Source organism: Rhineura floridana, chromosome 12 (genome assembly GCF_030035675.1).
Source record: "Rhineura floridana isolate rRhiFlo1 chromosome 12, rRhiFlo1.hap2, whole genome shotgun sequence".
NCBI classification, from domain to species: Eukaryota; Metazoa; Chordata; class Lepidosauria; order Squamata; family Rhineuridae; genus Rhineura; species Rhineura floridana.
The window spans coordinates 42069796-42141884 of NC_084491.1; positions in this window are offsets into that span (position 1 = coordinate 42069796).

Genomic DNA, 72089 nt, shown 5'->3' on the forward strand with positions numbered 1-72089 from the left:
GAAGAGACGGGCCTTTGGCATGATCCAGCAGGCACACACACACACACACACACACACACACACACACACACACAGAGAGAGAGAGAGAGAGAGAGAGAGAGAGAGAGAGAGAGAGATTTCTGCAACTCTAAATGTGTAGGGAGACCAGCTGCTGGGAAATCTTTCTGCTTGTGCTCAGTTAAAGTGGGACTTGCACAAGGACAGAGGGTTGTCATCAACTAACATTTACTCAGAGTAAACCTACTGAAACCAATCGACCTAAGTTAGTCATGCACGTTAATGTCAATGGGAATCCTCTGACTATGACTAAGGTTGAATACAACCCAGGTCCTTGACGCCTTATTTTATCTCAACAGAATGAAACTGAAGAAGAGCCACTGTTAAAGATGGAAAGAGAGCCAATTTCATTTTATATTAAAACTGATAACCTTTCTTCTCATGAGCTCAAGCAGTACACAACAAAGAGCTGTTAATAAGAGCATACATTTGGGCTTTTCCCAACTTTTCAGTTTTTTTGGGGGGTGTAAGATTTTTTAAGGCTTATCCTTAAAGAGTGTGAGGTCTGGAATGTCTGGTTTATGAACCCACATTCATGCAGGTCCACTTCTCAGTGACCTGTGTTGGCTGCTGCACTTCTCTGTTGAGCGTATCCAGTTTTGCCTCTGCTGCATATGTGAAATGGCCATGGGAAGACACGGGCAGCAAAATTATAAATCTTTTCACCCAGTTAATAACCATAAATCAAAACTGGCCCAGCAGCAATATTATGCTGAACAGTGAAATCAGAGTTGGGGTGCTGAATGCTCAAGCAAATTGAACTCAACAAATTTGCTTGCAAACAGTCAGGTGTTGCTGTTTTATAGATACATATCTAATTTTTATCCAACATGTCTAGTTATAGATAGTTAGCTGTAGCGGATGTTAGCCAAATGTGAGACACTCTGTCGGGCAAGTTGAAAATTAACATTTTCACCCAAAAAATCATCATCTTAAGATTGAAGATTTTATTTAAAAAAAAGTTATTGTAATTCAAAAAGGTACAGTCTGAAAGTTTCAAAGTTTTGAATATGTGTGAAATTCCATCACAGCTGTAACCATCCCCCATCTTAATATTGCAGCGTTTGGTCCTGGATGAGGTAGCAAAAAAAATCCAGCGGCGATTGCTACAAGCAGGGCTATTCAGCCAAAGGACCTGAGCAACAGGAAATGGATCACTTTGGGTACTTTTTGTAGGGCAGGGATTTGCTGTGGCTCGTAAACCACTGCTGGGGGGATGTGGCAGCAGCAACTGGTGTAGCGGGGAGGAGATGCAGAGTGCCCCTCTGAGTCCTGACTCCAGTGTTGCTGCAGCCAAATGGGGCTGGGTGATGAGGCGGGGCCGGTCAGGGTCACTAGTGGAAGCACCGAATTGGTCCCGCTGGTACGTCCATATAGCCCTGCCCTTGCTGCTGCCTTGGCCCACTTCATCCTCATCCTGGTAAGCTGCAGTGAGGCTGGAGAAGGGAGAGTGGCTCGAATTCCCCACTAGTAGCTACTGATGACAAGGCAAGGAACACATCCAGATGTGGATGAGCAGGTCAGACGAGGGCTGCAAATTTTCCAGCTTATTTTTTTCCAGGGTTTTAAATGGCTTCCTTTAGCAGCAAATTGAGATTAAGAAGTCACCAATACATAATTAAAAGATCAGAGCTTACATTTCCTAGAGAATATAGCTATCTACTCAGCTATTGCCAGTTTAATTTCTATGTGTTCATGTGGTGTTAAACATTCAGGTAATAAATACCAATAAACAGAAATGCCACGTCCTGCACACAAAAGGGAAAAAGCCACGCCAGACGGTGGTTCCGTTTAGCGGCTGTCGTGTTTCGCCAAGTCCATCTTCCACATCACTGACTCAGCAATTTATTAGCTTCATGTTAGCTTTTATGCAGGCGCAAATGCAACATTAAATGTTGCCTTAAATCATGGGTGTCAGCAGGGGCAATGACTCACAGAAATGAGTATAATTAACTTTTGCCGTGGGTGTTCCTGACGCTGCATTCATTAGAGGTTTGCTGTTGGGCAGGTGGGCCAGGCAGAGGCAAAAGCCAAAGCCTTGGAAGATAGGTAAGTATAACAACGAACAGACTGAATGTGGCATTAAAAGGAACTTGGGCTGAGGCTAGAGATTTGCAATTTCTAAAGAGAAGAAAAGAAAAGAAAAGAAGAAAAGTAGTCATTATCGAGTTCATTTATTTACCCATCCCTTAACCAACCCTATCCTCAAAAGTATGGTGATCTATCCATTTTTTAAAAACCCAAAAGAAGAGATTTTGGCTCCACACCTGGACTTTGAATGCCCATCCCCTGTTCCTCTCAGGTTTGTTTCTGAGAGCAAATTTAACAAATGCAAGGAGTCCATTTTAATACTTGCCCTAATTCAAATTGCAGTCAAAGAGCACATCTACACTATTGGTTGTATACCAGTTTAACTGTCATGGTTTCCTACAAAGAATCCTGGGAATCACAGTTTAATTACAGGGCTAAGACCCCCTAACCCCCTTTCCCACAAACTACTATCCTCAATGTTCCCTGTCGATTAAACTACTTAAATTTTGTAGTGTAGATACACCTTTCGTGTATGTTGAATCCTGCCTTTCCCCCATTTATTAATTTAAATGATTACTTACTGCCTTTTGTCCTGAATCCACAACACTATAAAGTGGTATAACAGAGTGGGGAAAATATCCTAAAGATTAAAAACCATCAGGACTAATACACACCTGCAAAATTTGGAGAAGGGCCATAGGTCAGTGGTGGAGAATTGACTTTGCATGTTCAATCCCCAGTGGCATCTCCAAGTAGGCTGGGAATGTCACCAATCTGAAACCATGGAGAGCTGCTGCCAGCCAGTGTAGAAAATACTGAACTAGATGGACCAATGGTCTGACTCAGTAGAAGGCAACATCCTATGGTCCTAACATCAGCATAAACACAAGCAGTGGCATTGAAAAATTAATAACCACCAGAGCACCCAAAATTCTCTGAAAGAGTACTACCTTGGTTTGGCGAGTGTACCTTCCTAGGAAGGAAGTCCAACAATTTTGGTGCCGCCCTTGGAAAATGTTGCACTGTTGGAACTTAAGAAGAGACGGATCAACCCATGGCTACTGAGTCTGACATCCTGCTTTCCACAAAGGTCAGCCAGATGCTTCTGTGAAGACCACAAGCAAGGCCCAGGGGGCGTAGCCCTCTCCCACTGCTTGGCTCCAAGCAACTGGCATTCACAGGTAAACTCCCTCCGGAGATGGAGGTTCCGTTAAACTGTCATGGCCAATAGCCCTGATAGATCTCTCCCCATCCCCCTCCATGAATTTGTCTAATCCCCTGTTAAAGCCTTCCAGGCTAGTGGCTTGGCCGCCCCATCATGGAGCAGAGAATTCCACGTGTTAATTCTACATTCTGTAAAGAAGGGCTTCCTTTTGTCCCAAATCTGCAGCCTATCCATTTTACTCAGTAAGCCCGGGTTCTAGTATTGTGAGAAGAGAAGAACATGAAAATACCTTGGTGAGGAGACATTAATGAGGGACTCAACGAAAGATCTTAGTGTGCAGGCATATTTACGCGAGAGAAGGCTACCTTGGTGTTGGATGGATCACCAGGGGCATGCTATAAGTACATCAGCAGAGATCATTAAGGGCTAATTCTGTTATTGGTCTGGATGGCAGCCAACTCTGATTGGCTGAAGAGTCTAGACAGTTGGGAGTTAAATGTCAGCGAAGAAGGCTGTTGATATTGGACCGTTGGTGGAGTTGGAGGGAAACATAGTTGGGGAAAGACCGCAGCTCAGTGGTAGAGCATCTGCTTTGCATGCAAAAGGTCCCGGGTTCAATCCCTGCCATTCCCTGTAACGGCTGGGAGATATCCCTTTTCTGAACCCTTGGAGAGCTTCTGCCAGTCAGTGTAGACAATAGTGAGCTAGATAGACCAATGGTCTGACTCAATGTTATCATTATTCGTCTTCAGTTTATTTATATACTGCATTTCCCACAAATACACATGTGCTCAAAGCGGTTCACACAAACAGTCCAAACGCTGTAGCACAACAATACATAATAAAAAGTATAATCACTACAACATTGAGAAAAAAAATATATACATCGAAGTATAAATGAGCCTAAAGCTCAACAATAAAGCTTATTTAAAAACTAACCCCCAAGCTGATATAAACATCTCTTCTATCCCCCTGACCCTTATAGCTCAACCCAAAGGGCCAGAAAGTCTTCTGAAAGAAGCTGCGTGTGAAGGCTTCCCGGGCTGGAGGGTGGGGCAAGGCAGGTGGAAATAGCCCTCCCCTGATGGCAGAGTCTCTCTCCCCTCATTAGCTGTCCATATAAGACAACTTCCTATGTTCTGAAGGAGTTTCCCCCCTGTGTAGGCCTGAACCCAGCAACTCTCTGTATATGTATCCTCAAGATATTAAGTATTGTTCTTGCTCAGTCTGTTATACCAGTAAAGCATTATCAGTTCCTTTTCTGCCTCTGGACTCCCTCTGCTTCATTCCAGGCACTGTGTTAACAGTCCTGCTCCACCGTGAGGCAGAGTAAGGCAGCAAACTCAGGAGGCCTGCACTCCCTAAGCTAGCGCTGCCTTGGGGTGCAGGGGAGGATGCTGTCCTGCTTCCAGGTGTCAAAGCCAGATTCAACTGCCAGCCTGGCCAAGTTTTGTATGTAGAATGGGAGAGGAGGGTCTTTCACCTCAGCTCCTAAAACGTCTTGGATCAGCTCTGTAAACTCGCAAGCTTTCTGTGGCCTCTTTGTGTGTTAAGAACACCTCTTCTCCTCAGTGAATTTTTTGCAGCAAACATTGTTTGGCTACACTGGAGCCTTTTAGAAAGGTCCATTCAGGTATAGTCACTTCCAAGGACAGTGGCCATTTTGCTCTCAGGAAGCCAGGAGCTGAAACATGCCTCAGAGTGCAGCAACATCTCTCGGCGCTCCAGGTGAGGTGTTAGAACGCATGTCGCCTTGCCTCCCCGGCTCTCTGAGCATCAATATTTAATACTCCCAGTTTTGCTGGGTTAAGAATGCAGTTAATTAGCTCAAAAGCAGTTGTGCTGATGGATGTGCCGGGATAAACTATGGCATGTTGTAGGAAAGGGCTGTGCTCCACAAGGCTTATAATGACTCTTGTTTCATTGATCCTTGAATAGATTTACTTTCTGCAAGGCAGGGCAATGGCGCATCTTAAGGAAACTTCAACATATTGTATCTCTCAACAGGTGTTTAATGTACAGATGAATGTACATGGGGAGTGGGAGTGTCACGATCACGCCTGCTTGCTCCACGTCTATGTTCAAGATCTCTTTTGTGTTTAACATTTTTGGCAAAACACTCAAAGTCGTTGGATGCAGCCCTGGCATGGCCCTAAAGCCCAGGCTCTGAGGTGTGGAGTGGGCACTTTGTTTTGGTTAGAGGACTGCATCTTAAAATTAGGAAAAGTGCAGATTTTGGAGGATAGCTGTGTTGGTTTGTGCATTGTTTTGGGAAGTGCAAATTAAGTTGGTTAGCGTTAAAATGCAGACTGAACCAAATTTCTCCCCTATCCCTGATAAAAAAGCAAAAGCAGTAGCAGCACAAGACTCCTACATTTAAAGAACCCTCAGTCAATGAGCTAAAAATGTTCACTGTCTGCCACATCTTACATGATGGAACCTCTTGCTCTCCTCAGTCTTCTCTGCCATTGCCTTTTCAAGTCAGCCATTGCTAGCTAGTTGTTGCCATCACACTGAAGGCATCAGATCTCTTCAGCCAGGCTGAATAGCCTGTCATAGTTCCTATGGCAACCAGATGGAGTTCTCCATCACTGAAGGCACTTGCTTTTGCTGGCTTAATAACACACCTTAGTAACATCAATAGAAGTCAAGATTGTTGTCACGGAGAGAAGCCAAAGCTCACTTTTTGACATAACGTGTGGAAAAAGCTGACATTCCTTTCTCCATCATCCCCCAAATGGAGGTGCTCTGGGTCATGTTAAAGCTCGTCTGCACTACCATCTGCCACACAACTGATATAATAGTGTTTCACTTTTGCCCTCTGATGGCCAAAAGTCTTTGTGCATACCTCCTCACTTCCTCCTGCCAGGATTACAGATTTAAGGACATAGGAAGAGCCCTGCTGGATCAGGCCAAAGGCCCACCTAGTCCAGCATCGTATTCATAACCAGATGCCTCTTCTGAGAAGCCCAGCAGCAGGACATGGCACCTTGCCAAAGACCTCTTCAAACCTGGAGCCATCTCTGCCTGGGAGAAAAGTGAAAGGCTAGGAGCACATGACACCATTTCAGAAATAATTTCTCCTTCAACTCATTTCATGCCTTGCCCTGCTTTTGCTTTTTTTGATTTGTTCTCAAGGATCTGGGTCCCAGGTTATGGTCTGGAGGCACATGAGGCCACCACTTTGCTGCAGCTAACCAGGTCTGGGTCAGGTCAGTGCCTGGATGCGTGACCAGCTGAAAACCAAATGTTCTCTGAGTTTCATGGTGAAAGAAGGCCAGTATCTTCCGTTCACCACATTTCCACATCACTTTGTGATTATTTTTTTAAAAAGCTCCTCATGAAAATTCTTTAGCATTTTAGTCCACATTTTTCCTAATACATTTTTGCATGCAATTTAAACATAGTTTTGGAAGCAATTTTCCTTGACATAATGCATTTTTGTACGTTATTTTCATGAATGTATGCATTTTACACACACTTTCCCCTCATGTACACATTTTTGTGCACCTTTTCGCTGGAGAAGTACATTCTAGAATTAGGAAAAGTGCAAATTTTGAAGGATAGATGTGTTTTGGTTCGTGGATTGTTTCAAGAGATGCAAAATAGGTTGATTTTAACCTTGTGCTGGACAGATAATGAGAAGCAAAAGTATGCCAGGTTTCACGATGAAAGAAAGGCAGGATAGAAATTTAAGCAAAAGAGGCTAAATAAATCTACCCATGTAACTCAGAAAAAGCAGGATCTGAGAACGTGGTAGAAATTAGCCATCTCGTCCTTGAGCAACAAGTGTTACCTTTCTTGCCTTCATCTTCTTGAAGTCAGAAAAGATGAAGCAACTCAAGTTAGAAGGAGGCAAAATGTATTAGGCAGGCCTGAAGATGTGGGCAGGGTTGAGGAAGGAGGCTGAATCCTGGCACCACAAGCTAATTCCCTGGGTAACTGGAGGGGCTATTTCCCCTACTGTGTAATTAAGCAACATTTTTGTAGATAAACATTCCATCCATCACTTTTTTTGCCTTTTCTTTTTTTGTTAAAGCTCAGGAAATAGCACAGGAGCCCAGATGTTTTTTATTGGCTGACATAATATGAAAGCACAGACAATGGAGCCCTTACAAATGCTCCCTTTACAGATAAGAAACATTGCACCATAGAATTTACTGTAGCTTGGCCACATACTAATGAATATCGGTAAGTACAGCAAGTTCCATGCCCTGTAATTTGAGAAGAGAATTCAGCTCGGCTCTAATGCCCAAGAGCAATTACAGACTTCAACAGGATGTTTTAAATGGGGAGAGGATGGTGCAATCATCAGGGTGTTGGCTGGCAGTCTGGTTGCAAATTTTCTTTAGCACCTAGGCCAAAAACCAAATGCATACAAAGTCAAGCCCATGATGCTTGTCCAAGCATTACTCAGATCCAAAGTGGCAGCAGGGATGTGGGTGAGTAGAAAAATCTGGGAAAAGAATGTTTGAAGCAGAGTGGCACCAATAGTTGGCATTGTTGGGCATTTGCTGAGGCCCTGACCCCAGTGGGGCTCCCACTGCCAGTCCTTGGGGCTCCCTGGCGTTGCTGTTCTTCCTCCTCAAAGTTTCCACTTGTTCACATGACCCTCTAAGCAAGTGAAGGGAACTTGGTGAAGAAGAAGCTCTCACTTGCCTTGAGGAACAGTAGGACATGGGAAGATGCTTTATGTTTCATTTCATGTTCATTTTCCATTTCATTTCTAATTTGTGTACCGCCTTTCTACATTACTGTGCTCAAGGTGGTTTACAACCATAGAAATGACAAAATAAACAAAACAATCACACTGTCATCCTGTAATAATTCCAAATAATACAAATAATCAATTACCAAAATTCAAGAATCCATTTCAAATATTATTATATTGGCAAAATATTCACAAATGACAATAAAACAAAAAGACTTCCGTCAATTACAAGAAATAATCAAGGCTGCAATCCAGTGCTGTGCCCCTACACCAGGCTGTAGCATCTCTCCTGTTGCTTCAGCCAGCCTCCTGCTGCCAAGAGAGTGACGCTTACATCACTCCCAACATTACAATGAGTCTGACGTTATATTGAATCATACCGCTGGTTCATCTAGCTTTTTGTTGCCTACACTGACTGTCAGTGGCTGTCTAGGATTTCAGGCAGAGGTCTTTCTCACCCCTACACGGGGACACAGGGGTCTGAACCTGGGTCGTTCTGCTCACAGCGCAGATTCTCTACCACTGAGGCTCTCCCTTAGGACAAATTGGGCCTACTCTAAAGAGAAAGGCAGGACCAGCCCCAGACAGTTTTCTGCTTGAGGCAAAGGATAAGGTCCCCTCCCCCAAATTCCACGCACAAAAATCAGTCAAATTATGCTTGATGCGCAGAAAGTGGACAGAGAGATGTTTTTCTCCTTCATAATATTAGAATCCAGTAAGTTCATCCAACGAAGCTGAATGTTGGAAGATTTAGGACAGACAAAAGGAAGGACTTCTTCACACAGTGCATAGTAAGTGGAATTTGCTGCCACAGGAAGTGGAGATGGCGACCAACTTGGACGGCTTTAAAGAAGGCTTAGACAAATTTTTTCTATTTATTTATCCTGCCTCTCCTCCTGAAAGAAGCCAATATCAGAGGTGGCATGCCTCTGAATGCCAGTTGCCAGGGAACAGCAGAAGAAGAGTGATATGGTACCATACAGCTCTTCCAAGGTTCCTGTCATACCTGTGTGGTTTGTGGTCCAAAGCATTGGCAGCTGGATTGAACTTGGGATCTCTTCTGTACGCAAAGCACAGGCTCCACCACTGAACTGTCACCTCTCCCAAATTGTGCAGGCTCCTCTCTCACATACCAGTGGCAGCTGGTGACTCCATGTCAGTGGGGCAGTGGAATCCACTCTGGGTTTTAGTCTGCATTTTCAAGGAGATGTCCAAAGTGCTTCGGCAGGTTCTCCTCAGCCACATAGGCCTATCAGCACAAAAAAGTAAGACAAAGCAAGGAAGCCAAAAGGATCTTTAAAAAAAAAGGCAAAATATTTCCAGGGCATTTGGGGGGGGCATGCCCAGTACCTGTCAAAGATAACCCCCTAACTCCTCCTGAACCCTAGGGGGCACCATATTGTAGGATCATATTGTGGGGGTCAAGTGGCAACACTTTGCTGGCATCAGCCTCGATTGTTACATCTGAAAACTCGCCTCTCATGCCATTTGTGCAGATCAGAGCACAGAAATCATGCGAATGTTGCAGGTGGCATGAGGTTTACTTTTATAGCCTGCTTTAAAGAAAATCTGATGGAAGCCTCATGTGTGAACAAAACACCCCTTACGTTTCTCCATCACTTTCCATTGAAAATATCATAGTCTTCAGGGGGGAAGAGGCGCCTTAATCTTTCTAGCTTCTATCATGAAAAACTTTGCAATGGGTACAGGGTGGGTTTGGAAAGCGGCTCCTCCACATCTCAGGCACAACCGGTGCAAACACAATTTGGTGGTGGGGATGGTGAGCCCATTCTGCGTCAGATAAGCTGCTTGCTGAGCGATTGGTGATGTGGCATTGCCAGCTCTGTGCCGCCCGCAGCACTAAGCGAAATGATAAGGTAGATTTCAAATTAGATGGATTTGGGCTTGTATATGCACACCACTGAGCTCAGCTCTCCTTTCGGAAAATCTCTGAAATGGGAGCGAGAGAGGAAAGATGGAAGGGTGGGTGGCAAATGCAGCAGCAGCAGCAGCGTCTGCCACAGGCTTAATCTGTCTTGGCTTCTGCATTTCATTTTGCCAGCTGGGAAATAGCTCTTTACAAAAAAGCCAGCAGTGATGGAGCTGGGGGACGGAAAGGACCCGCGTGCATGTACCCAGGGTCTTAGCTGATGCAAGCAGCCCAGAAAGAATTCCAGAGAGAGAGAGAGAGAGAGAGAGAGAGATTGTACTGGTGCTGACTCACATAGAAGGTCAGATGAAATATTATGCCTTGTATTGGATATATTATCAATATTTATGCTGGATTGGATTGCTGACCTATTAGGTGGCAAACTTCAAGAGCAGAGTTTTGAGTGTGTTTGTGTATATTAGGGCTGTGCACAACTCCCCACCCTGACCAACCCCCCCACAATGGAATGAATGAATGACGAAATAAAACATTGAAATGCATTAAATTAGGTAAAATTGATATGCAGAAATGTCTATATTAGGCAACATTGCATCCTAACGTGTCTATTAGGGGAAATTTGCAGATGAATTGCAGTGCATCTAGGTATTTGCAACCAGACACACATTACGACCTCCCCCTGCCCCCTGGCATGGGCTGCCTGCCTTAGTGAGAACTGAACTACTTAGTGTCAGGAGATGAGGAGAGGTGACTGGCCACCAACTAGCTACTCGGCCCAACTAAAAATGCTTATTTTGGTGTAGAAAGCCCAGTACGGATTGGGGCTTGGGTACTTGAAGGAGCATCTTTCCCTGAATGCGCCAGTCTGTGGTGCTTTAAAATCATGTGTGTGCATGGGGATTAGGACAGTGCATCTTTAATTGTAGCACATGCCATGATGACTCATGGTAGGACTATCTTGGTGGTGGCTCTCTGACTGTGGAATTCCCTCCCTTTGGCGATGCTCTCATCCCGCACACTCAGTGACATCTTCTCATCGCCTCCTGGAAATGTCTCTCCTCCATTCAGCATATGGGGGCTGATATGTTGATTCCACTGCTGTTGTTCTGTGAGTACGCATGGACTGCTGCTGATTCCCTTGATGATCTTGTGGCTCTGTGGTTCTGTTGCTCATTCTTTTAAGTTTCATATTTTGTTGACAGTTGTTCACTGTCCTGAGAACATTTGTTGAAAGGCGGTCTACAAGCTCAGCGGCAGAGTATCTGTCTTGCATGTAGAAGGTCCCAGGTTCAATCTCCGGCGACAACTCAAGGTAGGGCAAAGAATGTCCCCTGTGTGAAACCCTGGCCCTGTCAGTCAGTATAAACAGTGCTGAGCTAGATAGACCCAAGGCTTGACTCATTGGAAGGCAGCTTGCTGTGTCCTTATTTAAATCTTTTGTTCAGAACCATGAGGACTGGAACCTTATTTTCTCTTTCAGAATAAAGACCGTGGCTCAGTGATAGAATGCTTGCTTTGCATGCAGAAGATCCCAGTTCCAACCACTGGCATTTCCAAACAGGACTGGGAATGTTCCCTGCCTGAGACCCTGGGCCTGGAGAGCTGCTGCCAGCTCGATGGACCAATGGTTTGACATCGTATGTGTTCCCCATCATCATATCGTTGTCATCTCTTTAAACCCCTCAGTGTCCCACAAGCGCAGTGCTTTGCGCTTCCTCACAGGAGCAAGTCACTTACCCACAGGTGGCACTGGGGGCCATCTCATTCCTCCACTTGATTTAATCTCCCTTCATTTTCAGCACCCCCCCCCTTTCATGGTAGTTGTAGGCTATTATCGGTCCCATGGAATGTCCAATTTTCTCTTGGTCCCCTTTCTGTGAAGTGTTGTTATTTCTACTTCTTAGTTTATGGGGTTTAGGAGATTAAATAGCCTGAAGAATGCGCGCGAGAGCGAGCGAACAATTCAGACCCTCTGATTTGCTCCTATTATGGGAAAATGGGAAGCAATTATGCTCACGCGTTTTTGCAAAGAGATAAATGAGGGAGATTGCTAATCAGTCGTGGAGCGCTCACCTCATCACTTCAGCGGTACAGGTGATGATGGGATGAGATTACAATTCGCACAGGCGGCAGAATTAGCAGAAGACGAGGTTCATGTTTGTTTCTGGTGGCCCAGCTCATGTCCCAGGTGGCCGAGCAGACAGACAAGCAGCTTGGCCTATGCATAGATGGCAAGTGGTTTCAACTGAGAAAGCATGGCAGAATCAGCAGTATTATAGAGCCAGGCTGAGACCCTCTGGGCTACATGTATCCCTGATTAGCTGGAAGGTGCTCTACCATTCCTGGCCTTCTGAATTGGTGGTGCTGTAGTGCAGCTGAAATCAGAAGCTCCTTCTACTTGCAAGACGCCACTGTAATGGAGAGAGTCCCCATGGCCTCTTTAAAGGTCTTCTAGTCAGATTGCCCCTGCCCCCCCCGGGCTAATCTCTGTTGAGTCCCTGGGGCAGAGCCTGTGCTCACTGGGCAGTCTTCCTATCCTTCACTTGTTCTTCCTGCCCACAAGGAAGGAGAATCTCATTCCTCGTCCAGCAAATCAATAAAAAAATACCCCAAACCCAAATCATTATCTTGGGATCAGGAAGCAATGGAATTGTAAGAATGAAAGTTAAGAATCGGTTTGCCAGATCAAATTACAGGGCCATCTAGTCTAGCATTCTGTTTTCAAGAGAGGCCTCTGGAAAGATCACAAGCAGGGCATGAAGTTAAGGCCCATTTCTTGTAGCTTATTCCCAGGTATTCAGAGGTAAACTGTCTTTGAATATGGAGGTTCTACTTTGCTAAAAATTAAAAGCATAAGAAGAGCCCTGCTGGATTAAGCCACTGGCCCATCATCTAGCCCTCCATTCCATTTCCGACAGCACCCGCCAAAGGCTTCATTGGTAGCCCACAAGTTGGCCATGAAAGTGTGTTCACAGTTCTATTTGTTGAATCTGTATTCTGAGTGTCCTTGTGCCCTGACTAGCTGGAAGGTGCTCCTACTATTCCTGACCTTCTGAAGTGGTGGCGCTGTAGTGCTGCTGAAATCAGAAGTTAGTTCTGGGGCTGGGGCTGGTTGGTTCACACAAGCAACAAATGGCGTCACTCTCTACATGCCACAGCAATTGCCACAGAGCGATCCATATCACCCTGTGCTGCTACTATGGCACACAATGGTTTTCTCAGCCTAGTTGTGAGCAGGCTGCTGCTCCACCTTCACAAGAGAAAGGTAGGTTTCTATGGGAGAAAAGCATCATATGAGCTTTAGCAACAGGAGGAGGTTCTGCTGTTGGAAGGAGAGGTGGAGGGCTGACGTGGCGGACCCAGGGAGGCAGGCAGGAAGGCGGAAAAACTGGAAGCTGAGTGGGTAAAAGATGCCAGAGTGTCAGGGCTTAGCTCTAGGTAGCCATCAGAGGGGAATCAGAAATTTTGCCAGGGGGTCAGAGCTAAGAAGCCCATAAAATATCCCTGAGCCAGGGAGACCATTGTTATACCTGTAGCATAAGAGGGCCTTCCATAATTGCCGGCCTAGGTAGGCTAGTCGTGCCAGTGGCACACCAGTAGGGTGCTACCACACTCCCTGTAGGATCCATCTATCCCCAGGCAGAAGGCAAGCCGGTGGGGGCTTTGTGCAGGCAGACAGAGGTTGAGGTGGTTGTCCCAGGCCCACGTGATGGAGGTTTGCCAGTAATGCACTCTTTTAAGGAGTTTGCATGTGTATGTGTTGATGATATCCACCCAAAATGAGGCACCACTCATTTTCTTTTGCCGACAAATCCTACAATCAATGGAGCATCCAAGCTTCTCAGATTGAATGTGAAATGCTGAGCATTTTGTTTTAAAGCCTGCCTAGTTCCTAATACTCCAGCTACATATTCATCTCCAAAACACCAAATGTGCAGATTTTGTCTCAGTCAGGCTGAGATGCGGCATGCAAGCAGAGAGATGAATAATCAGGCAGGCAGAGAGTTTGCTAAATGAACCCCGAGTGAAGCAAAAATATGAAGGTATTTAAGAAAAGGAGGAGTTTCTGAGTATGAGCATTTGCTAGGGACAGATATTCAGCTCTCTTTTTAAAAGAGCTTTTCAGTCACTCATTTTTGATACAATTGATGCTCCAGTTGAATTAGTGTTTTTATGTATTTGATAATAAGCAATCAGAATATATACACCGTATATTTTGATTTCTTCTGATTCTGTTTCAACCGTGCGGGTGAAGCCATTGAGGGCCCATTCTTATTACTTTCCCCTGCAGAGCTTCAGCGCGAATTGGGAGGCCTTTAGACATCAGAAAGAAGGCCGTCTCCTTACGTTTCATTCAAAACTTGTTTACTGCAAGAAGAAGAAAGAGAAATGAGACCCGCAAGGCATTTGGTCATACTAGAGAAATGCTGTCAGGCATTGGTATGATTAGTTCTTCAAACCAACATGTCAAACTCGTCCACCTTTCGGCCTCTTTTGGCTTCCTGCACTACAGCATCCGGATCCAATGGGTAAGAGAGGAGTGGTTTCAGTCACAAAATCAGGAGGAAGCAGGGGGCTCCCAGTGGAGTCTGGCTTGTTAGGGCAAATGGGCTACTTCTGCACCAGCCTCAGTCTGCCCTCAGCATGCCCCCACACCTGCATGCCTTCTTACTTACGAGCAGCACAGAGGTTGTTCAGGTTGGGAACAACACTAGAATTGGTTGGTTCTGCCTGCCATTGGCTCTTTCTCTGCCTGCCATTGGCTGTCTCCACTTACCATTGGGCTCCCTGCCTTCCGCCCTCCCAATCCTAATGGACACTGGCCATCAGTTCTAATTTTGTCCCCATCGTCCTCCCGTCGAGTTCTACAGAGGCATCCCTGAGACTACAGAGGAGGAAGCTGACAACTGGTGCCATCCCCTAGACATATAAGAATGAAAGGAAGCCAGTGGGGACTGACTGAGGTTGGTGGGGCAGAGCCCCATTTGCCCGAATGAGCTAGCCTCCACTGGCTACAGGCCACATGGGTATGCACAGCAGATATATTGAGGCTGCAATCCTACACGCACTCATCTGGGAATAAGCCCAGGTGGAAGGAAGGCTTTAAAGCAAAATGTGCAGAATTTCACATTCAGCTGGAGAAGCTTGCACACGCGCGCGCACACACACTCACACTAAGCCAGTCTTCATCATTGTAGTGCCCTCCAGATGTTTTGGGCTAGAATTTCCCTCAGCTCCAGAAACCATGACCAATGGTCAGGGAGGGTGGGACTTGTAGCCCCAACAACAATTGGAGTTGCAGAAAGGCTGCAATAAGTCTTTGAAAGAGTGCATTGATGGCAGCCGTACCTGGTTTCCATGGGCTTGTGATCATCATTGCCTGGCTGCAGGCCAGATGAGCATAAACCATAGATATAAGTTTGTTCACATGTTATACTGTACACTGTACACTTGTCGAATGTATATATGAGGCTGCAATCCTACACACACCTAACTGGGAGTAAGTCCCATGGAACTTGTTAGCTGGTATCCAAAGTAGCACTAAGTCACTTGTTCCACTGCTGCAAGAATTTACATTTGTGTAATGGAATTTCACCCCTCTGCTCCCCCAGCATGCTCCCTAAATCCGCCCTGGGCTTCCCCCCAACCCTCTGGAGCAGATTTCTGCAGGGTGCAGGATGTTTGCAGGAGGATGAGGCTGTAGTTCCATTATATAAGTGTAAATCCTTGCACTAACAGAATGAGTGGGTTGGAAACTGTCCAATAAGTTTACTTCTTTGATAAGCAGAGGGTTGTGCTCTAAGTCACAAGGGTGTTTTTTGTTTTTTTTTACTAAGAAAGGGCTGGGGGAGGAGATCAAAGAGAGGCTTACAAAAACTTACATTGATGCAATGTGTGAATTGGCACTCAGAAAACAACCTGACTCCCACTTACCGATTGCTGTTATTTTCTCCGTTCTTGCCCTTATTATTTGTGCCTCTGTTGTTGGTCTAAAATATATATATTCTTCCTAAACAGATTAGCTAGTATATTGAATACATTTCAGTAAGGGGAAGATACATTTGATCGATCAGGGTTTGTGCATAGAATGGGGTGGAGGGACAGGGTGGCGGTGGAGGAAGAACCTTAAGAGAAAATAAACAGGAAGCCAAGCAGGAGCCTCTTTCATCAATGTCATCTGGAGCACTTGTGGTTGCACCCCCCCCCCGGTTGTTAGCATCATAGCTCACAATCACTGCAACTGGGACATTGTTATCTATTATTCACAATTAAGGTTTGGAGCAGAGAGAGGAGGGAGGAGAGAGACGTGCATTAACAGAGATCACCCTTTCTCAGAGCTCAGGAAGTAGGCTGAGTCAATAGCCATTATGATGACAACCCAAACCTGGAAGAAGATTACGTGGCAGACAGACGGACCAATGGAGGCTTTCTGACATACTGGAGACAGGAAATCTAAGAAAGGTCGACTACAAAGGGTGGAGAGAGATCCAACTGGCTGGAGGGAGGGAAGGGGGGAGGAGCAAAGGCAGGTGGTATGTTGTCAGTAGGGATGGGCAAATCTGTCCATTTTGGTTCCTCACCGTTTCTCATTTTTCCAACCTTAAGTTCAGTTCTCCACATTTCTCCATCAGTTTGTAGGTGATTTTTTAAAGTCTCCATGAAAACGTATCAGCATTGGGTGCAAATTTCCTCTAATATACATCTCCTAATATTGCATGCTTGTATGCAATTTTGCTTAACATACACATTTTTGCAAAAGCATTTCCCCCTACTGTAATGCATTTTTTCAAGCTGTTTTCGTGAATGTCTGCATGTATATGCACACTTTACCTCTGGTCCTCATTGGGGTTGCATACCCCCTGAAGGACCAAGTGCACAGTATGGGAGTCCTCCAGAACTTGGCACTTATTGGAAAAGCTCAGGTTGTGGCAGTGGCTAGGAGTGGTTTTTTTAGCAACTTAGACTGGTTTCGACAACTGTGACCCTGTCTGGAAAAGGACGGACCTTGTGTCAGTTATTCATGCATTAATCACATCTGGATTGGACTACTGCAGTTTAGTATATGTGAGGCTGCCTTTAAAGGAAGTTGGAACATGTGGCCAGGGATGCAGAAGGAATCTGCAGCAGGGTTTATTCTAAGGTTTTTTCCCTACTGCGGAAGCAGCCAGCACACTGCCTGCCCCCCAAACTAGTCAAGTCATTTGTCCCATAATATACTATTAGCAGGGCTTTTTTGTGACAGTACTCACCAGTATGGACTACCTGCACTTTCTTTTTGTGCTACCTAAACCAGCCATTATGTGCTGGCACCCACAGTCCTTTTTTCAAGATATGAGTAGCTGTACCTTGTTTTTTTTACCGAAAAAGCACTGACTAATAGAATAAGGTTATGAGGATTTGAAAGGAACCAGTATTTATCTTCATTTTCTATTTCTTTTTATCTTTCCTCATCTTTTTTTAGAAACTACCTAGCTTCTTATTAAATCCCATATACTCAACCGCACAGAAACTTATTTCTCACTGCACAAACTGTTTTGACATGGCAGAAAAAGTGTCTAGCTGCATGTTAGAATAAACCTTGATCCTCAGAACTCAAATTCAAAAGCAGATTCCCCCAGTTTATATGTGTAGGCTGTCTCATTTCCCCCCCCCATACAGTTCCCCCAAAGAGTGATGGAATGTCAGCAACTCCTGCGGCTCACAGAGGGGATTCCTCTTGCCATTCAAGCAGTGCGGTGGCAAGCAGGCCTGTGCCGGCTCAACAACCTATACTGTTGGTTGGCGATCACTCATGGCTGAGTAAGATTGTCTTCCAAGATAATTTAGTTGGAAGACGCCTGTGCGTGAATTTGTTTTATGTGTGGAGACTGGCGCACCACGATCAACACACAATCTTGACAGAAAAAGACTTTGATCCAATGGTATGGGTACCACGATGTTTGGAAGTCTTTTATTTGCTGCAGCCTTCATCCACCTTCACAGCCGTTGTAACATACACATTGTTATCCTTCACCTGTTCTGCCATTGAGGACATTCTTGGATTGTTCTTTGTCTGGTTCCTCTCCCTTGACCTTACCGCCATGGGTGACCCTGCTGGGAGCACATGACTCCCGACGGCATCGCTCACAGGGTTCATTGGAACAAGCAAGCCCACTCACCACTACAAGGTGACAATCCAGCGAGGGGTACAACCTATACTAGAACTTTTTAGAATGGCAAAAAAGTAGTGAAAAGGTAGGGTTGTTAGAGAATTCCATCAGAAACAGAAATGAGAGTGGAAATGGCCACAGTTCACATTTGTCAGAGGTCAGGAAGGGAAATTGCACAAGTGGTATTTGCTATTGTTGCTTTTTTAGTCCTCCAACGTTATGTAAATAATTACATTATTTTCTGCATTGTTTTTAATATTTCCCTTCTATTTCATTGAAATGCACTGAAACTGATTATGTAATCAATTACATAACTGATTACATTTGTTTTGGCCATAGCGGATAGGAAGACGAACAACATAGGTTTTAGCAGAAGCCAGACTGTAGTGGAGTGTTCCTTCCCTGAAGTCTTATCTTCCTCTTCCTTGTTGCAGGAACTCTCACACCTTCCTTTCTCGATCACCCTGCCCCTCTCCATTCTCTTACCTAACCTTGTGGGAGGTGCCATATCTGTATGGTGAAGTGGTGCCTATGCTTTTCGGCACATGGGCTAAAAGTCAATGTGATGTATTGGTTAAAGCATTGGACTAAACTGGAGGAGACACAAGTTCAAATCCCCACTCAGCTACAAAGCTCATTGGGTGACCTTGGGACAGTCACCCTCTCCCTCAGCCTGGCCTACCTCACAAGGTCATTGTGCGGATAGTGGGAGAAGAAACATATATCTTACCCTAGGTTTCTCAGAGGAAGGGAGGGTTATAAATGTAATAAATAAATAAAACATTGGTGGTGCAGGCTGTGTAAAATCTTACCATTGCATAGGACTTCTGTTTTCCTTTTCCTTTTTACATTTCTAATCTCAAAGCCTGCAATTATGAATTTTCACGTACTGGAAATTATAAAGAGCCCACAAATGAAATGTTAATCTTATTGGAGTTCTGAAATTCTTTGAAGGTCCTTTTTAAACTTAGTTAAATGTTTGAAATTACCATGTTTGTTACAAACCCGCCTCTTTCTTTCTGTGTTAGAATACATTGCTTTGACCCTCTTGGCTTTCCATGGGACTTGGAGATGTTGCTAGGGAAATGAAGTGGGCAACGGCAGGGTGGGCGGGTGGGGAAGGATGAAGCCAGGAACTCATCTGCAAGAAAAGGATGCCATTTTTTGGGTGGTGGTGGTGGAGTACGTGTTTTCTTACCAGCTGAAAGCACATAGACATTTGGCATAATGCATCAAGGCAGGAATCTTTATTGAACAATAAACATGACCAATGGTGCTCCCCTCATTGGAGACTTTGCCGCAAAGTTTATCTCCCTCTCCTAATGGGGGCGTTTTCAGAGCGGTGTGCTGTCGGTAGCTGCAGATGGGGTGGAACTGCTTCCTCTCTTCCCGTCCCCTGACTCCTCAGCTTCCCTCCTCCGTGAGACACATTGGAAGTTGCATCTTCCCTAATGAGATTTAATGAAAAGGCCAAAATGTATGCAAATGACTTCCACTTCACACGTTCCAAGAGGATTAGAATATCATTAAGGCTGGCATTAAATATTTAAACAATATGTATGCCAAAGCATGAGGGAAAGTGTTGTGCTTCCTCAGGGTGGCTCGTCGTGGCCATGGCAAGGCCAGTAGCTCATTCTACCCTGGGGAGGAAAGGAAGGTAGATTTTGGGTCACAGAGGGGGTCAGGCCATGGTTGGGGAGCCCTGGCAGAAACAAAAGCAAGGGTCAGGGGTCTGAAAGTATTGGGGGACCTGAGAAGAAGGGCCATACTGCTCTACTGACATGGAGTCACCACTGGATTTCTGATACAGAGAAGGAAGTGCTGGATCTATTGGGAGAGCCTGCAGCAGACGTTGTGGAGGCACAGAACCCAGACCAAGGCTCAGTGACAAACTGGACCCACTCAGCCTGTCAGCCAGCTCCCCCGCTGTGAACCAGAGAACCCTGAACCAGAGCTTGGAAAAGTTACTTTTTTGAACTACAACTCCCACCAGCCCAATCCAGTGGCCATGCAGGCTGGGGTTGATGGGAGTTGTAGTTCAAAAAAGTAACTTGTCCAAGCTCTGCCCTGAACTGGGACTCCCAAAGACAACACGCTCTCCTCCACATTCTCTTGAGGAAGGGTGTCAGGGTGTAGCCCTGTCCAGACCTGGAACCTAAGGAAGCAAATGCCCCACTGCTAGCAGACACCCCATTTCCAGGAGATCTCCACACTGCCAGTGATTGGCCTGAGGGGCGTTCAGAACCAAACACCCCCACCCCTTAGGACCAGATGTCTCCTGTCCACATGAGTTGTTTAAGTTCCTCACCTGCTCTCCTCTTGGACTCCATATGTCACAGGAGCAGAGAATAATTTTCATGGAATAAGAAATGTAACCAAGGATTTGATGTTCCCCTTATTCAAATGGAAAAGTGGTCTTCGCTGCAAACTTTTGTTTCTAGTTTTTTATTTTTATTTTTTCTATCCAACTGTATAATATTTTTGTTAGCCATCACACCATCATGCATGGGGGTGGGGTGCGGCAGCAGGACAGCAGGTAAGCGAGGCGAGGGAGTGAGAGAAACGAGGAGGGCGGATGGGTGAGTGGGCAGCAGTGACAATAGAAGAAGCTGGTAAGCAGTTGAGGTGGCATGGTAGTGGCGGCAGCAGCAGTGGCAGGCAGGAGGCCAGTAAGCTGGCGAAATGGGGCAGTGGCAAATGCCTGTGGGCTGTTTGGGGAGTTGCTTGGGGCTGGGGGGCATTTGGGGAGTTGCATGGGGGTGGGAGACTTTTGGGAGTTGCTTGTGGGGCAGTTTTGGGACATGTGTGTGTGTGTTTGGGAGTGCCTGTGTTTGGGAGTGCCCATTGAATATGTGTGTGTTTGGGGATGCGTGTGTGTGTGTGGTGTACCTAGTTGTGTATGTGTGTGTGTGTGTATTTGGGAGTCTGGGGGGGTGGGAATCCATGGGGGGGTTGGCACGCAAAGCACACGGGCAAAGCCCCTAGTATTATCATACAAACACACAGTACATACTGAAACATCACTGCATACTTTATCTCGCTCTCCTAATGGGGCGTTTCTCTAAAAACTAGACAGCAACTTCAGGGCTAGCCAGCAAAGTGCCTTGCTAGCCGCATGTGAGACTACTTGGGAGAAGGAGTAGGCGGAAGCACTTGTAAGCACCTGCCTGGCTCAGGGCTTGGCTGAGAGCCAGGAAGGGATGGAACCTCCAGCTCCTCTAAAGTCACCCCCAGACTGAGCTGTTTCATTGTTGGAGCACCAGTTCCCTTTGGGCTCTAAGCTCCAGTGCGGAACCTCCCTGAGCCAGGGAAATGGACAAATTAGCCTTCAATTCACTGGGGGGGGGGGAGAGCTCATACTCCCCAGAGTCTACTTGGCAGCACAGGCATTCCACACACACCCCATAGAGAAGTCGCAGCCATGACTTGTCCTGTACAATTCCCCTGGAGAGTGACATTATATCATCAAGTCCTGTTACACCCAGGGGGATTGCTCTATTGTACCCAAAGTGTATGGTGGCAAGGAGTCCCGTATGCTAGCCTTTACAGGTTGCATTCTGCTGCATCAACCATTTTTGACAAGTTTAAGGGACAGAAATGTCTTTTGGAAGAACAAGAAGCATCACTGCAGCCCTCAGACCACCTCGTAAAAGAATCCACAGACTCTGAAGTGGACTCATGGTCCAGTCTGGGTCATGACGATTCACCCAGATCCAATCAGGTGAATCCACTTTGGAAGCCAAGATTGGCAGATTCCTCCTCCATTCTTAAACACTTTTTCATATAATTTTGCATATAATTAACTAGGCCTTTAAAAATACAGACAATGCATGAGTGGTTTCGACATGAGTGGGTACTCGATATAACAGGCAGGCCAATGCAAGCAAAGCTTGATAGGGTCAGAAGAACCTCCCAATTCTCTGTACAAATCTATTTAGAACAGATTCTTCCTCCATCCCTTGCCAGGAGCAGAGTGGGTGGAGGGGGGTGGGAAGGAGGCTGCGTTGCACAAACTGGTTTGAGCTAACCAGCCAAATCTTTTGACTCCAGGCCCTTAGGATATGATGAGTCTCTCTGTTGGTAATATGGGGAAGAGCTGATTTGAAAGATCTTTATAGGAAGCTCACAATTAGGCGGGTACGTTGATAGAAAAAGCCACAGGGGAGGCAGAAACTCATTTCCAAGGGCCAGCTTATGTCATATTAGTAATTTGTTATGGTAAATGAAGCTGTTTCTATTTTTTTAATAATAAAAAACACCAAAACACCAAAATTAATTCCAGTGCTGCCCAGGAAGACAAGGGTGTTGTGTTTCCATATCACCACCTCCCCTCTGCCCCCCAAGAGGTCATGATAACTGTGTTGGCTTCAATATGCACAACAACTTTCATTGAGAAGTTTCCAGTTGCATGTATTGGTGTGACACCAGTCTAGTGGGTGTAAGAATCCACACCCGGTGGAGAGCTGGGTGTTTGCTCTTAACATAATAGCCACTATGGAACCTTCATGGGGATCTGCCACAACAAGCTTCCAGCCCTCAGCGGTGGAACTGTGTGGGTGGCCTTTGGAAAACTTGCAGGCAGGATTCACAGGGGCCGGGGTGGTGCCAAGGGGGGGAGAAGGGAGCAACCCCACAACAAGAATCTTGTATAACCCGCTGTGTATATTTTGCCCACCTAGAAGTATACTTTACCCCTTCTGGCCTGACCCCCAGAGCTTGGAAAAGTTACTTTTTTTGAACTACAACTCCCATCAGCCCAATCCAGTGGCCATGCTGGCTGGGGCTGATGGGAGTTGTAGTTTAAAAAAGTAACTTTTCCAAGCTCTGCTGACCCCCCTCCCAATTTTTTTTCTGGTGCAGCTACTGACAGGGGCATTTGAGTGGCATTTTATTTATTAGTCACCCATCTGGGAGGTTGTCCAACCACTCTGGGCAAGTACAGCCAAGGATATACAACTACATTAAACAGTAACATAAAAACATTAACAGATTAAAATCACAACCAATCTGCATTTCTCATGACATGTCTGTGCCGTGAGGCCACACATTGGTTTGGTTTGCCCATCACAGTAAACCAAAGTATGCCTTACCATCACTGCATGAATGTGCTGGCTCCCAGAGACACACTCATCCATGATTTGATCATGGATGAAGATGCTGATTTGGTGTGCATTACGAGACCTGGGAGGGTGAGCCTGGAGGGGTTGATTTGACCCAGCTTTGTCCACCTGGATACTCGGTGCAACACCAGCACAGGCTGCAGGGGTGGAGGGGGGAGGAGGAGTTGCTGTGGTCTACAGAACTTTGATCTCTGTCACCAGGAAACCACTGTCTCTTGGAGCTGGCTGTGAGGGCCTGCACCTGGTGTCGGGCCAACGAGACAGGAAGCTAGGGTTCCTATTGGTGTACTGTGCACCCTGCTGCCCGGCAGCTTCTCTGACTGAGCTGGCGGAGGCCATCTCAGCTGTAGTATTGGAGGAGCCCAGAAAGATAGTGTTGGGTGATTTCAGTGTCCATGCTGAGGCTGCCTCTAGTATTCTGGTTCAGGACTTCATGGCCTCCATGACAACCATGGGGCTGTCTCAAGTTGTCACCACTCTGACGCATAAGGCAGAGCACACCCTTGACTTGGTTTTTGCTCCAGATGGAGGTCTGAAGATGGGGGTGGTGGATGTTACCCTGTTGTCATGGTCAGACCACTTCCTGGTAAAGTTTGGTCTTATGGCTCCAATACTCCTCTGCAGGAGTGATGGACAGATTAAGGTGGTTCACCCCCGGAGACTAATGGAATCCACTGGATTCCTGAATGCCCTGGGGAAGTTCCCAGTAGATAGAGCAGGTGACCCTGTTGAAGCTGTTGTCACACTGTGGAACAGCAAGGCACGTCGGGCTCTTGACATGGTTGCCCCTGAGCACCCTCTCTGGCATTGTAAAGCCCAGTTTGCACCTTGGTACACCAGTGAGCTAAGGGCAATGAAACAGGCTGGATGATGGCTAGAACGCAAGTGGCGAAAGACATTCTGTGAGGCTGATCTGGCACGAGTAAAACATAACCATGCCTACTGTGCTGCTGTGAGGGTGGCGAAGAAGGCCCACTTCTCTGCCACCATTGCATCCTTAAGGAGCTGTCCACGGGTGCTTTTCCATATTGTCAGGGGTCTGTTGACATCAACTTCTGGAAATCAAGTTTTAGACCCTTCGGAGGCCCACTGTGAATTGTTTGCAAGGCACTTTGAGGGTAAAGTTGCTCGCCTCCTTAGCAATCTTGAGGCCTCATCCACATCTACTGTAGTCCCCAGTGAGGTGTCCAGCGCATTGGGATCAGTTTCAGTTGATGCGGCCTGATGACATGGACACGGTGCTTGGATGATGCAGCCAGCAAAGTGTCCTCTTGACCCTTGCCCTTCTTGACTTATTAAAGCTTGCCGAGGGGGGTTAACCAAGTGGATCCAGGGTGTGGTCAACGCATCGTTGCGGGAGGGAGTGGTTCCAACCGTTCTGAAAGAGGCGGTGATCCAACCGCTCCTGAAAAAGCCCACCTTGGACCCATTGGTTTGTGACAACTACCACCTGGTCTTAAATACCCCCTTCTTAGGGAAGATGATTGAGAGGGTTGTGGAGCAGCAATTGCAAGTACTCTTGGATGAAACAGATTATCTTGACCCATTTCAATCTGGGTTCAGGACTGGTTATGGGACTGAATCGGTCTTGATCGCCCTGATGCATGACCTTTATCGGGAGAAGGACAGGGGGAGTGTGACCCTGTTATTCTTACTTGATCTCTCAGCGGCTTTTGATACCATTGACCATGGTATCCTTCTGGGTAGACTTGGTGAGATGGGTATTGGAGGCACTATTTTATGGTGGTCCTGATCCTATCTCCAGGGTTGTTTTCAGATAATAGCATTGGGTGATTGTCTTTTGGTCCCCTGGCAGTTGTGCTGTGGGGTGCCACAGGATACCATCTTGTCCCCCATGCTGTTTAACATCTATATGAAGCCCTTAGCGGTCATCAGGAGATTTGGGGGCGAGGTGTCAGCAGTATGCTGACGATACCCAGCTCTACTTCTCTGTCACATCTGAATCAGGAGAGGCCGTGCAAGCCCTGTACCGCTGCCTGGAGTTGGTGGTGGGCTGGATAAGGACCAATAAACTGAGTCTGAATCCTAGTAAGATGGAGACGCTGTGGGTTGGTGCTTCCCGAGTTCAGATAATTGGTCAGTTGCCTGCTTTGGATGGGGTCGTACTCCCTCTGAAAAAGCAGGTTCATAGTCTGGGGGTGCTCCTGGATCCATCTTTGTCGCTAGAGGCTCAGATGACCTCTGTGGCTAGGACTGTCTTTTACCAACTTCGGCTGGTAAGACAGCTGTGGCCGTTTCTGGACCGGGATAGCCTGACCACTGTTGTCCATGCACTGGTAAACTACAGGCTGGATTACTGTAATGGCCTATATGTGGGGCTACCTTTGAGGTTGGTCCGGAAGCTGCAGCTGGTGCAAAATGCGGCAGCAAGACTGCTCACTGGGGCAGGGTATTGCCAATATGTCACCCCGCTGCTGAAAGAATTGCACTGGCTGCCCATTGGCTGCCCATTTGCTACCGGACTACGTTCAGGGTTCTAGTTTTGGTGTACAAGGCCCTATACAACTTGGGACCAGGATACCTGAAAGACCGTCTTATCCCTTATATACCCAGTCGATCACTGCGCTCTGCAGGTGAGGGCCTCTTGTAGATACCATCTTATCAGGAGTGTTCTGAACAACATAGGAAGTGGATCCTTAGTGTAGTGGCACCTACCCTTTGGAATTCCCTCTTCTTAAATATCAGACAGGCGCCATCTGTTATGTTTCCAGTGCCTACTGAAGACCTTCCTCCTTCGCAGGCCTTTTAAGTAGAGCCCTTATACTACTGTAAACCGCCCAGAGAGCTTTGGCTATGGGGCGGTATATAAATACAATAAATAAATAAATAAATAAATAAATACCTGCTTTGCTCCTCCCTGGGCCTTTTAGGTCATCAGCACAGGACAGCAGCTTAGCCAAGGTTTGGTTGAACATATCATCGAAACCTGGGATTGTGGTTAAGGTCATTCTTCCTTAATCATGGTGTATAACCATAGGACAAACCTTGGCTATAGATCATGGTTAAGGAGGAGAGACCTTCACCATGATCCTAGATCTGGATGAAGTTCTAAGCCAGGAGCGAGAAACCTCCAGCTCATGGGCCAAATTTGGCCCACCAGGCCTCCCCATTTGGCCTGTGAGGCCATTTCCCAAAAACCACGCCCACCTGCTCCATACCTGATGTCCCATGCCCACCTAAAAAGCCCAATGAGAAAGTAGACATGATCTCTTCCTTTGGAGCTGGACTGTTTGTGCATTCATGCGGGAGGAAGGAGGGATATGAAAAATAAATAAATAAATAAGCTTTGGCTTGCCTTTGCATGATGTGTGGATGTGGCCATTTAAAATGATTATTATGGCATTCATGACTTTTTCCCCCTAGTGTGGGAAACGCACAGACAGAGACAGAGGAATTTGTTCAGATGCTAAATTTAGGGCAATTGACAGGATGGGTCCCCAGGAGGAGGGTGCTAGCCCTGCAGGTGAAATGCATGTGACGGCTTAGCCATGTGGGTGGGCTTCTGGATCAAATTGGGGTAAGGCTGCCACTCCCATGAAGTAGGACAAGCCTTTTAAGTACAGACCTTATCCCAGTCTGCATCTGTGCTGGAACAGCTTTTAAAGATGTTTTTAAAGTTATGTTTTAAAGATGTTTTTAAGATGTTTTGTTTTAATATGTTTTAAAGTCTTTTGTTTTTAAGGTGTTTTAAAGTGCTTTCAGTGTTTTTGTTTGCCGCCCTGGGCTCCTTCTGGGAGGAAGGGCAGGATAGAAATTTAATAATAAAATTCATAAATAAACATGATGTACGTCAAACTGACATGTCAGCAGAAGTACTCTCAAGCTGTCCTTGAGTTTTCCAGCTCTAGGTTTTGGAAATCACCCCATCACAGGACCCCTCCCCCCACCAATAACAATCTGAAAATCAGTCACTTTAGAAAAGTGAGTCACTTTTTTTACTTTTTTTTCTTGCTGGCTTTCAATTAATAAAAGGCCACCCCAAGTGTCTCCAAATCTGAAATGGAGGAGTAATATGTTTTAAAAACAAAAGCAACACCAAAATGTTTAGTTGGAGGCAGCCCGAAAAGGTTACATCTGGATTGCAGAGACCAGCTTCTCAGATCAGTGCCCAAAACAGCTGGAGTTGTGCTGGTTATTTAAAATAAGACATGCACAATTAAACATGAGCTTTGAAGATTTCTTTTTCTTTCTCTTTAGGCTTGAGGAAATCATTTTAAATACCTCCTCCTCATTGCCAGTAGTGGTATAGCTCAGGGAACCAAATCAAGTGGGTCTTTTGCTCAATTTTAAAAACCATTAATTAGTTTTAGAGGAGAGGTAGGGACAGCCATATACTGTATAGTCTGTGATCAAACTTTCCCCCATTCCTGAGAGCTTATGGAATAGGTTTTACAAAATAAAGTGCTGGCAACAATTCCAAAAGTTTCGAGTAGATGACAGGGCTGGCAAGAAAAGAAAATTAAGTCCAAGAATAAGAGAAGAGACAATGAGCCATATAAAACTGAAAGTCAATCCCCCTGGACCAAATCAGCCTGGTATGAATGCACGTGGCATGGATTCATGTAGCATTTGGCTTCTCTTTACTATTAAATGAATACAGCACCCTATCCCAAGGTTTTTGTATGGAAAACAGCTTGATAATTATTCCACTCTATCCTTCCCTGTCCCTGGTCAATTTCAAATGCCAGTTTCTGCCACATTGTCTTATGGTGCTTCTGCTGCATCAGCCTTTCCCAACATGGGCCCTGGCAGATGTTATGGACTATAACTCCCATCAGCCCAGCCTGTCCAAAACATCTGCAGGGGCCCAGATTGGGAAAGGCTGTGTCACATCATCAAATCATAGGTTCATCGAGGTTTCCCTAATGGGTTGATGCCTCTGCCACCATTTTGGTTGATGGCAGGGATGCACACACATAGCACTCGTGCGTGCCATCAACCAAGATGGCGGCAGAGGCATCAATCCCTTAGGGAAACCTCAGCCACCATCTTGGTTGACGGCAGGCTTGCACCTGCAGCGCAACTGGCATTTACGTCAAGGGAGAGGTAGGCAGGGCATGCAGGCGGTCGTTGCGAGCCTGTGTGGCAGTACAGAGGGTGCCTGGGAGCTCCCTCTTGTGATCCATGGCAGGGTCAGGAAACGATGCTGCTGTGGATCACAGATTGCAGAAGGGAGCACTACCTACCCAGTGTTCACCAAGGGAAAGGTAGGTATGTGGGGCATGTGTGCTTGTACCGGGCCCCGGGCCAGGCTGGGGCCCAAGGGCCCCGGCATGCCTGGAGCCGGCCCTGGCCATGCGGTAGTGCGGGTGGTTACTTTTCTATCTTGAAAAACACATAACACTGAAGGAGGAAGTTGAAAGAGTGACACACTTTGAGCTCTATGTGCTTTTTCAGAGTCAGATTAATTCTACTGGATGCCACTTTTACCCAGACTCTTTGGTAAAGTGAAGTGTGGGCGCACAAATTTCCTCTCTCTCTCTGTCTCTTGGGGATGGGGGTGATCTAGTGTAAGGGAGAGAGAAGGTGCCCAGAGGGGGATGGTGCCCGTGGCCCTTGCTCAAAAGTCCAAATGTGTTCATGAGCCTAAAAAGTGTGGTGACCCCTGATGTAGATGGTGTGCTTAAGACAGTATTCATGTTTGATCCTTACAAGGCCGTGGTGGAACATAGCTGTGGAAGTAGGCTCTTTTGCATGCTGGGCCCAAGCATAAGCTGAACCCAATGAGGGATTGTTGCACCTTGTTCCTGGTTTGTGACACTACTTTCTAACATGCCCCTACAAGGCTGCCAGTTGAATCAGGTGAGATTAAAGATGGACTCACCTGTGGATTGAAGCAAGCAATCATACCTGTGACCATTTCAAGCACGTGCTGGAAACTTCAAGGAGCCGTGTTCCCAACAGCTCAATTTGGTCCTGTGAACTAGTTCTGAATATCAAGCATGAGGGAGAAAAAAGGTAGAAATGGATGGAACATCTGGCTTCCACTCTGGAAACATTTTTTTCTGGAACTGGACTTGTTATTGTTATTATTAATAATAATTGATTTACATACTGTTTATATGCCAAACTGACTTCTAAGCAGTTTGCAACATAAAATCAATTATAAAATACATAATTAAAATGCTAAATTACAATTCAATTAACACATTAAAACATCCTTAATTAAAATATACAATAAAACACACCAGTTAAAAACATGATAATCAAAACAGTTCAAAGCAAAGAATCGAGCTAGTTAGTAAAATGGGAAGTTGAAGTGCAGGGGAATGTTGGCCTACACAGGTGTGTCCTCAGGAGCTGGCAAAAATACAGATGAAGCCTCTTGTATTTTAACAGGAAGAGCATTCCACAACACTGGTGCCACCAGTGAAAAATTAGAGATGCGAAGGCCCAGGAAAAAAAGAAGAAGGAAAACTGTCCCGTCCCCCCCAAATTCTTCTGGTTTATTTTCCAGGCCTTCATATCTCTGTGAAAAATGTATTAAATTTCTGGAATTTTGGAAAACAGCAGCTTCTGGATTGTTGTTCTAGAATGTCCATCTTTCTAAGATGACACAGTGCCCTTTAACAACAAATAAATAACAGGCTGGTTTTGCAGGCTAGATTTTGATCAGATGACTCCCCACCGAAATAATACAGATAGCTTAGTTAATAAGACTTCCCCTGAGACCTGTTAATGTAGTTTCCCCCCCCCATACACACAAAAATGGTGGATATTACTTTCGCAGATGTTGCATTATCCCACGCTCGCTGCTTTTGAAGAGGGTCTCTTTCTGTACTTAGCAACTGCACACAAAGGGAACAAGCACAATCACCTGCTGGGAAGAGGCTGAGATGAAACAATTTCCAAAGATGAGGATTCTTTGGAGTTGTTCCTGTGGAGCCAAATGGATCCAGGCTGGTTGCACTCCAGCTGTGGCACTTGCTTAAAAGCAAAGGCGAGGAGTTTTTCCTGGTTTGCGTGTGTGTGTTTTCCATTAGAAACCACATTCACACCATGCATTTATTCCACTATTATTCCACTTTAAACAGTCATGGCTTCCCCCAAAGAATCCTGGGTAGTGTGGTTTGTGAAGGGTGCAGAGAATTGTTAGGAGATCCCCTAATTCCCCCCACAGAGCTACCATTTTCAGAGTTCTCTGGGAAGAGGGACTGACTGTCAAACCACAAAGGGAATTGTAGCTCTGTGAGTAGACTCTCCTAACAACTGTCTTCACAAACTACACTTCCTAGTTTTCTTTGCAGGAAGCTATGACTGTTTAAACTGGAATAATAGTGACCAGAACTGTCACTAGAAGCTAAAATGATGAAACTGAGGTTATTATACTTTGGACACATCATGAGAAGACATGATTCACTAGAAAAGAGAATAATGCTGGGAAAAACAGAAGGTAGTAGAAAAAGAGGAAGGCCAAACAAGAGATGGATTGACTCCACAAAGGAAGCCACAGACCTGAACTTACAAGATCTGAAGTGGGTGGTTCATGACAGATGCTCTTGGAGGTCGCTGATTCATAGGGTTGCCATAAGTCATAATCGACTTGAAGGCACACAACAACAACAACAACAACAAATATACGGTGTGAATGTGGCCCAAAGAAAGAACACCACACATTGTCATCACCAGAACCTGAAAGAGTAATTTCTAAGAGGCCTGACAGTATGCATGTCTGCTTAAACTTGAACCGTGTAGGCAGGTGACTTCTCAGTTTGAAAAGAGCCTCTGTAATTTGTAAAAAGAGAGATCAAATGGAAATAGAATAACGCTTTGTAAGTGCATCAACGAGTTAACAGAGCAGAGAGGAGGGGGAAAGTTATTGGGGTTATAGAACAAGTCATGCCTGTTGGCCATTAACTCGTTTTGGCTGGACAGCATAATGGTCAGGATCCTAAGAGAAATTAAATTATCAAAGTTGATGAAAGGATTTTTTCCCATCCCATCTTCCCCCACCCCTTGTATACCCCCATGTCCCATCCCACAAGGACCCCCAAGCCTTGAGAGAGGCTTCTTGGAAGTCACAGTTGGATACAGGAAAGAGAAGGGGAATGGAAAATGGGTAAACCTCTTTTAGCGAACTCATCATAGGATCAAAGCCAATGCATTCCTCTCTGTATCCTGCCCCCCCCAACAAACAGTTACAGGTGAACAATTCTGAAATGACTTTAGGGCAACAGTTGTGGGAGCCAAAAACAAGAGAGAGTAGCGGGAGGACTTTCTTCTTCTTCTAATGCTCTGTTTGTGGATAGAGCTGAGTCAAAATTTCTCAGCGGACATTCTTCAGAGAAAAATTACAAGATTTTTCTGACCCCTGAAAAAAAGAAGGCAATTTTGTACAATTTTCTCCAAATATTATCCAACATTGTTTGTGGTGGCCCCCCTCCCCCCACTACCAACCCCTCAAATATTCCAGAACATTGGTAGGTCTAGAAGATTCCTTGGAATGCCAAATGCATCAACAGCAAAACAACAACAGCAAGCAAGGAAGGAAGAAACGGAACTACTTGCATCACCAAGGATCAGTTCCACCCACAATTTCTCTGCCCGTAAACATGGTGGAGAGGCTGTTTGTGCACAGCTCCAAGGTTATGAAGAGAAAGCCACAAAGCCCCAGTCTGTTTGATGATGGGCCCAGCCTGCTGGTGCCAAGATGTGTCCCCACTCTCAATGGCTGTCAGGAGATGGAGCTCCTTGCTTCCTCCCAGGCCATGCTGCATGTTAGGACATCAGGGTTGATCATCACTTGGGAAGAGATGCTCTTGATTCCCTCTTCAACATCCTAAAATTAGCAATGCCTCTTTTCCATCACTGAGTAGTCAGGTGGGGGCTCCATCTGTCATCACAACAGGCCGTTTATTAGCTGCTGAGTCCATTAGTCATGTTGGCTGGGGCTGATGGGAGTAGTTATCCAAAACATCTGGAGGGCACCAGCTTGGGGAAGGCTGATCTAGGCCATCATCTGTTCAAAACAAGACCAAATGCTATTTCCAGCACTGTTAAACTCCATGCTCCTGAGTGTGCCAACTCCTGGACACTTTCCTATTTTCCTTTTTATAGAAGAGCATACTAGTAGAGAGCAATCTGTTACAGAAATCAATTAATTGCTAATTTCAACACAGATTTTTTTTAATAAAAAAGGTTATTTCAATCAGTTTCCTGCAATTTGGGGAGCTATTAGCTGACCAGGGCATGATATAATTATACATACAACATATTAACAGCCTGGCATATAAATCTGTGCCTCTCCTAATGAGCAGCAAAGCTGGATTGGAGCTTCGAAAAGTGAGTTCAGAATGATTGCCACAGCTTCGTTGGCTAATTGATTAATGGGGAGTTCGCCTTGGAGAGCTGTGTTACATCCCAATAAAAAAAACAAAATCACTGGAATGTCTTGGAGGTGCATTGCAGCCGTCTGCACGGAGCTGTGGAAAGGGATAGTGGTGCTAGCTTGTGAGAGTTTCTGACAATGTAGGGTTCATATTTCAGCTCCCTCCTGGAACTGAGGATAGATTGAAATACTCGGAGAGAAGGGGGACAATAGCAAGGAAAGGAGTGCAGGATTAATATCAACACAAGGTTTGGTAGGCTGTGGTGCAAGTGAAGCGTAAATCTAGACAGACTGGGAATTTTTAAACCCAGGAGGTTTCCACTCTGAGGATCCATGGGCAGGACTGAACAGGCAAGCCTATAGGAGAGCCCTCTCATGGCAAAGACCAGAAGGGCTGGTGGCTTAATGTGGCAGGCACCCCATTGCTGGAGGGGAGGAAGTTGGCTCAAGGGGTCTCCCTAGGGCTAACAATGGAGTGGTGTGCGACAGTGGGGGCTCCATGTCAGTAGGGCAGTCGAATACACTCTGGGGTTTAGTGATTCAGCACCTTGGACAGCTTCTTGACTGTTCAGACTAAACCTCCGAGCAGACTCCACTGCCCCACTGACATGGAGCCACCAGCCCCTACTGGTGTGCGTGAAAGAAGCCCGCACAATTTGGGAAGAGGTGATATTTCAGTGGTGGAGCCTGTGCTTTGCGTACAGAATGGTCCAGATTCAATCCCAGGCAGCTCCAGTTAAAAGGATCAGGCAGCAGCACGGGACAGGAAAATCTTTCTCTGCCTGAGATTGCTGTTGGACACGAGATGATCCTGAGCTAGACCAGGTATGGGAACCTTCCCCTCCCTCCAGATGCTGCTGGACTACAACTCCCATCTGCCCCAACAAGCCTGACCAATGGCCAGGGATGATGTTGGGAGTTGTAGTTCAGAAACATCTGGAAGGCCAAAGGTTCCGCACACCTGAGCTAGGTGCATCAATAGCCAGACTTGGTATAAGTTTATTTAGTTATTTAAAAGCATTTATAAACCACTTAATGTTTAAAAATCTCCAAGAGGTATTCAATAGAAAAACAATAGACAATACCATTAAAGCAAAATACAACATACAACCAGTAAAACAGTGGTATACAAGCATGCGAAAGCTTTCAGGGAGTTCGAATGACTAAAAATAGGGTCTGATCTTATGATCAGCCTGGGCACAAAGGTGTTGGTCGCTGCTTCACCTATGGCAGAGAGAAAGGCATTCCGTACAACTCCCATCAGCCCCAGGAAAGGGCTGTAACTCACTGGTAGAGGATCTGCCTTGCATGTGGATGGTTCCAGGCTCAATCTCCAGTGGCATCTCCAGAGAGGCCAAGGAGAGACTATTGCCTGAAACCCTGGAGAGCTTTTGCCAATCAGTGCAGACAATACTGAGCTAGATGGATAAATGATCTGCCTTAATATAACACAACTTCCTATGTTCTGAATAGGGTTGCCAGGTTCAGGGCCTGAGACTGATCCTGTATCGTTAGGAGAAGAGAAAGTCAGCCAAGTGCAGGTGTTCTTGCAACTCTGCAATGGGAAAAACCACAAGGTGGAACTCTCCCTTCCCCCTGCACAACCTTTAAAGATACAGAAGACCTCTTGTAGGCTGGGCCTGGCAACCCTAGTTCTGAAGGAGTTTTCCCCCTGTGTAGGCCTGAACCCTGCAACTAAGAAAAACCTCTCTGTATATTTATCATCAAGATATTATATACTGTTCTTGTGTCATTTGTTATACCAATAAATAGCCTGGGCAGATGACAAGACAAGTGTGAGGAAGAGCAGGTGAACAGAGGCTGCTTATGCCTTTTCCTTCTGGTTATTTTAAAGTTTTATGTATTATTTATTTATGTAATAGATTTATATCCCGCCCTTTCTCCAAGTAGGAGCCCAGGGTGGCATAATTCATAATCACCGCCCTCAAATTCTTTGTTACCTGCAAATAACAATACTTTTCTGTGTGTTTCTCTCCATAGGAATGTTTTTAAACAGACTCGGAATGTTGATTTTGAACTGAAAAACAACTGTAAGGAAACAGGTTAAAAATCCTCTCCCTATCTGCCTTTCATCTGCTCAGCTGCAGCCTGCCCCAGCTGCCGTATATGTGGGGGCATGTGAGTGTATGTGGGGGGAAGAATCACAGCATTCTGCCTAACATGTAGGTTAAACCTGAGAACTAACCCTAAGTTAATGCAGCTTTCTGGAGATAAGTGCAAGGCAGGTTTTGGATGTCACTGCGGCAGCCCCATCAGCAAAATGCTACAAACTGAAATAAAAGAAGAATAGCTGGAGGGAAAAATGCCTTCTCCATTCTCTCATGTCTGGAGAGATATAGCTTCCTGTAGATTTTCCAGCTTGATGATGATCCACTTAGCTCCATTTCCACATTTTCTTGGCAAGAGAAAGAAAGAAAATGCAGAGATAATTGCATCGATTTTTGCTCCCCAGACAGGCCTCTGAGAATGGCAGAGGCTCTCTGGAGGTTATGTTGGAGAACCTATGCTGAGGAGAGACCCACATTCCTGTGACGCATGGTTGTCCCTGAGCTTTTCTTTCAGCCAAATTTGCCATGCAAATCTTGGCAAGAAGCTGCTCTCCATACAACGGGGAGAGTGGTTATTATTACTTTGATCGGATGGTTGTCCGTTACAGAGGACCATTTCATGAGCCTTTTGTTTGCTGATATGTTCTCCGGTTTCCCAGTGACAGTTGGTTGCTGAGCTGTGAGAGAATTTACTACAGGACCTTAAGCATTTATGATTTTCTTTCTTTCTTTCTTGAAAGCCTTCATTGCAGAGGAGGAGAGAGAGAATTTAAGGAGATGTAGATTAACAAGGGATGGACAGACTCCTCTGTTTCCAATTGTGCCTGTGTACCTCATTTCACCCTCTTTCTACATTAATCTGCATTTCCACATCTTTAAATTGTGTACAAAAGTTTATATTAAAATATACATTTGAATGCATATATTATCATACATATTTAAATACAGTAATACCTCAGTTAACAAAGTAGATGCATTTTTGGACATTACTTCTTTAACAGAAACTTTGGTACCCGAGAGAGGAATAACATGGAAAGAATAGGGATAGGTTCTGATACCCTCTCATAGATGGTGGGGGCAACTTCAACAGGGGCTTTAAAAGCCGCCTGTCTGGCACCCACCCAGTCTTCCTCCTTTCCTCTTCCTTCCTCCTCCTCCTCTGAATAACATTAGATTCTCCCTCCCCAGCCCTAGGAGAAAGAAAGAAATCTTTTTAGTGCAAAGCAAGCACACAGACTTGTCAGTTGCACCATAGCAAAGCAAAGGTACAGCCTTATCAGTTGAATGATAGAGAAGCAAAAACACATGTTGGTCAGTTTCATCTTAAAGCAAAGGCACATGCTAGTCAGTTTCACCCTAGCAAAGCAAAGGCACAGGACTATCAGTTTATTGATAGCAAAGCCAAGATACAGGCTGGTCAGTTTCACCTTAAAGCAAAGGCACAGGCTTGAAAGTTTATCCATAGCAAAGCAAAGCTGGTCAGTTTCACCTTTAAAAAAGCCTTCCTTAGAAGGAGCTTTGTTGGTGGAGGATTCCTTCACTGAGGTATTACTGTAGTATTTTATCTACAGGGTTGGCACAGAATGTTGCGCTTCATCTCCTTCTTTTTCTGTTCCTGTTTTGTTGCTGCTAACGTGGTGTCAGCAGTGGTAATCTCTTTGCCTCAGCCTCCTTTCTGCCTTGCTCAAGAATAGGTTGGGCAGGGGCAGGGCCGGATTATCCATTAGGCTTAGTAGGCTGAAGCCTAGGGGCCCGGAGCTCTTGGGGGGCCACAATCTGCAGAAGCAGGACAGGAGCCGCAGATTGCGGGACAAGCGCTTCCGAACCGCCTGCCATCCCCCCGCTTCACTTACCATTTTCTCCACTTATTTTTGTGGTTTGCCATCAATCAAGATGGCGGCCAAGGTTTCCCTAAGGGACTGAAGCCTCTGCCGCCATCTTGGTTGACGGCACACATGCGTGCTACAGCCCCTTAGGGAAACCTCGGCCACCATCTTGATTGATGGCAAATCTGTGTGTGCAGTGCGCGCAGCCGCAAAAAAAGCAGAAAGGTAGGTGAAGTGGGGGGGATGGCATGGGATGGGCAGAATCAGTCTAGGGGTCCTCCTCAGCTTAATCCGGCCCTGGGCAGGGGAGGTCCTTTGTTAGAGCGAGCCACTCTGAGCAAGATGGCCTGGGAGACTAAGAGAAATTCTCTTTTAAATTTAGTTTCAAATCGCTTATTCTTATGGCTGAAGGAGACCTTTCCTGGCAACCCAGAGATCACTGGATGAAAAAAATTTTTTTAACTGTTTCTAGAATGGTTTTAACTGTAACTATTTTTAGAAAGTTTAAACTGTTTTTAGAATGCTTTTAAAAAAACTTTTTTTAATATGTTGCCACTCGGGGCTCCTTCAGGAGGAAAGGTGGAAGATAATGCAAAAAATAATAACACATTTATTAAATAATAACACTTTATTATTTATAAGGCCCCAGGGTGGGTAAAATACAATAATAAAAACAGTTTAAAATAGGCGCAAGAATAGTTACTTCAGTAACTTTAAAAATATAGCTATTTTTTTCAAAAGAATTTCTGGCTGTATGGCTCTAGAGACCAGCAAGGCAAATGAGTAAGGGAGCATAAATTTGCTGATCCCCACTGCTGAGGCAATTGCTTTAGTCTGCTTTGTGACAGGGCCAGCACTCTATCTCTATTTATCTCTATTGTACCCTAAAATACATATTTTAAAAATGCATTTTGGTACTTCTTTTGAATTGAGATCTTTATTGCAAAATTCAGATATGGGAAAATCCAAAGGATAATTGCAGTCCAATCTGCATGTTAGTCAAAGACGTGTGGAACAGATCATTTCACATCAGAATTAACAGATACTGTTGCTGAGGCCTAGACTCTATTATCTGGCCTGGGAGCCATTCCTCTCCTGCCTTATCTTTCTCTGTGGTGGCAGGGACGGCAGATCGGATGGGGCCGGGAGGGTGCCATCTGCAAAAAAAGTAATGGGAAAGTGTCCTGGAGTGTCCCACTAGGACTACACAGCTGGATATAAGCCTCCTTAGCTGAGGTTTTGGTCCATTATGTGGTTGGTCCATCTGTCACTGTGCTGTCTACTGACTGTCCATGGCTCTGAAAGGTCCTACCAGAGTCCTTTCATTTCATTTATTTATTTATTTATTTATTAAATTTGTTAGTCGCTCTGCTACACAACTATGCACACTCAAAGTGACTTATGGTTAATAAAAAGTTATATATATATATATATATATATAAGTATATAAGGCAGTAGAGCAACCCTTTTTAGGAAGGTTACACAACAGAAGCCCTCCAAAAGCCTTCCAAAGTTAAGAAGCAAATTAGAGAAATGAGAGAAGACAAATGTTTTGCCTGGTGCCTAAGATGGATAATGATGGTGCCAGGCATACCTCCCTGGGGAGAGTGTTCTACAAATGGGGGACCACCACTTTTGTGGCTATATAGTCCTAGGTTCAGAAGTGCCTCTGTAACTATTGGAATATGTGAACATCTGGAGGGCACCATGTTGGCTACCCCACTTTAGTTTTCTGTATGCAAGTCACTTTCATTATCTAAGTCAGGGATGGCCCTCAGGATGTTGCTGAATCCCATCTCCCATCGTCAGTGGTCACGGAGGAAGGATGATAGAGTCCGACCGTAGTTGGAGGGCCACAGGTCCCCCATTCAAGGTCAAACTGATTTCTGTCAGGTAGACCACCGGAGGGAATCTAGCTCAGTAGTAGAGCACATGTTTTGCATGCAGAAGGTCCCAGGTTCAATCCCTGGAATCTCCAGTTAAAACTATCAGTTGCAGGTGATGGAACGAAATCCCAGAGAGCTGCTACCAGTCAATAGTGGCCAAGATGGATAAATAGTCTGTTTTCGTATAACACTGTTTCCTTAGTTGCTTGTGGAGCTGTGCAGAGGCCCTCTAACCTTTGAAAATCCTTGGCTGCATCATGAAAGTGATGATGCTTAACTTCATGCCGTTCTCCCTGACACAAACAGCATGTAATCAGTTGGTGCCTTGATGCCGAGTGCTTCCTCTCTAGCCGCCGGCAGCTTCAGTTGCGCTCAGAGCCCCATCTCCCACTGTGATGGGCTCTTGATAGCCTCTCCAGAAGCCAACCCTTAAGCATAGCCTGTTGGAGAGGCCACTCCATTATTTGAAGGGGGTTTGTTGCCACATTCGTGCATACACGTACAATCCTATCTGTGGGTTAGTTGACAGCCTGGACATGGGGTGGGGAGTGGAGAGAGAGAGAGAGAGCTCTCTGTGGAATTTTCTCAGGTTGACAGGAGAATACTGCCAATGATCTGCAGAAAGGGAACAAGTCTCTCTGAAATGAGGAGATATTCTCTGTTGCACATGCACTCCATAGAATTTGCAGGGCAAAATTCAGTCCCTGTCATCCCCAGAACACCTCAGATGTCTACAGATGAACCTGAGCAGCACCCACCAAAGCAGAGAGCAACAAAACAAGTGCAATGGTTTGGCTTTTTGATGACTGCTCAGAAGGACTTTGCAATTGCTTTGAAATCTTCTCTTGCCCCTCCTGTCCTTACCCCCACATCATCCACATGACACATTACAGAGCTGTTAAAGATATATCGTCCCCTCCTTTGCCTCGCTTCGTCTTTGTTCCGGTATTTTATTTATCTCTGTATTTGAGACATTTATATATCACTTTTCAGGCAGACCTCACAAAGCAGTTTACATTACAACATACCTGTACATATAAACACAGAATAAAACCATATAAAGACTCAAAATCAGAAATCAATTAACTAACTATTGCAGAAAGATGTTGTCTCAGTTGCCTGCATAAGCCTGGTGACATAGGAATGTTTTTGGCAGGTGTTTAAAAATCAGAACAGAAGGTGCCTGCTGAATCTTTATTGGCAGAGTGTTCCACAGGACTGGGCCAATGACACAATTTCTTGTTGCTGTCAAATCAACCTCGCAAACTTGTGGGATGACCAGTGATGTTCTGGCAGAAGACCTCAGTGATTGAGCTGGGATAGGAGAGTTCAAGTGGTCCCTTGTTGGATGTTGTTGGTTTTGGATGCTAAGGATAATTGGAAAGAAGCCAAACATAAGACAAGCATGAATATTTGACAATCACACTGCATAAATGTCGAGACCGAAACCAGCCAGAGAAGCCAATGCTCTGGTAATCTCCACTTTCTGATTTGATTTTTACCTCACAAGTGACTAGCCCTTAAGGCTTGTAAGACATGCTTGGAAGTGTAGAGGTAGAAAAGAGTTGGCAAACTCTCAGTAAGGGGAAACAGACTGAACAATATTTCCTGTGCTCAGTAATGGGGCCAGAAGCAAAGAAGAAATATATTTTGAAATGTGCCCCTATACCTTTTTGAAAGAGTTCTGTAATAGTGAGAATTCCCACAGGGAAAGCCTTTCTCACCCCTCCCTGATAAGCTGCGGCTGGCCAAGTTTTGCACAAACACTGAAAGCACTGGAGTCCATTTCCTCATTGTACCCGGCTGCTCTAATGTGCTGTAGGTACAGCTTCTTGACTGAAATGAATGTATAAGGCAAAAAGAGTATTTCTGTGCAAATATTTGAATGAAAATTTCCATAATGTATACAAGGCACAGAATGCAACTCTCGGGTTTCATGCAAAGTTACAATCAAGTTTAAAGTACATGTAATAGCATTTGCTCACATTCTCCTCTCTCTACCTTATCCTTGCCCCACTGTCTATTATTTTAGACAAATAGGACCTTCAACAAAATGTTGCAGTGTATCCTCTAGGCCTGTGCACAACCCCCCCCCATGGCTCCAATTCAGGTGGGGCATTGCGCCAATGCACCCTGAATCAACCTGGGGACCACCCACCCCAGTTCAAAGCCACTCCCAAAAAAGTTTTGGTGGGACAGGTCTCATGTTTAATTAATTAATAAGAAAAAACCTAATTAAACGTATGGCAGGCTGTGGGGTGACCGAAAGAGGGGTAAATTTATCCTGCGCAATGCTGTTTGCAAAGGGTTTTCCTGGAGGAACGCCCCTTGCAAAACATCCCCCACAACTAGGGTTGCCAGGTTCTTGGCCTGAGACTGATCCTGTATCTTTAGGAGAAGAGAAAGTCAGCCAAGTACAGCTGTTCTTGCAACACTGTAATGGGAAAAGCCACAAGGTGGAATTCTCCCTTCCCCCTGCTAACTTTTAAAGATACAGAAGACCTCTGGGAGGCTGGGCCTGGCAACCAAGAGGTCTTCTGTATCTTTAAAAGTTGTGCAGGGGGAAGGGAGAATTTCACATTATGGTTTTTCCCTTTACAGAGTTGCAAGAACACCTGCACTTGGCTGACTTTCTCTTCTCCTAAAGATACAAGATCAGTCTCAGGCCAAGAACCTGGCAACCCTACCCACAACTGTTTTGTGAGGGGCGTTCTTGCAGGACAACCCTTTGCAAAACAGCATCATGGAGGATCACTACCTCTGCTTGTCAGGCAGGCAGGAGAGTCAAGGCTGCCTCTTCTTTCTGCCTGACTCCCTTCCCCCTGACAGCCTCTGGTCGCTCTGGGTCATTGAATATGACCAGAAGCAACCTGTAGCTCTCAGAACCCGACTCAGCAAAGGCCCCAAAACATCTGAATGTTGGCTCAGGCCTTGGGCTTCAGTTGAATCTGGTGCACAGCCCTAGTCTCCTCAGCCCTATAACAGGAGGGCTCTTGTTCAGGTTTCCAGCCAGCCATGCCTTCCTCTGGCATCCTGCATGGTGTCTGGAATGCAACCAAGCCACACCACTCATCCCTGCTTTGGGTTTCTATCTTTTTATTTACCAGATGTCTGACGCTCTGTGTTCCATGGTTCCTGGTGCCCCCTGTGCATGGCACCAGTCCTCATTGGACTGCTTGGGGGGAGGGGCTGAGTTCCTCTCTTTTGGACTGCATGTGTTTTAGAGGTTTGTTTAAATTAACGTCTGCCAACCTGGGCATCCTCCCCTAACATGCGGATGTGTCTCTTTAGCCCCTTTAAACTCCACTTCTGTTGGCATGGGGGTCACCGAGTTTGCTGTTAGAAGATATAATGATCACAATGTCCTTCAAAGCAGGGATTTCTTTCTGTTACCTGTGTAAGGCACTGTATCTTGCAATGGTTGCTGCTGCTAATAATAATGATATTATTATTATTATTATTATTATTATTATTATTATTATTATAGTTTATTTTACATAGATATGTGTCTTTTACTTTTATACCCTGCTCTGCCTAAAATTGTTTTAAACCTATGAATAAAAAGGATTATATTATATTTTGCCACTCAGAATGCTATTTCAGTGGCTAATAAGACTCCACTGCCTCTTGAGAGCTTTTCTGACTTTTGCTTTTTTTTCCATTTGCTTTATTGCTCCTGATCCAAATTAGTTTTTTCCTGATTTTTTTTTTAAAAGCAGCTCAACAAAACACACAGAGGTTTCCACATTCCCTTTCCCCTTCCTTTGATCGATGGGTTCAACCCATCCAGCGAAGCTGTTTATGCAACCTCTCTTCAAGGCAAGCAAAGATAAATTGTTTGTGGTTTGTGGCTGATTTGTTAAAGCTTCCTATAGGCACTTTAAAAAAAGGAAGAGGGAAGCAAGAACATCAAAAATCAGATTTTGCTTTCAGAGCACTGAAAGCATCAGATACAAAAAATCAAACTCTAGCACAAATATCATTACTAGGTCACCATACAGGATTCTGGTGGGTTTCATTGCACTCCCTCCAATGTTTACTTACAGAGATTTTGATTACTGTGGCCTCAAAAGCACTCGGGGTACCTCAGCATCAAGCAAAGAGTATTGCTTGGGCATCTAATGATCAAAGCATTGCTGTACAAAGCTGAGGAGGTTGTGGAATGGTAGCATTTGCAGTGTGGTGTAGTGGTTAGGGTGTTGGACTAGGGCCTGGGGGACCAGGGTTCTCATCCCCACTCAACCATGAAGCTCACTGGGTAGCCTGGGGCAAGACACAGCATCTCATCCTAACCTACCTCACAGGGTTGTTGTGAGGATAAAATGGGGAGGGAGAGAAAGAGCCATGTGCACCGCCTTGAGGATATAAATGTAATAATGAAATAAGAATAAAAAGCACCCTCCCAAGAAGGGTTGCTGATGAGTTCTTCCTGCCACGCAACTGTTATAAGCAGAGGAGCCATGCAGGAAGAATATCTGTGGCAACCTTGGGTACAAATATTCCTCACCCCACGATGTTGAACAATTGTGGTACATCCTGATGCGCCAAAGCCAGTGTCAGCAACATTAAGTCTTGGGACCTGAATGTGGCCTTCTGAGACTATCTGGCCCTTGGGACTGTCCCCAGGTAAAACCACCTCCTCAGGGCACCCCCCCACTGGCCCTGATCCATGCCCCCTTCAAGTGCTTTTGCATGGCTGAAATGTGTCCTTGGACTGAGATAATGCCTCTGCCTTGCATAGATGGAGAGAGGTGTGTGCGTGTCCATGTGTGTGTGTAGAACCCTTTAACTTGTAAACTACTTAGAGGTTCTTGTCATCACTTAAGCGGTATATACTCTATACATTTTGTTACATAAATACATTAACTTAAATATCTTTTGAGTGGTTGGAATGTAGGCTATTGTACAAAGGTAAGAGACACCCCTCATGCTCCGCCTCCTTTTTGCATCTCATCCCCGCCCACTGGCATGTGCCTCCTCTGAAGGTTGTCCACAAAGGAACGTGGCCCTTTGGCTGAAAAAAAATCCCCACCCTTGCTCCAAAGGAATAAGAGGAGAATCCCAAGGCATAAGAACTGATTTGCTGGATCTAGTCCAAAAGCTCAGCTGCTTCCAACAGGGGTCAGCCTCATACCTTTCGGAGGCTAAGCAGGGGGTGCAGGTGGGAGCCTTCCCCTGTGGTTTGCCCCAAAGAATCTGGTTTTGAGGGGTATGCTACTTTTGAACATGGAGCCAGATGGACCATTGGTTTGACTCGGTAGAAGGCTGATGAAGTTCCTAGGAGGTCCTGGAAGCCTGAATAAGTGCTAAACATGAGCAAAAAGCAGAGACATAATCAGCCCAACAGCTGTCCCAAGAGTGTCCCTTGGCCGTTCCTATTAATAGCCTCCCACATCTGCCGTAGGAGCAAAACAACTCTCTGCCCTTGGAGGATTTTGGTACTGTAAACATTAAGATGATTCTTGCTCCTTCTGAAATTTATATGAAATTCAGCTGCCTACAAGCACAGCGTATTTTCAATCCCTCTTGCATTCCCACATTTCTCTTTCTTCCCTCCCTCTCTCCCTCCCTTCCTCTCATCATCAAGCCTTTTTTTGGTGGTGCTGGTCATGGCAATCTGGTTCAGAGAGGCTGTGTGGTCCAGCAGAGTGGGGCCGCTCAAGGGTCGGTCAAGAGGTCAGCAGCTGTCAGACTTCTGAGGTTGCAATTTTTTTGTGCTTTCAGCTGGAATTAAAATACTGTTTATGCTTTGTGGCACTTTCCATAAGCACTGCCTTGTCTTTATTTCACAGTGCAATTCCCGCTGCTCGTATCAAGCCTGACCTGAAGAACTGCAAGTTTGATGTTTGGCTACCAATAGATAACTGGGAGTGTGGAGGGAAAATGCATTGTGGGGGGCGGGACTCATAAAGAAGAGATGATATCTTGACTTATGGAGATGCAACGTCCATTCTCAAAAAACCCTACCTTGCTTGTCCTTGGCTTGACCCCTTAGTTGATCTGCTGTCATATCGCTGTCTTCATATTCATAGAGCTTGACACCAAAAAGTGAACACAACTAAGAGGATCTTGTCAGTTCAGCAGCTGGGAGAAACAAATGAGGAACTACACCAGCAGTGCCCAAGGGCCACATTCCCTTCTGGGCAACCTTCTGAGGGCCACATGCCAGTGGGTGAGACCAGACGCAAAAGTGGATAGAACAACAAATGCAAAATGTTACCTTTGTCCAGTAGGCCTGTTTCTACATACGTGAGCTGCAGAGCTTTCCAGATTTTTTTCCCCTAAGTAGTCTCTCTGGATAGAATATGCAAATGTGCCTTAATTATGTGAATACATCTTAGTGAAGATTTGCTACTTGTTTTGTTTTCCTGGCTGTGCTTGTATTTGGGGCTGTCCAACCCTTTCCCCCTCCTTATCAATGCCAGTTTTTAACCATCCAAGGTACTGGCCATGGCATATATCTACCAGGGCTATGTCGTATTGATTGACTGCTTTGGATGTATGTTAAGAGTCTAATGACAAGATTTCATTTGGTTGATTGATCCCGCCTTGACTGTTTTGCTTGCTTTATATGCTGTGTAATTGTATAATAAACTTGCCTTTTATTTTATATAAATTCATAAATCATGGATTAAAAATAATAATAAGCTGTACCATGTCAGAATCCTTGATGTGCGGAGTTAACAAGCAACATTCTTACTCAAGGCTTTCAAGCTCAAACATAGTTCTTATCAATCAAGAATCAAATTTCTCTTGCCTGACACGATAAATATGTCATTCCCAGGGGATTCTGGGAAAGGTCATCTGGAGTTTGTGTCAGTGGTGGCTGGTGGCTGCTGGGACCAGCAGGGTGTAAGGCAGAAAGGCCAACAGTAGGTGGAGCCAGAGTGAACGAGAGGCACAGCCAACTCATTCTAGTTTTGCCACCATGTCCTTCCTTGCTGAGTTCTACAAGGGCAACACTGACACTAGAGAGGAGGAAGCTGGCAGGCAGGACCCAGGACTTGGGCTGAAGGTAAGTAGGAAGGCAGGCAAGCAGGTGGAGGCTGGCTGAGGTTGGTGGGCAGTTCCCCATTCACCCTAATGGACCAGCCTCTGCTGCTTACGTATAGCACCCTCACTGAGCTATAGTTCTTTTGAGGGAAGCCCATGGCAGTTAAATTCTATAAAACTAAAACAAGTTTGTATCATCAGTATAATGGTTTGGGACCAAGTTACTTAAAGGACTAGCTAAGCTCATTTGAACATGCCAGGGATTTGAGATCAGCTCATGTACCCACCAGGAAGAGAGGTCAGGCTACTGCATATGAGCGGCAGGGCCTTTTCTGTGGTGGCTCCATAGCTAAGGATTTCCTTCCCCTGAGATACACAGTGATCCCCCTCAGGTAGTGTTTAGGTTATTCTTAACTCTTTTTTATGATGCATTTCAAAACGGTTGTAACCTGCTCTGTTGTAACCTTCATGTTTAAGTGAAGGATGGGTAATACATTTAAATAACAATAGGAACATTTTTTTGTTCAGGATTGCCTCTGGTAGCCTGTTTTTAGTCTTTAGACAGTAGCCACCGTTTTTAGTCTTCCACAGTTTTACATCTTTTTTAATAGAAGTATGTGAGCTGACTGTTGTCAGCCATGATCACTTGGGGCCTGGTGTGTACCATCCAATCCAAGATTATTGTTCGAAAGGGGGAAATTAAATTAAATACTGGCCACTTCACATACCCCTTCTGCAGCATAGCCTGCCAGGATGCTGGACATCCATTAGTCATTGGCAGACAGATCATATTTAAGAACATTGATTGAGTGGGTTCAAGGTGTCTGTTTCAGTGTGACAGGCTCTAACTCACAAAGCAGATGACATGCTTATATGCCCAACCAAGCAGGTCGCTGGGAAATGGGATTTTCCTGGCCACAGAAATATGAAACTTCTCTTTTTTTTTTTTTTTTTTTTCAATAATTTTTATTCAGATTTTCATAAAACATACAAGACAAAATCATAAAACATTCAAAGACAAAAAACAAAATCAAAAATAGTTAAACAAAAAGAAAAAAAGAAAAAAAAAACAAAAATAAAAAATAAAGAGTAAAATATTGACTTCCCATTTGTCAAAGATCAAATCAGTTATAAGTCTATAATATATAACAATCCTGTCTCTTAAGTCATATTATAAAATCACTTTCCTCCAGTAGTTATCTTACTTAATCATCAAATCTCATAAACATTACTTTATTCTTTCCACAAAAAGTCAAAGAGAGGTTTCAATTCTTTAAGAAATATATCTATCAATTTTTTTTTCCAGATAAGCATATCGATTAATCCATCTCATTACTAATTATGATAATCTTATTGTCATAACCATAGTCAAAATAAACATTTCAATTAATCCATCACATCAGAATCTGTTAGGTTCAATAATTTCAGTAGCCATTGTTCTATTATCTCTATTAGTTCCATTTTCCATCTTCCATCTTCAGTAGTCTTGTTAAGTCCAGTAATTTCAATATCCAATCTTCCATTATCAGTATTCCATAATAATCTTGCTGTCAAAGCCATAGTCATATAGTAAGAGTCTGGTGGGAATTACCTCTATCCCAAATATTTTCTTGCCATCCATTCTGAATAGGTTGCTGAAATACTGCTGTAAAATCATATCTCTGTTCTTTTTTTCAAAATACACTGGGTCATCTCTTAAAAGTTTTTCCATTGTCACATGGCTGCAGTTAATTCCATAGATTTTCTCTATATTGGGCTCCATCACATCATTCCAGTCCAGAAGATTATCCATGCCATTGATAACTTTATCTCTAGAATCTTCATTCATTTCTTCAGAGATAACATTGAGTTCCAAACAATAGATTTTATTTCTAAAGTCCATAGACTCCAAATCTTGTTCCTGTTCCACGTTGGTTCCAATCTCCGGGATCTCCTCTCTCACAGGGACCCCTATTCCAGTCTCCAGGGTCTCCTCTCTCACAGGGACCCCTGTTCCAATCTCCGGGGTCTCCTCTCTCACAGGGACCCCTTCCAGGGTCACCTCTCTCACAGGGACCCTTATATCTTTAATCTCCTGCTTCATTTTACTCAATTCAATTTTCATTATCTCAATCTCATCCATTATTTTCTGAAACATAGTTATTTCCAGATTTTCAGCCACTTTCTTAATTGCCATTTTAAAAGAAAAATATAGGAAAACCACTTCTTATTTCAGCAACAATTGGGTTAATTCTCCAAACTTGGTGACATCACAGTATAAACAGAGCAGACAGCCTTATCTCTCCAATAGTTAAGTAAACAAAATGCAGTTCCCAGGATCGAAACAATTAATGGCAATCGTCAAGAAACAGATTCGTCAAAATAAAATAGACCAAAAAGAGAGTAGTCTCAAAACAGTATAATATTTTTCAAAATAAAAATCTGGAATAGAAATCCCTCTTCTGTGTATATCTTTAGAATGCAAATCCAGGACAGCTTTTTGCAACAAAAACAGAGATAAGCTATTAATTAGTGCGTAGCAGAGAGAAGTTATGGCTCCCCAGTGAGATGTCAAAAACTGATCAATCTGGCAAATCTCTTTTAAACAGCAACAATTTAAGTCAAGTAAAAGAAAAATATAGAAAGAAGGGTGCTTGCCTGTTAGTGCGTTCTCTCTTAGAAGATAAGGTGAACGTTCGCTTTATCAGATAGAGCTTGCTGTTAAAAATCCGTCCCACCTTCGTCGGCTGGACCTCGTCCCATAAATTAATGAGATCTGGTCGTCCCAACAAAAATAGGCTTTGAGGTTAATCTCTTCGTTTCTCCCTACCCGGGAGAAGTTTAATCAGTCAAAAAAAAAAAGAAAAAACTGACTGATATATCTGAATAAGCTTCTTTTGAGGCAGGAGCCCGTCTCAAAAGCAGGCACAGGCTAAGTCACCCTTCCCGGAAGTCAGAAATATGAAACTTCTCAAGTTAGTTGATCAAACTTGAAAAATCCAGTTAAAGTCACCTCAAGATAGTATTCTGCGGGAGTGACTGAAGCGCGTACTGGAAGCTTAAGTTTGCACAATTAAAGTGGATTGAAGTGCTCTGTAAATCTGACGCAACAAATCCATTTTTTGAAAAAGAGAGAACTTTTAAGGTTAGGAAAGTGACAGGGAAATGCACTGAAAAGTGTGGAATGGATCAGTGATTAATGGGAAGAGCACCTGCGAACAAATAAGAACAGATGCTCGGTAAAGACTGGATGTTGTCTAACTTCAAGTAAGTTTTGTGCAAGCAAATCAGGATGAATACTCAATATTTATTTATTTATTAAATTTATATCCTGCCCTTCCTCTCAGAAGGAGCCCAGGGAGGCAAGAAGGAACAGTTCATCTGGTGGAACCCTCTAATTTTCTTCATAGTATGTTATCCAAGTGATAACAAAAAATTGGCAGGAAAGCTTTTATTTAGATTGTTGCTTTAAAAAAAAAAGTGCATGTCCTATCTGGATTTGACAACCCTTTCTGGAAACCTTGAGAATTCACCCAGTTTCAACATTAAGCCAAAAAAAAAATCTCTCCAGTTAGAATCCAACGTTCTCATCCTTGTGAGATGAGAACACTGCAGTGGCCTCCTTTGGCAAGCGCTCCATAGACAGAGATCAAGGACGGTGTGACGATGCAAGAAAAAATGAAAGCGGCACCAGGAATTCTGTCTCGCTTCACTGGGCAGCAGACATCCATACATCTCCTCCCCTTTCTGATGATGGTCAGTTGCAAAAGCAGAGCAGCCAGGTCAGCAATCTGGCCAGCAGCCACCCTGTATGGCCATCTTCCTGCCGATAAGAGCCAGAAAACCTGCAAGTACAATGCAAACATTGGTATTGGATGCTTTCCCTGTTTGTGTATGTGTGTGTGATAACTGATGAGATTGCAATTTGTTGATCAGACTCTCAGTATACAGAAAAGTGGCCCCTCTCATCTAAGCAGTCATCTGAAGTGGGATCCCAGGCTTTTGACAGTGAGTGACTGGGCTGACCTTGACGTGACAGAGGCGCATGACAGGCAGGCATCCTCCATCTTATCTTATGGAGGGGCAGGGAAGGTAGAAGGAATACAGAAGGAAAGTACATAGGCACATAGAAAGCTTGACATTATTCAGCGGTGACAAGGCAATGTGGTAATCTATTTGCACTCTCAGAAGAAAGGAAATGATGTTGGGAATCATGTGCTCCCTCACTGAGTGTAGCGCTCCGTCTCTACCCATGCTGCAGAGGCCTGACGAGGCACCACACCAAGAGGTGCGTGTATGTGTATGTGTGTGTGTAGGGGGACATTGGATACTCTGAGAGGGAGGGAAAAGAGATAGAGAGCATGGATAGTGGGTGGAGAGGAGAGAGCATAGCTCAATGGAGGAAGCACATGTTTTGCAGCATAATTTCCTTACTTCTGAGCGGTGCTTAGAAAGTTCATTTTTAAAAAGAAACTAGCTCTAGTTCAAGTTCATTCTGCTCCAAAAGGAATTGGTTCCAGTTCTAGTTCATTCTTTTTGCAAAATGAACTAGTTCAGTTCAAGTTCATCCAAATGAAGTTTTTAGTTAATAAAAAGTTGTTCAGCATTTTCCCCACCATCACTACCCCCAGCATTCAGAAGGTTACAAGCTGTTCACAGAAATATGGAGTCCAAAAGTAAATCAGGGGCCACAAAGTAGATGCCTAATAGACAGAATGTCAACAGGTAAAGTTTCCCCATAATTGGATGTCCATACTTGAAAAGGCGTGCCCAATTTAATTTGTGCCAGCACACCACATAGCTGTTAAAGGCTTGTCTCTATACTTCCTGCTGCAAGCTGCTCCCGAAGAGAACAAATATCTTCAGTAGGGAAGATACAGGAAATGCCTCACATTCCTTCCTTCTGATTGCTTAGCAATAGTGATTAAGTGACTCAGTGAGCTTAGCAACAGCAGCACCTCCATATCTACCTAATAAGCCTTAGAAAGTTGTCTCTAGGTTTTGCTTTCTAACTTTCATTATAAATGTTCAATTGACTTTGTTAAAATGAAAACTAAGAGCCTGGGCCTCCTGATGGGGAAAGGGAATGGATGTTAAGATTAACTAGAAATCATTCAAAGTTCTACCCAAAATAAACTGAATTCATCTTTGGTTTACCTGGCAATTATGGAAGCTACTTTCAGGTGTAGTTCAGATAGTTTTGAACTAGCTCAGTGAACTTCATTCAACTGAACTAGCTCATTCCAAGCACTACTTCTGAAAGGGCAAACAGATTAGCACATTGACTTGTCACCACTAAATAAACACTTTAGCATTTTTTCTTGAGAATTTTTCTTCAGTGGGCTCAAGGACTAAATGGGCCTGAGAGGTAACATGGCAGTCTTGCAAAGACGCCAAAGTCCAGATTTGCAACATCACTGGCTTATTATGTTTGCATCCAGGCCACAATATGCAATGCTAGTGGTCTTGGTTCATTGCGTTGTGGTGGCCATGAATTTGTCAATCACATGTTTGAGTCTACCTCTTTTTTGCTACTATAGGCCGGTGGCAAATGTGCCATTCCTGGGCAAGGTTCTGGAGAGGGTGGTTGCATCCCAGCTCCATGCACTCTTGGATGAGACCGATTATCTGGATCCATTTCAATCGGGTTTCAGGCCCGGTTTTGGTACGGAGACAGCCTTGGTCACCCTGTATGATGACCTGTGTCGAGAGAAAGACAGAGGGAGTGTAACTCTGTTGATTCTCCTTGATCTCTCAGCGGCTTTTGATACCATCGACCATGGTATCCTTCTGGAGAGGCTTGCGGATCTGGGAGTTGGAGGTACTGCTTGGCAGTGGCTCCGCTCCTATCTGGCAGGTCATCTCCAGAAAGTAGGGCTTGGGGAGCACTACTCGATACCCTGGGCGCTCCAATATGGAGTCCCGCAGGGATCAGTTCTGTCCCCCATGCTCTTTAACATCTATATGAAGCCGCTGGGTACGGTCATCAGGAGTTTTGGAGTGCGTTGTCACCAGTATGCTGATGATACGCAGCTCTACTTCACCTTTTCATCTTCTTCAGGTGAGGCTGTCAAGGTCCTAAACCGATGCTTGGCCGCGATAATGGACTGGATGAGAGCGAACAAATTGAAGCTCAATCCAGCCTCCCGGAAGATGTACGCCTGGCGCCCACGCTGTTGTCTTTCCGGCGTCAGGTTAAGACCTGGCTATGCTCCCAGATTTTAACTGTTAAATGTGTAAATGTTTATAATGTTATTGTGTGTAGTCTGATTTTATTGTCATATTCTGTATTTTAACTTTTTGTACACCGCCCAGAGAGCTATTCGCTATGGGCGGTCTATAAATGAAACAAATAAATAAATAAATAAAATCCAGACAAGACTGAGATGCTGTTAGTAAATGGATCCCCTGACCAGTTGGATGTTCGACCTGTTCTGGATGAGGTTACACTCCCCCTGAAGGAGCAAGTGCGCAGCTTGGGAGTCCTTTCGGACCCATCCTTGTCACTTGAGGCGCAGGTGGCCTCGGTGGCACGGAGTGCTTTTTACCAACTTAGGCTGGTGGCCCAGCTGCGCCCGTATCTGGACAGGGAACATCTTGCTACAGTTGTCCATGCTCTGGTAATCTCGAGATTGGACTACTGCAACGCACTATATGTGGGGCTGCCCTTGAAGATGGTTCAGAAACTGCAGCTTGTGCAGAATGCAGCGGCCTGATTAATAACCGGGACCAAGCGGTTGGAACATGTGACACCAATTCTGGCCGGCTTGCACTGGCTGCCTATACTTTTCCAGGCCCAATTCAAGGTGCTGGCTTTGACCTATAAAGCCTTACATGGCACGGGCCCACAATACCTGGTGGAACGTCTCTCCCGATATGAACCCACCCGTGCACTATGCTCAACATCGAAGGCCCTCCTCCGGGTGCCTACTCAGAAAGATGCCCGGAAGGCGACTACAAGAAAGAGGGCCTTCTCGGTAGTGGCCCCCGAACTATGGAACACCCTTCCTGACGAGGTATGCCTGGCGCCTACTTTACTATCCTTTCGGCGCCAGGTGAAAACCTTCCTCTTTGCCCAGGCATTTTAATATTTTTAATATTTTTAACATTTTAGTATTTCAGTATTGTATTTAATGTTGTATTTGTTAGTTATATGTTTTATTTGTTTGTTTAATTGTTGATTTGAGAATTAGATGGTTTTTTAATATTGAAATGTAAAGATATATTTTTATTTGTTGTACACGCCCTGAGAGCTTTGCTATGGGCGGTATAAAAATCGAATTAAATAAATAAATAAATTTACACCACCAACAGGCTCACACATTAAGTGAGATGTTTAGTGTGTCCTAAAATAAGCCATCCTACACAGCAGCCTTCCCTGCACATAAGGCGCATCTAGTCCAGAGTTCCGTTCTCACAGTGGCCAACGAGATGCTTCAAGCAGTAGCATCTTGACTCATCAATTATGGCTCTCCTGGCATAGAATGAGGGGGAGGGTGCCCAGTCACTGGTGTGCAGTTCACTATTAGGCAATTACAGAGAGAGTAAGTGAGGATGGTTTGTTGAATAGTAACACTTGACTCAGCCTGACACCATTGCCTAATAAGCACCTTTCAGGATTCTCTTCAAACAGGAGATATACAAATTGTTCCTGGGAGCTTAGTTTGTAAGCCTGACTCTGATATTAATCAGACAGTTCAAGGCAGGTAATTACAGCGTATGTGTTTACCTTGTTTTTAACACTTTCAAAGATCAGGGTGTTAAAGTTTTGCGGGAGGGGAGGTGTTCTTGGAGAATAAGTGCTTCACCTGAGTTTCTCCCACTTGCTCCTTGCTGGCATGTTTAAACACAACAGAGGACAAAAAACTAATTCAAACCTCCAGCTACAGATCACAACAACTTACCGATAGGCTTACTAACTCCTGTCAAAGCAATCCTGATGTATTGAAGGGTGATTAATACAAAAGTTACTATCCAGCAGACATGAGTATGGATGGGGGGGAAATTAGATTCTGTTTTCGTTTTAATAAGAAGCTATTGCATTTGTACTTTTTGAACCAATACGCAGAATGAAATGCAGCTATTCTGTGAAATTCGCACTCATCTGAATGTTGCCGTGCAGGTCTCCAACTAAGTGAAGTACACAAAAATGTATGTATTAGGAGAAAGTGTGCATAAAATGCATATATTAGTAAAACTAACATACAAAAATGCATTATATTAGGGCTAACTGCTTGCAAAAATTTGTAAATTACTCAACATTGCGTACAAATATATTAGGAGAAATTTATTCTAAAATGCTGATGAATTTTCATGAGGAAAAATCACAAATTGCTCCAGAAATGTGGAGAACAGAATTTAAGGTTGGAAAAATGAGATACTGAGAGAAATCAAAACTGAAGAATCTATCCATTCCAACCAGTGACTAGGCTAAGTCCCATCTTACTTCTTTCAGTGGGACTTGTTTATATATTGTTCAAATTTATTACCTGATTTTTACCAATAAAATTTATTTATTTATTAAATTTGTTAGTCGCCTTTCTACACAAATATGTGCACACAAAGTGACTTACAGTTAATAAAAATTAAAATTAAGAAGCAGAAGATTTAAAAAACTGTACATAAGCAGTGGAGCAACCCAAGCCTTCCAAAATTAAGAGCCAAATGCCTGAGAGAAGAGAAATGTTTTTGCCTGGTGCCTAAGATGGATAGTGATGGAGCCAGGTGAACCGCCCTGGGGAGAGAGTTCCACCAATGGGGGGGTCGCCATTGAGAAAGCCCATTCTCATGTTGCCACTCTCCACACCTCCTTAGAAGGGGGCACACAAAGAACGGCCTCCAATGCCAAGTGCAAGGTCCAGGTTGGTACATATAGAGAAAGGAGGTCTTTGAGGGATTGGGGTCCTGAGACGTATAAAGCCTCATAGGTCAAAACCAGCACTTTGGACTGAGCCTGGAAACTAATTGGTAGGCAGTGCAACTGCGCCAGAATTGGTGTTATGTGCTCAAACGGTCTTGTCCCAGTGAGCAGTCTGGTTGCTGAATTCTGCACCGGCTGTCGTTCCAAACTGTCTTCAAAGGCTGCTCAAAGTGGGATAATTAGTTGCTTCTACTTTTAGTTGAGCTCATTAGGCCACATATGAGGGACCTGTAGTCTTCCAGATGCTGCTGGACTCCAACCCATCATTCCTGGCCATTGGCCATGCTGGCTGAGGCTGACAGGAATTGGAATCCAACATCAGAAGATCCACCGGTGCCCCAACCCTGCATTAGGCCCCTGGTCTCGTGGCAGAGGGCATTTTCACAAGTGACTAAGAATAATGGACTTCCCTGCTTCCCTGCGCCTGTTTAATGATATTGGACTCACGATCCCTGGTATGTATGCAAGAACCACAGCAACCATTCCAAAGATTGCCCCACCCTCTTACAGAAATTGCGGGGTTGACCAAGCCCCCAGTGCAAAAGCCTCACATCTTGGCTAGAATGAATGTGAAAGGAAGAGAAGATCTTCAACAAGGTGGATAGACAGGACTTTGCAATAATGACCTAAGCACAAGAATGGACAAATCATGAAAATTCATCAGCATTTTAGTGTGAATTTCTCCTAGTGGCATTTTGTATGGCATTTTGACTACTACACACATTTTTTGCAAGCAATTTCCCCTGATAACTAGACTCAGGAAAGGTTTACAGCAGTGGTGGGGAACCTTTTTGGCTTAGCAGGCCAGATCCTGATTGGTCCCCATCCCCACAGGGCAACTTTGACAGGTGGGCAGGTGGGGATGTCCCTTGCACAAGGCTTCCCAAACGCCCGACAGCCAGCTGTTTGGAGCTTGGGACCTGCAGCACAAGGGGCTTTGCCGGCCCTATTCTTGGTGCCTCTCAAACGTTGAGCTTAGAGGGGGCAAAGCTGCTTTCTGCAAGGATTGGGCGTGCAACTGAGTTCCCCATGGGGGATGACTGCACATCTGAGTTGCATTTCTAGCTGCCTCACAAGTGGGCATTGTTTGTGGGAAATTATCTTGTGGGCCAAATTGGGACCTGTGCTGGGCCAAATTTAGCCTGGAAGTCCCCCTGGTTCATAGCCTTATGCATTTTTTTAAAAAATTAAAAAGTCCTCATGAAAATTCATCATTTTAATCTAAATTTCTTCTAGTATACACATTTGGTATGCTATTTTGTCTAACGTACACATTTTTTGCAAAGCCATTCCCTGTAAAATAATGCATGGCTTTGGCTATTTTCACCAATATATGTATTGTTATGCACGCTGTAATCTCGTGTGTGCATTTTTGTACACCTTACTTCGTTGGAGAACTCCATTGCAAAATTCAAATTTTGAAAGATGGGTGTGTTTTAGCTCTTGCACTCTTTCAGAAAGTGTGAAATAGGTAGGTTTGCTTTTAGTGAGAACTGAATAAAATTTCTCCCCCATCCTTCAGCATGACTGCAATCCTATGCTTAGTTTGCTGGGAGTAAGCTTCATTGAACTCATGGTCCTTACTTCTGACCACAGAGGTTCAGCTCCCAAAATGCCTTGAGCTTGAACAAGAGTTCTTCAGCAGTGTGTAATGTGACTTTTGGTTTGTTGGAAATGGGGCAAGAGCAATTCCTGTTTGGATTCTTTTGTTTGTATTCCAGAAGGAAGATAGAGTGAGGGTCCTCCAGCTGGCTAGGCTAGCCTACCTTTACCTGTGCTCTTCTTTTTTTTAATGTATTTTTATTCAAGATAAAGTAAAAGTACAAAATGTTCCAATTCAATTACATAGAAGCATTACAAAATACTACAGCAACAACAACAACAAAAGAATATGGAATGAATAAAGGTAATAATAGGTCATTATTAAAGTTAACTTTAATACCTGTGCTGTTGTCTACCTAACGTCCTTCCCTTGTAAACTGATATGCTCAGGGAAGCTGATCTGCCCCTCCTTCCTTTGTCTTCTTCTTCAACTGTCTGAGGAAAGAGGAGACACCCTTTTGTCTTTGCTCTCTCTCCTGAGCCATGAGGGCAATACCCACGTCTGGGCATTGCGCCTCCAACTTAGTTAGTTAGAACTAGGTATGCCTTTCCCATCTACTATGTATTTCTATAAATAAAGCAGCTTTTCTTATTTGACAAGTCTCAGTGATCTAAATGCAGGGTAAAAGTCTGCTTCTTAGGTAAATACACACACTGGCACACATGCAGCTCAGATGCTGAGTATCTCTGCATATTTCCATAACATGGTTTCAATCAAAAATGCAAACAATCTTGTAAAGAAGTATGGTTGCACCATAGATGTACATAAAGAAACTGGTTGTTTTTGTTTTATGTCCTTTTCCTAATAATCCCAAGCATAGAATTTGCCTTTTTCGCAGCTGCCACATACTGATTTGATATTTACATTGAGCTAGCCACTATGAGTCCATGATCTCTCTCCTGGTTAGTCACTACATGAGCACATCCCATTTTACATGCTAGAAGTCCATGGATAAAACGTGACATAGAGATTAATCAAAGGCTAGGCGTCAGGATAGGGATGGAAGGACTTGTTGATTTCGGTTCTCTGAATTTCTCATTTTTCCAGTCTTAAATTCAGTTCACCGCATTTCTACAGAAATTTGTAATTAGAAAATCCTCATAAAACTTCTTAAGCATTTTTGTATGCCTTTGCCCTAGTAAATACATTTTTAAATGCAGTTGTGACTGTATACATTTTTCCAAGCATTTTTCCTAATATAATGCATTGTTTTTATTTATTTATTAAATTTATTAGTCGCCCATCTAATATATGTATTTTTATGCATACTTTGCCCAATATATGTATTTTTGTAAACATTGGTTGGAGAACTGCACTGAAAAAATTGGATGTGTTAAATTCAAAGGATGGCTGTGTTTTGGTTCTGATATTGTTTCAGATAGTGCAAATTTGATAGTTTCAGCTTTAAAGGCGAACTGAATTGAATTTCACCCCCATCCCTTCTTCTGGCTAAGATTACATTCCATTTCCCACCTCTTTCAAAAGCAAGCAAATAACTGCACATCCCAAATGTAATGAGGACCTTATCTGTAATGGGCTGTTATCTGCTGACTGATTGCTGTATCCCTTTGCCAGACTATCATGGATCCAAATTCAATGAGTTCTTGCTGTTAGACATGGCATCTAGTATTGTTAGCTCAGAATAAAGAGTGGGAAAGAAAAGTGTTGCCCTTAAAACGACAAGGATATCTGGAATGTGGTTGGGGAAACAATTTTAACACGTGGAGAAAAATGGCTATTTAGGAGAAAGGGTCTTTGGCAATGAAGCTGGTATGTCTGTCTATTGCCAGAATGCATATCTTGCTTTTCACTTGCTCTCCAGGGAGAGTTCAGAAGTTCAGTCTAGTGCTAGCCAACCCATGACAGGTTTATCATAACCCACCTTGGCTCTCACTCTTGAGTTGTTATTGTCCGTCATGATAAGAGCTCATGATTCATGATGAGTGATCACATGACGACCTGAAGACATTGCAATGGATTGAGACAACTATTCCACTCCCCCTTGTGCCATAACATTTTCCGTTGGAAAAGGATTTCATTTCAGAAACTGTCAAGTACTTATGAAAACAGTTCAATATATGATTCCCCAATACGGATGGAAAGACCTGTCAATTTCAGTTCCCTCAGTTTCTCACTTTTCTAATGTTAAATTCATTCCTCTACATCTCTGCAGCAATGTGCGGATTTTTTTAAAAAAATCCTCATGAAAATTCTCCACCATTTTCGTGCAAATTTCTCCGAATAAACACATTTTTGTAGGCAGTTTTGACAAAGGTACATATTTTTGCAAGCCATTTTTCTATCATGTCATGCCTTTTTGCATATTATTTTCATTCATATATTCATTTTTATGCACATTTCCCTCTAATATATGCATTTTTGTAAATATTGTTTTGTTGGCGAACTACATCCCAAAATTCTAATAAATGTGCATTTCAAAGGATGGTCGTGTTTTGGTTCTCATATTGTTTCGGAAAGTGTGAATTTGATAAATTCTGCTTGAAATGCGAACTGAATTGAATTTCTCACCCATCCCTATTCCCCTCACAGAGCTACAATTCCCAGAGTGGTTTAACTAACAATGTCCCTTCCCAGGGAACTCAGTGTAGGGAATAGGGGACACCTAACAACTCTCAGCACCCTGTACAAACTACAACTCCCAGGATTCTTGGGGGGTGGGGAATCCGCAATGGTTTGAGTGGTATCATAGTGCTTTAAATGTGAGGTGCAATGGGGCCTAGATGAAATCTTTGCCCTGGTTCAGACAGGCTTTTCTGATTTTGCAAAGGGATAATCTGACTTCCTTTGGCTCAATTCATAAAATAATGCATTTCTAAACTTATAATTTGTGATTTCATTTTTCTTTTATTAACTCTACTATCGGAATAGACAATCTCCAAACCCTGCTTGACTAATTCTCATCATGAAAGGTTTGCATATCTGGGTTCTGTAGGTTGCACTCTTACTTCTGCCATTACAAAAGGCTTTTTAATAATCTTTAATAACAGCAGCCAGCCAGAAATGGATGCTCTTGTCATACAAATTACTTGACTCTCAGCTCTCAATGGTAGCTCCTGCTTGGATTTCCCCCTCTCTGCTTGGGTCTTTGTTACGAAGCTGAAGAAATTAATGGCCTACATATGCTTTTGCACTTTTTAAAGAAATGACATGCTTTAGACAGTGGAGATTGGTGGCTCAGATGTCAGTGGGGCAGTGAATCACCTTGGACAGCTCCTTGAAAGTTTGGACTAAAACCCAAAGCAGATTCACTGCCCCCCCCCCGACATCAGAGCCAACACTTCTCTGCTAGATTTAGATACGCCTGGGCTGTCAGCATTCCTTGCATGAACAAGGGAGGTACCTCATACCAAGTCAAACAATTGGTCCATCTGAGCCAGAGCTTGGAGAAGTTACTTTTTTGAACTACAGCTCCCATCAGCCCAATCCAGTGGCCATACTGGCTGGGGCTGATGGGAGTTGTAGTTCAAAAAAGTAACTTTTCCAAGCTCTGAGCTAGATGGCAGCAGGTCTCCAAAGTGTCAGACAGGGGACATTCTCAGCCCTACCTAGAGATACTTGTCAATTGGAAAGTCCAAATAATTTCACAAGAGTAAGGCCCAGGTTTGACCTGCTCCTTTCTCTGAGCAGTACTGAGCCAAATGATCAATCTAGCCCTACATGCACCTGATACTCTGAAGAGAACTCCGATATCTTGAGCTTCCATACACAAAGTGTTTCCAGGTTGGGTTTGCCTCTGATGTTTCAAGGAGTATTTATTTATTTATTTTATTTATTTAATTATGCTTTTAAACCGCCCTATAGCAACAAGCTCTCAGGGCGGTGTACAGCAAAATAAAACCACATTTAAAAACAAACAAGTGTGGATTAAAACATACAATATAAAACATATTTAAAAACAAAATTAAAATACGAATAAAATAAAAATACAGTTACAGTTAAGTTTAAAATAAAATTAAATTTAAGTTTAAAATGCCTGGGCGAAGAGGTAGGTTTTTACCTGGCGCCGAAAAGATAACAAAGAAGGCGCCAGGTGTATCTCATCTGGGAGGGCATTCCATAATTCGGGGGCCACCACTGAAAAGGCCCTAGATCTAATTGTTGTTCTCCGGGCCTCCCTATGGGTTGGGACCCAGAGAAGGGCCTTAGATGTCGAGCGCAGTGAACGGGTAGGTATATAGCGAGAGAGGCGTTCCATCAGATATTGCGGTCCGATGCCGTTAAGGACTTTATAGGTAAGAACCAACACTTTGAATCTGGCCCGGAAACATATAGGTAGCCAGTGCAGTTGGGCCAGAATAGGTGTTATATGGTCGAATTTCTTCGTCCCAGTAAGAACTCTGGCCGCAGCATTCTGCACTAGCTGAAGTTTCCGAATCGTCTTCAAAGGTAACCCTACATAGAGTGCATTACAGTAATCCAATCTAGAGGTTACCAGAACGTGAATAACTGAGGCGAGGTTCTCCCTGTCCAGATAGGGTCGTAGTTGGGCTACCAGCCGAAGCTGGTAGAACGCATTCCGTGCCACCGAGGCTACCTGAGCCTCAAGTGACAGGAGCGGATCTAATAAGACCCCCAAACTACGGACCTGCTCCTTTAGGGGGAGTGTAACCCCATCCAGAGCAGGTCTGACATCAACCACCTGGGCAGAGTACCCCCCCACCAACAGCATCTCAGTCTTGTCAGGATTGAGTTTCAGTTTATTAGCTCTCATCCAGTCCATTATCGCGGCCAGGCAGCGGTTCAGTACATTGACAGCCTCACCTGAAGAAGATGAAAAGGAGAAGTAGAGCTGCGTATCATCAGCATATTGCTGAGAACGCACTCCAAAACTCCTGATGACCTCACCCAGCGGCTTCATATAGATATTAAAGAGCATGGGGGACAGAACTGAACCCTGCGGGACCCCATATTGGAGTACCCAGGGACTCGAGTAATGCTCCCCAAGCATCACCTTCTGGAGGCGATTCCCAAGATAGTGCTAAAAACCGGGCATGTACGTGCTGCAGTTGTTTTTTAGGAGAACATTATTTTTTAAGAAATCCATTCTGCGGTCAGTTATTAATTTCTGATTGCCACCAGACATTTTCATTCTGGCTGTATCTGCTGTATGAAAGACTTTTCCACTTCCAGAAATCAGTGCCTGATGCCAACAGCTGCTTTCATCTCTCAGGCTTCCTCAGGAAAGAAAGGGGATCCTCTCTCTCTCTCTCTCCCTCTCTCTCTCTGACCAGTGGGGTGAAGATGTGAAGTTCTGCTTTCAAGTCATGTTCTCTTCTTCTCCCTCCCTGTTTGGCAGCTGGTGGCTCCTGAAAGAGAGAGGAGGCTGGAGAGAAAAAGAGAAAAATGCAAACTTTCAGGTACCAACAACTGAGATACTTCTGGAAAATGAAGTGTTGGAAATGCCCATTTATGCACAAGTGCCGTGGAAGAGTGGACTTGAAAGCACTCCGTTGGGTGATCAATAGAGGGGGGAGATGGGGATGGGGATGGGCTGTGGCTCAGTGGCAGAGCACTTGCTTTGCATGCAGAAGGTCCCAAGTTCAATCCCCAATGGCATCTCCAGGTAGGGCTGGGGAAAGACTTCTGGAGAGTCGCTGACAGTCGGCTAGGTAGAGCAATGTTCTGACTCAGTATAAGGTCACTTCCTGTTTTCCTAAAAACCCTTCCCACACAGTCAGCTAAACAGTCTGGTTTTGTCTTACATGGGCTAATCAGCGTTGCCACAACACAAGGGCATCCGCCGTTCCATTAATGCCCGGCACATTTTGCTCCAAGATTGATACTGAAGTGGGCAGAAGATCCACCTCCAAGCCATTAATCTCACGTTCTTTTGTGGACTGGAGACAATCTCATCCCCGCTGACAAAGAAGCCTTGGGGGGGGGGGGAGAAATTCAGTCACCAGAGTCTCTTAAGAGCCGACTGTCTCACTGGAAGGTTGGAGGTTGAGTTTGTCACCTTTGAAAAACAAAATTAATCGTGGCATGGTTGCAGAGCAGAGATTGGCACTCGTTGCCTTTGGGACACAGTTGAGTCATGGGCTCAGTATGTAAAGGAGGTTTGGTGGAAGTCCCAATTTTCAATTCACGTTAGGAAAACAGCCTGGGGGAAAGGGGGGCAGCAAAGGTCTTCTTCACTCATTGCAAAGTTTAATAATACAATTTTTCAAGGCTTAAGAAGAAATGAAAATGGTTTCAAAGTTCATCCCTGGCCCGGTTGGCCAAGGGGAACTGAGTCCTTATAAAATTATAAATCCCAAGGGAGTAGCGAAATAGAGGGAAGTGATCTAAAACTGTGACTGAACAGAGGAACCCAGGAAGCTGTCTGATACTGAGTCAGATCCCTGCTCCATCTAGCTCAGTATACTTTCCACTGACAAGCAGTGGCGCTCAGGGTTTCAGGTGGGGAGTGCAAGGATTTTTTTTAAAAAAAATCCTAACTAAATTAACCATTAGCCTTGCCCTGAATTGATGCGGGGTCTGCTCTAGCAATGGGGGGGTTCCTTGGGGTGGTCCAGGTTGGGTTGGGAGGGGGGCTTTGTTCAGCTCGAGTAGATTTGTTATCATGTGTTTAAATTTTTTTCTAATCTGTTCCGATTTTGTGAGCTGCCTTGGAGGGTTGAGCCCTGAATGACAGGCTAAAAATCCCACATGGATGAAGGGGGAAATTGGATAAAAGCCATGAGAAGGTGAGTCTCTCTTTCCACATTTTATCTCCCCTCCCCCAATCCTTATCATGAAGATTTCTGGTGTGGATGCAACTTCTGCAGTAGGGGTGGGGGACATTTGTCGGCCTGAGGGCCGTATTCCCATGTGAACAACCTTCTCGGGGGCCACATGCCGCTGCAGGGCCAGAGGCAAACTGGGTGGTGCCATGGGCAAGACTCCAGCCATGCATCATGAGAGGTTTCTACAGACACACACCTCTGCCCTCCGTCTAGGCAGGCAAGACATTGTCCAGGGGTACATTCTAGCCAGCCAAAAGAAGGTGCAGACTGGGAGGTTGGAGAATTCTGACAAAGCCAGAAATGGGAGCAGAAAGAGCTGGAACAGGAAGTCCCCTTGGAGTCCCTCTGGTCCAGAATGATGCAATGGCCAGGTGGGGGAGGATAGCTGTCATGAGGTGTGTGTGAGATGGGGGGGGAGCATCCATACCTAACCACAAGATCTGTGCTTTCCATATTTGGTTGGTGGTCTCAAAATCCATACATGTCCTGTTTGTGGTCAGATTATTGTGAAAACCCAATTATCAAGCATCCATATGTGTGGGCTTTTTTTTTGGTCTAAATTTCTTTCTTTCTTTCTTTCTTTCTTTCTTTCTTTCTTTCTTTCTTTCTTTCTTTCTTTCTTTCTTTCTTTCTTTCTTTCTTTCTTTCTTTCTTTCTTTCTTTCTCTCTCTTTCTTTCTTTCTTTCTGTCTGTCTGTCTGTCTGTCTGTCTGTCTGTATGTATGTATGTATGTATGTCCCACCCTTCCACCCAGCAGGAGTCCAGAGCTTTAGCATTGGCCACTCCCCTAAGTCTACCCCTTTTCAGTGATTGGTCCGTAATGGTCGTTTGCTTTTCGTGCACTTTTTCAGAAGAGCACAGAAATGTATTTTTTTTTAATCTTGACGCATGCGCAGGTTTGTGGATATGCAAAAGGGCATTAATGGACGCACACACCCTCAAGTGCAAGCAAAATAAACGTCTGGGCTGTTACATATAGCACAGGGCATACTAAGGATGTGAGCCGCTGGTTACTCCAGATTCCATTCAATTTGTCAAACTGGGAGGCAAATTTGATTGTTTGATTGTTTCCCACTGTCTCTTGCTGTTACCATTTTGAAAGTGCTTTCCTTCTGCCCAGTTCACCCACCAAATCTCTTCTTCTTGCCTCCTCCTTCCAAATTGTATTAGATCCTCCACCACCTAGCATGGGGGAAAACAAGAGATCATCTGTCATTCAGTTTCAAGTGAGCAAAGGGGGGACCCAGATCATCCAGTTTCAGGCTTGGAGGAAAAGAACACAACTTACATTGCCTGTACTCACACACACACACACACACACACACACACACACACACACACACACACGAGGTCTCCCCATAAGCTATTGGGCAGGAAAGGAGAGCCTTTGCCTGCTGCTGGATGGGCTGCAAGATCAATGCTACATGCAAGTACTAGAGCTTGCTCCTCTCCCACCGCTTTCCCCCTATCAGCCCAAGGAACCTCAATTAAAAACCTTCTCCTTTAAGTTCTGGGTTTTCAATGAATTATTTGCGTAATATCGCAAAATAGCTTTCAAGAGGAAATATTATTCATTAAACATTTGATTGTACATTTGATAGCAAAATAGCAGTTTTTAACAACTGCAACAACAATGCAATACAGTTACAGAAGCCAGAAGGAGGAAGTACCCCAATTCAGTACCAGAAGCAGGAATGAACTGTGAGAAAGGAGGAGGAGGCGTGGACAGAGGGTGGATCAAACTTCAGTACAGGAAATGCAACTGGCTATTAGGGGGGAAGGAGACAGGGGGCTTGGCGTATGATGGAGAAACATGCATGGACTGCCTATTGCAAGAAAGTCCGCGGCTTTGCGTCCGAGCGCACAGCCGTTAATGTGCTTGATTATCGATATAGGAAAGCATATCGGTTTTTCGGTGATATTTCTAATGCGGATTTGTGAATGCGAAAATCCGTAGTAGCTTGCAATATGATATGGACGACGATGAATTAATGAGGACACAAAGCAATTACATTGCAGATTATACAGTAGGATGGACGGTCCCAGAGAGAGAGAGAGAGATCAGGAAGGCATGGGAGAGATGAACATAACAGCAGGCAGTAAAGAAGAGCAGACTTGATTTCAGCACAGGCCTTGAACCCAAAGTATTTGTTATTAGGCTGCTAAGATGCAAACCATTCAGAAAGAGGCATATTTTGAAATCCTGCAGAGGAAAATAACATTCATGGACACAAGCAAAAGGGGCTTGTCACATTCCAGCCCTTTTAACTGATTAACAGAAGAAGCACGTGGCTCCTTTGTGTTAATGGCATAACGGTATGGGCCACTCATCCAATTAGAATGAAGAAGGCTGATCTGTCTGCTGCAGAAGGACATGCTTCAGCCTAGACATCACCAGTCCACAGCCAGGTTCTTTGGGTGTTACGCCATTCCTGGCATGTGCTCTTTCTCTCTCTCTCTCAACTCAACTTACCTGTACTTAATGAATTCTTTTGATAAAGTGGAAAAAACCTTTTGCAGATGGTAGAAAGTTAGAAAGAGAAGGATCGCTTTTTGCTTTAATTTCCTGTTTGAACAACCACCACAAAAGTAGTTTTCAGTTTGCTTTTCTCTTTTTATTGTTAGGTCTGGAGGACCACATTTCGCCCCTGGGCCAGACTTCACCCCTGATCTGTAGAAAAATTTCACCTTGTGGCAAGTTTTCCCTGTGATTATGTAACTCCCTCTTATGGATTAGCTCACTCTTACAGATTCTATGAAGTACCATAAAATGAAGACCCCCTCATTTCTCAGACCTTTCTGCATCTTCTGTTTGGGATTTCAGGAGCTCCCCAAATCAACTGGGATCCAGTCGACAAGCCTGGGATGGATCAAGGCAGAGCACCCTGGTATTAGCTCATTGAGATCCATGTTGCTTTCGGTTCATGCCATAGAACCAGGGGCATTCCCATCAGATTCTCCCTTTGCATCCAGAGACCCAACCCAAGGCTAGAAGTCTGACACTTTCAAAATTACATTTATTCCAGCTACGGTGGATCCATCCGAGGAACATTATTGCAAAAGTTCTGTTGTGCTTTCTTACCTTCCCTCGCCACATCAAAGCTAATAATATTTCTTGAAGCAAATAGAAGGGTGTTTTTAATGGGACGTGCTCAACAGATGGGATTTGAATGGCTCCGGCTGATCTAATTACGCTCCATCTTCTGCCACAGAGCCATGGCATAGCTCATAGCCTTGTATATTCCATGTAATTTTGCGCTTTTATGGCCCTAAGAAATGAAACAATAACATTAATTGGTCTGGAAAGCTGCCCACCCCACCAAACTGTGCTTTTAAACAGAGCAAGAGGCCTGGCTTCCGTTCGTGTCTGTAAAGAAATAGTTGCTAAGAGGGAGGCAAGGACCAGAGCTCATTAACCCTTATAAAGTTAGGCTGCATTTATGGAGGGGTGATTTAATGCAGATCTGGAACTACACACACACATATCAGCAGAGCCTTGCTGAATCACTTCTTATCCTGAGATAAACACTTCCTGTAATATTGAAGTGGGGTGGATCTCAGGCTCAGGGGCTGAATGTGGCCCTTGATACCTCTCTATGTGGCCCTTGGGACTCTCGCTAGGCCACACCCCTCACTAGCTTCCTCAAGTGCTTTTGCCTGGCTGGAATATGTCCTTCAATTGTGATAATGCCTCTTACCTGCCAGGATGGGAAGTTGTGTGTGTGAGAGAAGACGTGTGTAGAAGGCTTTAACCTTTGTATGCCCTATTGCACAAAGCACTGTTGCCTCTGGCCCTACTTACCACTAGCATGTGGGTCCTAGAAGGTTGTCCATAAGGGAATGCAGCCCATGGGCTGAAAAAGGTCCAGCTCCCCTGCTATAATTCTTCCATGCTCATGTGCTCCCTAAGTGGCGAAATATTGGTACATTGGATCCATGTTTGTTTGTTCTGCTAAACAATATCCAGTTCCTTTGCTGTTGTACTTCACTTTGACCACAAGGGGGTGCATTGACTAGGCCAAGTAGTCATGGGGATTCCTCCTTGGTCACAAACATTTGCTCCATAGCCTAGTTGAAGAGTCTCTCGCTGGCGTCACCTTGTGGCAGGTGCCAATGGAGGAGGAGCCATGTGCTTTGGAGTGAAACTGCCACCGCCTTCAGTTGCACGACCATTGCTGAGCCAGCCTGGCAAGGCAGAAGCAAAGTGTTAATGGTGCATTCTAATCGTCCCCTCATTACAAGTTCCTCCAATCCCTCACAGCTAATTTGGCATCTATTTTTAATGATTTGGAGCCATTTTTAACTATTTTGAGCTCTTTTTTAAATTTAATTTTAAATAAAGAGGATGCCGCCCTCCACCCCATGCCTCCCAATGGATTTATTTCTCCTCCACATGTGACAGTGATGAGTCACAAAGCTACGCCTTAGGAAGAAAAGTCTGCCGGCCCTCTTGACAACTGACATGGTGGAGGAAATGACCGTGTCGCCTCTCATCAGAGAAAACTGCTTTCACCTGAATGCAAACAAAAAAGGCAGGGGAAGGGAGGGAATCTGTTCTGGGAGGTCCCAAACAGGCAGAAATTCACCTGGCGCTTGGATACTGGGCAGTAGATGAGCAATGCTCATTGTGTCAATGACAATCTGCTCTCAGAGAATGTGTTGTGGTGTTCAGACTCTCTTTCCCAGTTTGGACTTAATGAGAAACTTGCCAAAAGCAAAAGATTCCTTTTCCGGCTTTCCCAAATGGGTTTTTTGGACTAATTCACTTGAGTCATGGAATGGAAGCGTTAGAAGGGTCATCAAACCCCCCCCTCAGGCCAGGGGGGGTCAAATCTATCAATTTCCGTTTCTCCCAGTTTCTCAATATTTCCAGTCTTAAGTGAAAATTGAAACACATTTCTTCTTATATAATATAATGTGTTTTTGTACATTATTTGCACTTTCACATTTTGTACAGACTTTCCCTCAAGACATACTTTTCTGCACATATTTGGGGTGGGTGAGTGAAGAACTTCTTCTCAAAATTCAGAGAAGTACAAATTTCAAAGGATACCTGTGTTTTGGTTATAATATAGTGGTTTTATCTGCAGTTACCCCCTCTGAATGCTGCTTACCATGAAAACCCTATTCATAGGGTACCCATAAGTTGGGATCGACTTGAAGGCAGTCCATTTCCATTTTCATGGTTTTGAGAGATTTTTAAATTTGTTTTATGCTGTATCCTTATGCATTTGTACCTATTTGACTACTTCAGTCTGTGGAACTTGAATCCTTACAAGGTTTCTTCTGCATCTGTAAGGAGTCGATATTTGAGTGTGGCAGCTTTGGAACTCCCTGCCTATTGACATTAGGCAGGCACCCTCATTGTTTTAGATAGCTACTGATGTTTTGTTTTATTTCAGCAAGCCTGCCCAGACATATACTTTAGTTATCTATATCTGTTTTTAAATGTTTTACTGTTTTATCTGTGTTTTATTGTTAATTTTTGTGTGTATATTTGTTTTTATAACAGTTTTTTGGATTTTAGCTGTGTGTTATCGATAATTTTATTATGTACACCACTTAAAGAGTTTGGTGATTAAGAATAAATAAAAACTGTTTTAAACAAACAAGCAAAACTATTACCACTCAGCTATGTTCTCTTTCCATGTCCGGCCTAAAAAAGAATCTCCACACAGAATCAGCTGTTAGAAAATTAGCCAAAAGGGGAGGGGAGAAGCCAGATTCCCATCTTGGATTTGTGTGAGGTACTCTTCAGAAATGATGACAGAATATCATAGACATCATCAAAACTTTAGGAAAGCGCTGTTTGTTATTGTATTGTTATTGACAGATGTTGCCTTTTTAACAATGTTAATATTTTGTTATTTAATTTTTTGTACACTGTATTGTTCTTTTCTGATGTGCATTTTGTATTTGTGTTTATTTTTTGTGAGCCGCCTTGAGGGCCTTTTTGGCCAAAAGGCGGCATAGATTTAGACTGTAACATAACATAACTAAGTATGACTACTCAAAGCTAAGACATTGTCGCAGCAATTAGACACTCTCCCTTATAACCCTTAAGCAGGCTCAGGGGGGCTCTTTATTCTTATGTGAGGAAAGCGTCACAGAATGGGAATTCATGCACACACGAGTGCTTCTCCTAGTTGGAAAAGTGGAAGCCAGCTGAGCCTGCCAGCACTGTCGTCTGCATGTCTGGTGCAACAGCAGTGGTGGCACCTCACTGAGATCCTCCTCCTCTAGAGCAGAGCTTGGAAGTAATTAGTTACAAAAACAAATCACTTGTAATTTATTAATTTTTTGAGGAACGAGTGGGTACATTTTGATTGTAATAGAACAAAGAGTAATTTTATTACGTTTGAGGAGTAATTGTAATGTTTCCAGTATTACTTTTGGGCATTGCTGGGGGGTGGGAGCAGGAGAAGTCTTCTGCTGCTCTGATTCGTGGATGAAAATCATGTGCCTCAAACTGGGCTTCTGCACAGCATCGCTCTTCCCTCATGCTCTGTGGATGGGTAGGAGGCAACAAGGGAAGAGGAGGAGAATAAGACGGGGTGGAATGGAGAGAGAAAAATGTTAAAATGGATGGTGGTGGAGAAGAATGGAGCGGAGGGAGAAAGGAGTCAGAGGGCAAGGGGGTGGATGAAGGAGGAGAAGGAGACAACAGTGGAACTGAGATAAAGAACCGTGGAAGTGAGAGACAACAACGTGTGTGTGTGTGTGTGTGTGTGTGTGTGTGTGTGTGTGTGTGTGTGTGTGTGAATACTGTGTTTGCACTTGGCATGCAAAGCGGCCTCCACCACCCGCCCTGGCTACTTGCTGCATTTGCAGTGTTTTAACTTTTTTTTACGCCTGGGGAAAATGTTTGCTTGGGTGGTTGTCCCTTAGTTGGTGGCAGGGCAGGGTCCAGGAGGTGGATGAGTGAGAGAGATGACGCTTGCTGGCTCTGTGTGTGTGGGGGGGGGTTGCACTTGGTTTGACGTGCAAAGAACTGAGTAGTGGCCTCTGCCTCCCTCCCTCCCCTACCAGCGGAGAGACCACCACTGCTATCTTATAGATTAAAAAAATTATACTCTCTCTCTCTGTTTATTTTTAAGGTTGTTTTGGGCTACTTAGGTGTGCAGCTGCCAAGGCCAGCACCTTGTAGGCACTCTAGTTTTTTTAAAGTAACTTAACTGTAATTGTAGTGATTACTTTTCAGTAATGGTAAAGTAATCAATTCCTTTCAGAACTGTAATTGCAATGGTATTTTATTCTTTTGGGGGGCCATGTAAGAGTAATTGTAATTTATTCCTTTTAAAAAGTAATCTTCCAAGTTCTGCTCTAGAGGAAGTGTGTGCAGTGGTGGCAGCTGAGTGAAGAGGGTGGGGTGGGGGGACGAGAAGGGACTGGCTCCTGATCAGCCAGCGTTCCCTCTGCTTCAACTGGAGCTAAGGGGAGGAGCTGTCACTGTCAAAAGTGTTGAAGCCTCCTGTCTCAGCTCTTCCTTGTTGCAAGCCACTACGACTCTTCCCTGGGTCCCATCCCTATCTTCTTCTTCTTCTTCTTCTTCAACATCATCATCATCATCATCATCACTCCAGCAACTGTTCTCCCCAGCTGTTTAGTGGCTGCATCCAGGTGGGGGACTTCTGCTGGTGCAGCCCAGTTGCGCCAACATGCTCCCTCCTCTCTCTGTCCCTCCCCTGCTGGAGAAACTCCAGATCAAGGATCCCCTCGGCCCGGCATAAATACCAGTAGGATTGCCACCTAAGTGTTGCGTTTGAGAAGCTTCACAAACCCACTGCCCCCCTTCCTTTGTTTTTCATAATACTGGTGTTGTTCAATATGTTTTATGCTTTATAGTTGCACCTGAGATGAGCAGATAATAACTTTCGTAATTAAGACTCTTGTCTTTCAGAATAGTTGAGTTGCAGAGTTTATTGCTGGGTTGACACTGTGAATAATTTGACACTGCTGCTTATGAGGTATTATCTACTTTTTGTGTATCAATAATATGTGCCACTTACTGTTATGAATTCTATTTTATAGCCGTTTTAATTTTTTGTACTGTATGGCTTTCATGTTATGCATTTACATTACGTTGCTTGTTATGACCGTGTGTTAATATACTCCCCTGTGGCCTTTTGACGAAGGGCATTATATACATTTCTTAAATAAAGCAATAGGTTGGAAGAGTCTCCTCATGGCTTTTAAGGAGTCATTTTCAGCTGGAAGTGGGGGGGGGAGTACTCTCTTCTGTACATTTTTTCCAGTTTCCGTTTTCCTCCCCTCCAGGAAACTCTTCATTTCAGCTTGTCCTGTCCCCTCCACTCCCCCTCCCGGCTTCCTTTTTAAAAATTGAAACAAATCAGATTGATGCTTGATCATGAAATTGTTGCGTTAGACTTTGTTTCTTTTCAAAGTGACGCACCATGTCAAAATAGCATATTTCATTCCAAAATGTTGATTAGAAAACAGTGTTTCCCCGCTTTGTGCCAAAAAGCGGACAAATCTCATTTAGAAAAGAAAAGAAAGGTACTGTTTTCCTTTCTGCTCAGAGGCTGTTCATTTTCCTTTGTTATTTTGAATATTTTATATATTTCATGCTGGTGTAAAACAGTATCTTTCATTGTTATGAAAAGTCTCTCTCTCTCTCTCTCTCTCTCTCTCTCTCTGTGTGTGTGTGTGTGTGTGTGTGTGTGTGTGTGTTTAAGTTTCTCTATGTTCTCTGACTGATGAAAAATGTGAAAAATGTGGATTTTTTGGACAAGCACTCCAGGCTAGCACTCAGACAAACAGGGAGCCTGGAGAGCAAGATGGTATTCCTGTAGACCACAGCATGCACACCCTCCCCGGCCCTCAAGCCTACCCTGGTGCTGCACCAAGTACCCTAGAGGGTACAACTGGAAAAGGCTAACCCCTCCCTGCTCTCCCACCCACGTCTCAGTTATACACACCAGGTCAGCATTCCCATCCTTGATTGAATCATGGATGAGAGAGATTTTATTATGGACTGACCTGGCATTGACAAGCAGCACCTGGAGACCTGAGGACAAGTTGGCATAGCCCCCACCAAACCTTTGGCTGGAAAAAGGGTCAGAACATGACACAGGCTGTAACTGTCTGTGCCACGGTCCACACTTCAACCATCTGGATCGAGTTCCCCTCAGTTGGCCCATCCTTGATCCAACAACATATTTCCCCCTACCCGAAACCACTGAAATTGGGCTCCCCTCTGCTACTTCTTCCGCTTGCATTTTGCAGCGCTGTTCTCCAACCAAACAATGGGTACAAAAATGCACGTATGAGGGGAAAGTGTGCATTAAAATCCATATATTAGTAAAAATAATGTACAAAATATATTAGGGGAAATTGCTTGAGCTATATCTACCCATCCCCAGCAACAGGGACCCCTCTCAGCCACAAGGGCCCTCAGCCAGTACCCAATCTGGTCGCCCTCTGGCGCTGGGCCTGGACTAGGCTTTGGGCCCTTCCCGACCACAGAGAGGTCATTGCTGGGGACGCATGTGGCTTTTAGGTCTGACAACCCTTGATGTAGGGCTCCGGACAAAACATTTGCCCATCACTTCTCAGGAATGTTGGTAGTACTTGAT